The sequence below is a fragment of the Ambystoma mexicanum genome, chromosome 4q, assembly GCF_040938575.1.
Source record: "Ambystoma mexicanum isolate Mex_15411 chromosome 4q, UKY_AmexF1_1, whole genome shotgun sequence".
NCBI classification, from domain to species: domain Eukaryota; kingdom Metazoa; phylum Chordata; class Amphibia; order Caudata; family Ambystomatidae; genus Ambystoma; species Ambystoma mexicanum.
In genome coordinates, this window is record NC_090928.1 from 470,141,880 (window position 1) to 470,213,968 (window position 72,089).

Genomic DNA, 72,089 nt, shown 5'->3' on the forward strand with positions numbered 1-72,089 from the left:
TTTTCACAGTATAGAAGTAAAAATGGATTTATTGTTGACTAATTTTAATAATTTGAAAACTTTTGTGAAGATCATTTTAAACCAAAAACCTTGTACCATTGCCCCATATGTACTTGTCCCTCCTCACCATATCCCAGTCATTTATCCCCAAACCCTCTCCATAACCCAAAAAGTTTTGATGAGACTTCCATCCCTTCTTCGCCTAATAACAATCATGTTGAAACCCCTAATTCTCCTGTTTTTGTTTCTGTTTCTGCCTCACCTTCTCTGTCATAAATTATTAATATATGTTAAATAAAGTTTAATTTTTATATTGTGTTGTAAATAGTTTCATTTTTTTTTTTAAACAATGTAGGTGTCCGCGGACAGTGCAGGTGTTCTGAAATGTTCGTAAATAAACGAAAATGGAGGTGTCCTGATGAACACTATACCTGTTCGTACTGTTCGCTAGCAAGATGAAACTATTCTAAGAACACACACGGTGTCCTGAAATGTTCGTAAAAAAAAATAAATTAAAGTGTCCTAAAGAACACTATATCTGTCCGTAGTGTTCGCTATCAAGTTTAAACTCTTCTAACAACACAATTGGTGTCCTGAAATGTTTGTACGTAAACGAAAATGGAGGTGTCCTGAAGAACACTATACCTGTTCGTACTGTTCGCTAGCAAGTTGAAAATGTTCTAAGAACACAATTCGTGTCCTGAAATGCTCGTACATAAACGAAATTGAACGTGTCCTGAAGAACACTATATCTGTCTTTATTGTTCGCTAGCAAGTTAAAACTGTTCTAAGAACACACGCAGTGTCCTGAAATGTTCGTTTCACGTGCAACACAATTTTAATTAGTTCAGGACCCGAACAGTGTCTGTAGAACATCAACGCGCATGTGCTAGCCAATCTCCATGCATTTGGTGTCCTGCGGACATGCGCTCCCTTCGCTGACTTGTTTGCGAACGGATCATATGACCGCACCCACGCTGATCGCGTGTTCTGAATGCGGACACTGTTCGGGTCCCGAACAAATTAAAAGTACATTTTCAATTAATCCATAATATTTTTCAATAAAATCTCACCATGGCACAAGTCCCACATAGTAATCCTGAGTTTCTACATACCTTTTGAAACTTTTCAAACTTTATTTTGTGTTCGATCTGTCCACGGACAGCGCGCATGTCCGCGAACCCCGCACAAGCACCCCTATAAAAGACCACGCCCTAGAGCTTATTCTCTTTGTGTTTCTGGCTATTCTTTGAAACACAGCTATTTTTGCTGCCACTTGCAGATTACACCATCATCGAGATGGCATCCCTGGCTGCTGAACTGCCACTTGGTGCTGCACCTGCTTCAGCACCACCTCCACCCCCTCCACCACCACCACCTCCCCAAGGGCCTGAAGAGGGGAACAGGAGTGAGGATGCGGAGGAGGAAGAAGAGGATGATGAGATTGAGGTAGAGGAAAACCCTACTACCCGCACTAGGCGTGAGTCTTGGGTGTGGCGGTTATTTACCATTCATGGGAATGTTCCTAAGGCTCGTGTGAACCGTGTTACCTGCAATGAGTGCAAAATGATACTCAGTCACGGGAAGCACGGTAAGTACAGCTTTGGGACCACTACTATGAAGCGACACCTGAGGTCATTTCACTCTGGGGCTATTCGCAGGGTTGCACCTTGCGAGGAACGTAGCAGGTTGATTTCCTCTTCTTCATCCTCTGTTTCTGATCCTGTCACCACAAGGACCACCTCTGTGGGACAGCGTCTTCCTCAAGCTGCCTCACAGGCCATACAGAATGCTGATGACTCTTACCTTTCGAGGATCACAGTTGTATGTATGTATTGTGACACAGTACTCTGCAGGGGGGAGCGACTTCGTAGTGCTTTTGAGACTATCGTCTCAGAGCACGAGAAGATCTGCTCACTACCCAAATAAAACCCACTCTACATCTTCCTCTCTCAGCTCGCCCTTTCTTATCCCTGTGGTTTGTGTCCCCCCCTTTACCTTCCTTTCCCCTCCTCTCCTAGTGTGTTGTGTATAAAACACCAAAAGAAATACAAAATATCAAAAAAAATAAAAAATAAGGCTCTTTTCAGAGCTGCTTTTCACAGTTAAAAAATAGAAGTGAAAATAAATGAAGCAGGGCCCTTTGTATTTTTTAGAAGTCAGTGGACAGTTCGTGAACATTTAAAAAATTGGGTTGCTACCCTATCACAAACATTGCAATTTTCTATGGGAGGAAGTGGTGGCTCTGAAAAGAGCTTTTGGGAGGTGTTTGTAAGTCAAAAATTATAAATGCTTAACACCTACTTCAAAATGTATGTTGTAATTCCAAAAAAGGTTGCAATGCATTTTGTACATTTCTCAGAAAAATCTGATTGCCACCATAAGTAAGATGGACTCCATCTTTGCGAAAAATGTTTGTACTACGAAACAGAATGTTTTCATTGTGAAAAAAAGACATGCCAAAATCTTTTAGAAAGGCACAAACAGCTTTATTAACATTGTGCCTTGCTTTTTCCATTTGTGGACCAAATGAAGAAGAATGAAGCCACATTTGTCTCTGCGCAATCCGTGAAAATATCACTTGAGAATTAGGAAACATGTCCATAACCTTCCCAAGTCCTTCTTTCATAGCAAATTGCAAATAAATTCCAGTCACATGTCCTAAACTGTTCCCTCCACAATGAATTACAATTATGTCTGGATGTTGCTCTGTCTCCAAAGTAGCACAGAGAGGTAGCAAGTCCAACCACTTCATTCCACGTACTCCATGCCAGTGTACTTCCACATGTGGGAATCATCGATCTACAGCTACTCCACAGCTTTCTGCATGCACCTTCAACCAATATATCCATGAATCTCCCAAAATCCATACAATCTTTTTCCTAAAATACACAGACATAGCTATCTGTTGTTCTTTTAGGAAAAAAAGTATATGAGAAACTCTCTTCTGGCACAACACACCCACTAAACTTTCCTGACCAATCCCTTTTAGTACTCATTCTCATTTGCATGACTTCTGAACCCAAGAATCCACGGATGTAACTCCCGATGTCCGCGAACTACCGCCATGTCAGCGGACATATCGTAACATGAACAGCCCTTCTACCATTTCCACTTCACTCTCTCTGCCATTCCCTCATTGGATGTAGCTAAGAAATCACATGACCATGCACCAATCACATTCAAGACCTCTACATCTAACTGCATCATCATAGATCAGCACTGCAAATGTACCGTGAATCTCTCTGAGTACAAGTGTCATATCATTGGCAAGCACCATCTACCAGAAATAGTGTACAAGTCTCCAAAATTTCTACTTGCAGCTCCATGCATATTTATATGCATGAACACAAATTTCAGGTATGCATATTTTCTGTACAGTAGATGAACACATTTTCAAACAGACTTTTAGCTTGTGTAATCTGTAAAATGAATTTACTGTATTTTTTTCAATTTCCTAAAATCAACTATCACTTATAAACCTTTATACTATTTACTTTCTTTATACACACACACTCAAATCATGTTAAACTAAAATTTTTTAAATGAAATAAATAGACTACATATATTCAAACAAAATTGCATGCAAGCACAATCTATGTTTAAATCTTTAAAAAAAATACTTATACAATTTCATATTTTTTTGTTTTTATTTATTTATTTACTTAATTACTTTAATTTAGACATGACATTGAGGCGCTATTACCTAGAACAGCTCAGTTACAGAAATAGTGGTATTCACTGGTATATTATAAATTTCACAAGACATAGTAAAGACATTTTTTTTGCTACAGTTAGTCATTCAATACAATTTGTTCATTAAGAACATATCATATGTACTGAACTGATGCAATGTGTCTTATGTAAATAAATTAGTTTAATGGTTTTAAAGAAGGCACCGAGGATTTCAATTAAAAAAATCAATATCTAAATTAAAAACAGCGCTACATACAAACAAAGTTACTAATTTGAAGCTTTTACAATTGCAGTGAAGACCAGTCTCCTGAAAAGAAGCAGAAGAACTAAGAAGTTACCTGTTAATTTAAGAAATAAAGTAAGTAGAATATCACCATAATATTTGTATTATTACTCAAACATACTATAACGTTAATACAAGCTATTTCTGTGCCTAAAATTAGAGATTGTGTACCATTTTGTCCAAAAATCTCCATGTCTTAAACAGCGTTTTACAGCCAAAATGGCCCACAAATTCCTATTTGTGGACACACAAATTACCCAACTGAACCGCTACAATTTTCATATTATAGAACAAACAACTGTTTTAAATGTATACATTAGATTTACTATTTGTACTTTTCCATACCAGTAGCTTACTTTTTTTTGTCATCTGAACCCCAGTTTAGTAACACATAAATTCAAGAATACCTATCCCTACTAGTTGTAGTTCCCAATGCACAATCACACACCATTACATACATCTTTATCATCTTACTCAAACACTCATGCACACAGCACACATACATTGCAGAACACCCCAACCCATATCTTCTTTATTTTTTTCAACAGACCCTAAAGAATGCCTACAAAAAGTCAAGTCCGTAGAAAGCAACGCAAAAGTAGAGCAAATGAAAATAAAAGTGTCCAACATAAGCATCCATCTCTAGCAGAATTTGTAAAAAAAAGTTGAAACAAACCAGTTAATACAGTCATTTAGTGAAACACAAGAAGTTTCAAGTACAAAAACGTTGCCTACTCTATCAAAATGTAAAACAAACCAAAAAACAATTAACAGAAAATCAGCTATCACTACAGATAAAACTACTTCTTCACATTTTAATATAGTGCAAAGTAAGCATACCAAGAAAAGTATTTTAGCCAAAATGTACCCTCACAAAGTCCTTCAAAATCTGATAAAAACAGGAGAGAAATCAGGTTCAATGCTTAAAACCTATTGTAGGAAATTAATCTTAGAAGCATTGATGGACAGTGCAATTCTTCTCAAAAGAAAGTTATTTATTTTACTGTTAAACAAAATGAAACCACTAACAAAACTAATAACTAAATTACAAAAAAGACTTCTCAATAAGCGAAATGTCAACATAAAGAACTTCTTAAGTATCTGTGGAGGTGAATGGAATCACACTACGAGCACAGAACCATTTTTTAATGAAGAAGCGTACAAACAAAAGCAAACAAATGCAATTGCCATACATAGCAGTGGTCGAGGTTATGAAAAAGTGAATAAAACCATAATGGAACAAGAAGTACTGCTTACAAAAATATACCCTGAAAACTTAGAATTATCGCTCCATTCAACTGAATCAGAATGTCTAGTGTACAAATGGCCATGCACGTTAATGTGTAACATTCACAAACAATGTTTCAAATCTTTACGCCAATTCCTCAATAAATATGTAAAAAGCAAAGACAAAATCAAAATTAAATTACTACAAAATAGGGATACCTGTCCAGTGCGCAAGTACACAGGACTACAAGGACATTCATTGGCCTGCATTACAGGACCTACTTGTAAAACCACTTTCCATGATATCAAAAGGATATCAACACATCATTCAACTATAAGAAATCTAGTCTATAAACTGTACTATGCTAAAAGTCCTGCTTTAGTTAAATAACATCCTTCTACCTACTTGAAGAAATTCACTATATCCAGAAAAATATTTTGGAAGTGAAAGCCATTTACAGAATGAAATAGCTTTAAACCAATTAAGCAACAATTCTACACATGGCAACCTTTTGCTAAACACATACAAAAAAGAAATACTCAAATTTAAAAGTACATCAGCTGAAGTACCAAACCATGTATGTGTATGTTGCCGTAGAACTTTTTATAAAAGTAACACAAAAGCTGTAGACCTATCATACAAAATAGAAGACAATGAAGATTCTAAATGGTTTGAATTAGCTCTCTACCTTGTAGCAGAAAACAAATACGAAATAACTGAGCCCTTAATACTTTGCAGTTACTGCATTACAAAACTTGACAACAACCAAACTCCTTCACGTGCTATCACAAATAATTTAGAATTATACCCACTACCAAAACCCCTACAACAACTTCATTTATATGAGAGCATCATAATTCAAACAGTACACCCATTTCAAGCAATAATACGCCTTCGACCAAAAACAGCAAAATTACCTCCCTCTGAATTGGTAAAAGGCATTCGTGGAAAAGTAGTTTATTTACCATTAGATCTAAAAAAAAATGTCCATACTCTAGGAGTGCAATGCCCAATGCAGCAATATTTAATTATATTAGTAAATGGAGTACCTACAAAAGACAAAAAAATATGGCAACAGGTGGTAGATTTACATAAAGTTAGACAAGCCTTGCAATATCTCAAAGAGAATAATGAATATTACAAAGAAATTAATATTGAAGACAACTTGAAAGATACAACTGAAATAATTCAAGAAACACAAGAAGCTGGTCAATTTGAGCTACTAGATCCTGCTACAATATCAAATACTTTAGACCATTATACAATTCATCCTTTGCACTGTAATGACACCGTAGAAGATGTCCTGGAAACTTACCAAATGCGTCAAACAAAAGGATCGCCAATCAGCATATGGGAAAAAAGTATAGAAGCACGTGCTTTTCCTCTACTCTTTCCTACTGGCAAAGGAGGAAGGTATGATGATAGACCTATTCAAATATCAGCTTCAGAATACCGCTCATTACGGATGTATTCTGAAGATCCCAGATTTAGACAAAATGTGGAATACATATCCCACCTACTCTTTGAAAGTGAACTAGCAACTTTATGTTACGGAGTTGCACACATATTAAAATCAGTTGCACACACTTTCAAAATATGACAGTTACACAATTATTAGAAAAAGTGCAACAAAAGGATGAGGTTTTACAATCAAATATTACAAATCTATTAGCAAATATGTGTGGTACTAAAGAGTACTGGTTTCAATGTCATGGAGATGTACGTTGTATGATCAGAAACCTTGGCCCACCCACTTGGTTTGTTACATTAAGTTGTGCAGAATATGCATGGGAAGATTTACATGATTTCCTACGCATATCAAATGAAAACAAAACAAACATAGATATACTAACACCTGGAGAACTTTGTTCTTTGGATCCTGTTAATGTTTCAAGATATTTTCACCATCGCTTCATTGCTATGCTACAATTTATTTGTAATAAAACTGTTCCTCCCCTTGGAGAAGTGCGACACTTCTTTTGGAGAAAAGAATACCAAGCCAGAGGAGCACCACATATCCACATGCTTTTATGGATTAAAGATGCTCCTAAATTTGGTCAAGACAGTGATGCCACTGTTTTACAGTTTATTGAAAAATATGTCACTTGTGAAATTCCATCAGAAGCCAAAAATAGTGATCTTCATGCACAAATTTTACAATTTCAAAGACACAAATGTGGAAAATATTGTTGTCGCAAATACAAAAACAAAGGGAAATACTACACTAAATACCGATTTGGTTTCCCTAGACCAGTTACAAATACAGGTCAAGTGAACAACCTCATGTCTTCAGTTAGAAATAGTGTTAAAGGTAAGTCACCTAAAAATGCATATTACATACAAAGAAAAGAAGAAGAAAAATATATCAATGATTATAATGCAATCATTGCCCACTTATGGAATACAAACATATATGTGCAGTACATTGCAGACAGTTCTACTGCAGTTGCACGATATGTCACAGCATACTTAACTAAAGCAGAAAAGACAGAGCTCCAAGACCTCTGGAATGACCTGTCATCAGATAAAAAAGTATCTCAGAAATTATACAGCTTGGGCATAAAAATGCTCACCCATAGAGAATGTGGATCATATGAAGCAGCTGATCGTTTAACTGGTACTGCATTGTATGGTAAATCTGAAAATATAGTATGGCTAAGTCTTGGTTCAGCTAAATCTAGAAAAAGAGTTCTAAAATCATACGAAGATATAGAAACAATAGCCAAACATGATCCCAACAGCCAAGACATTTTAAAAAACAATTTATTGGACACATACTACCCAAACAGAAGTAATACTTTGGAAAACATGTGTCTATACCACATAGCCCAAAACTACACATACAAAAATAATATGAAACCTGATGAAAAAAAGGTAAATATAGAGTGACAAACTGTGAAGGCAGCTTAGTTAAACTCACTAAACCAAATTTAATTAATCATATCAAATTGTCATTGAAGACTCCTCAACATAAAGAAGTATATTACATGTCCCTGCTACAACTCTTCAAACCATGGAGAAAAGAAGAACAATTACTAGATAACTATGACTCATATGAGGATGCTTTCAAAGCAAATGAAAGCATTATAACTGATGTAAACTTTACACAGACAAAACAATGTTGCACAATGAACAGCAACACGAAAAAGAACTCCAAGCCCAACTAGATAAGGATACTCCTGACAGTAGTCAACCTTCTGTAACAGGAAGCCAAGAACCACTGGGAGAACCACTAATAATAAATGAGGCAGAATTAGCTATGATAGAAGTAGAAAACACCATGTGTCAGTATGAAGATAAAGAAGACTTAACTATACTACAATCAAAACTAAACAATGAGCAAAGTAGCATTTTTCAAGAAGTAACAAACAAATTGCACATGGTGTAAAACATGAAAATAAAGAATGTTCCTGCCATAATTATAAAACTATACTACTGTACTACTATACGTCAGTGGTGAAGCTGGGTCTGGGAAAACATTCCTAATCAAAATCATTAGTAAGTTCCTTCAACAATTGACAAACAACAAACTGTCAGCAGTTGTCACTGCCCCCACAGGTTTAGCTGCCTACAACATAGGTGGTGTTACATTAGACCGATTACTACTATTACCAGTAGAACACCAGAACAAATTAGACTATTACAAACTTTCTGCAGAAGCTGCAATGGAATTACGCAGAGTATTGAAACAAATGAAAATGCTACTAATAGATGAAGTGAGCATGGTCTCCAACCTGATGTTAGCTTTGATTCACCTCAGATTACAAGAAGTACTCAAAACAGACTATGAAGAGCTCTTTGCAGGAAAACACATTATTGTTTTTGGAGATCTGCTTCAATTAACACCAGTAAAAGGTGAGCCTATATTTAAAACATTAGGACACAAACTCTGCCGTAAAACCGTTGGCAGCATTGGAAATGTCAACCTTTGGCAAAATTTCCAATACAGAGAAATAACAGAAAACATGCGGCAATCTGCAGATCTCACTTATGCCAACATTTTATACTTTCTAAAGAAGCAGAAGCAATATTGAAAACCCGGCACATTAATGCACTTTATGGCGATAATGCATGTGCTACAGATGTTATGGAACAACTAGCCCACAAAAATGTCAATTGTATGGCATTAATGCCAACTCTTGCAAGCTGTTTCAAATTCAATGAAATCATGCTAAGTAAAGAAATGCAACCAATCATGGAAATTAGCACCACAGATAAACTAGATGTACATGGTATGCCACTACCGATGTGTGACCAAGCCACAACAAGACTAAATAGATTCTATGGTTTAACAAAGGTAGCGGGCGCCCCTCTCTCGCAAGAACAGACATGATAACCTGTTCAGTGGTTATTAACCACTTGAGAGTTCGCAGCCACTGCTTTTACCCACTGTGCCTTTCACAGATGGGAAATATCCATTTGCATATCAGTCTTTGTCCTGCCCAGGGGCAGTCCAGCACCGAAATACAATGGCAATTCCAATCTGAAAAAGACTGATATGCAAATGGATATTTCCCATCTGTGAAGGTACAGTGAGCAAAAAGCAATGGCTGCGAACTCTCAATGTGGTTAATAACCACTGAACAGGTTATCATGCCTTGTTCTTTCGAGAGAGGGGCGCCTGCTACCTTTTTTGTATAAATAGATTCTATGCCCTGGCAACAACCACCGCAGCATATCACATCCATAGAGTCAAACATTTCAACTATGGTCTATGGAAACTTTTAATGTCTGTGGACATTATGGGGGTAATTCATAGAATTCAGCGCACAAGTGGCGCACGCGGCTGGCGCACAGTGTGCGCGTGTGAATCCCTGCGCCAGCCGCATGCGCTAAAATCCATTTCCGCGCACAGCGTATTCATGGATTCCAGCCACCAAAACCAGCCGTGGCGCACAGTGGCGCAGCGACCCTGCAGCAGCGCCAGTTACGCCCCCAAGAACGCCTCTCGCGCAGGGAAAAGCCATCAATATACCCAATCCAGTGCAAAGGGCTGCACTAACCCTGTACCAGCACGGCAAGCGGGCTACGTGTATCACTGGGGTGCGCGGGAAGTACCTCACGCGATTGGCCCCGTGCGAGCAGGGTACGCGTATTTCAGGGGTGCGCGGGAAGTGCCACACGCGATTTCAGCAGGGTACATGTATTTCGGGGTGCGGGGCAAGTATCACACGCGATTTCAGCAGGGTACATGTATTTCAGGGGTGCGCGGGAATTTCCACACGCGATTGGGCCCGTGCGAGCAGGGTACGCGTATCTCAGGGGTGTGCGGGAAGTGCCACACGCGATTTCAGCAGGGTACGTGTATTTCAGGGGTGCGCAGGAAATTCCACACGCGATTGGGCCCGTGCGAGCATGGTACGCGTATGTCAGGTGTGCGCGGGAAGTGCCACACGCGATTGCGGCAGGGTACGTGTATTTCAGGGGTGCGCGGGAATTTCCACACGCGATTTCATCATGGTACGTGTATTTTGGGGTGCGGGGGAACTTTCACACGTGACATCAGCAGGGCACGTGTATTTCAGGGGTGCGCGGGAAGTTCCACACGTGATTTCATCAGGGTACGTGTATTTCGTAGTGCGGGGGCAGTTTCACACGCGACATCAGCAGGGTACGTGTATTCCAAGGGTGCGCGGGAAGTTCCACACGCGATTCCATCAGGGTACGTGTATTTCAGGGGTGCGCGGGAAGTTCCACACGCAATTGGGCCCGTGCGAGCAGGGTACGCGCATTTCAGGGGTGCGCGGGAAGTTCCACACGCGATTACATCAGGGTACGTGTATTACAGGGGTGCACGGGGAGCACCACACGTGAATTGCACGTGTGGGTCCTCCCAGGTGTTCCCTCTACACCCTCCATGGCCCCTGCAGGTGGCTCACACCACAGGGGCCTAACCTGCACATGTCCTGCAGGCACACCATCCACCATGGCCATGACCCCCAGCCAACCCACATGTCAACTTGCACTACTGCCCACCAACGCATGTCCCCCTGGACCCCCAGCCACCAGGGGCACCCTCCACCAGGCCACCACCCATGTCTCCCACCACCCCCACCCCCCAGCAGTGCAGGGGCACCCACCACCAGGCCCCCACCCATGTCTAACACCCCCCCACCCCCCAGCAGTGCAAGGGCACCCACCACCAGGCCCCCACCCATGTCTCCCAGCACCCCCACCCCCCAGCAGTGCAGGGGCAGCCTCCACCAGGCCCCCACCCATGTCTCCCACCACCCCTACCCCCCAGCAGTGCAGGGGCACCCACCGCCAGGCCCCCACCCATGTCTCCCACCCCCCCACCCCCCAGCAGTGCAGGGGCACCCACCACCATGCCCCCCACCCATGTCTCCCAGCACCCCCACCCCCCAGCCACCAGGGGCAGCCTCCACCAGGCCCCCACCCGTGTCTCCCACCACCCCCACCCCCCAGCCACCAGGGGCAGCCTCCACCAGGCCCCCACCCATGTCTCCCACCACCCCCACCCCCCAGCAGTGCAGGGGCAGCCTCCACCAGGCCCCAACCCATGTCTCCCAGCACCCCCACCCCCCAGCCACCAGGGGCAGCCTCCACCAGGCCCCCACCCATGTCTCCCACCACCCCCACCCCCCAGCAGTGCAGGGGCAGCCTCCACCAGGCCCCCACCCATGTCTCCAGGCACCCCCACCCCCCAGCACTGTGGGGCACCTGCCAGCAGGCCCCCACCCATGTCCAACTCATGTTCCTCACCACCCCCACCCCCCAGCACTGTGGGGCACCTGCCAGCAGGCCCCCACCCATGTCCAACTCATGTTCCCCACCACCCCCACCCCCCAGCACTGTGGGGCACCTGCCAGCAGGCCCCCACCCATGTCCAACTCATGTTCCCCACCACCCCCACCCCCCAGCACTGTGGGGCACCTGCCAGCAGGCCCCCACCCATGTCCAACTCATGTTCCCCACCACCCCCACCCCCCAGCACTGTGGGGCACCCTCCACCAGGCCCCCACCCATGTCTCCCACCATCCCCACCCCCCAGCACTGTGGGGCACCTGCCAGCAGGCCCCCACCCATGTCTCCCACCACCCCCACCCCCCAGGAGTGCAGGGGCAGCCTCCACCAGGCCCCCACCCATGTCTCCCAGCACCCCCACCCCCCAGCCACCAGGGGCAGCCTCCACCAGGCCCCCACCCATGTCTCCCACCACCCGCATCCCCCAGCACTGTGGGGCACCTGCCAGCAGGCCCCCACCCATGTTCAACTCATGTTCCCCACCACCCCCACCCCCCAGCACTGTGGGGCACCTGCCAGCAGGCCCCCACCCATGTCCAACTTATGTTCCCCACCACCCCCACCCCCCAGCACTGTGGGGCACCTGCCAGCAGGACCCCACCCATGTCTCCCAGCACCCCCACCCCCCAGCACTATGGGGCACCTGCCAGCAGGCCCCCACCCATGTCTCCCACCACCCCCTCCCCCCAGCACTGTGGGGCACCCTCCACCAGGCCCCCACCCATGTCTCCCACCACCCCCACCCCCCAGCAGTGCAGGGGCACCCTCCACCAGGCCCCCACCCATGTCTCCCACCACCCCCACCCCCCAGCAGTGCAGGGGCACCCACCACCAGGCCCCCACCCATGTCTCCCACCCCCCCACCCGCCAGCAGTGCAGGGGCACCCACCAACAGGCCCCCACCCATGTTTCCCAGCACCCCCACCCCCCAGCAGTGCAGCGGCAGCCTCCACCAGGCCCCCACCCATGTCTCCCACCACCCCCACCCCCAGCAGTGCAGGGGCACCCACCACCAGGCCCCCACCCATGTCTCCCACCCCCCCACCCCCCAGCAGTGCAGGGGCACCCACCACCAGGCCCCCCACCCATGTCTCCCAGCACCCCCACCCCCCAGCCACCAGGGGCAGCCTCCACCAGGCTCCCACCCATGTCTCCCACCAGCCCCACCCCCCAGCCACCAGGGGCAGCCTCCACCAGGCCCCTACCCATGTCTCCCACCACCCCCACAGCCCAGCAGTGCAGGGGCAGCCTCCACCAGGCCCCCAACCATGACTCCCAGCACCCCCACCCCCCCAGCCACCAGGGGCAGCCTCCACCAGGCCCCCACCCATGTCTCCCACCCCCCCACCCCCCCAGCAGTGCAGGGGCAGCCTCCACTAGGCCCCCACCCATGTCTCCCACCACCCCCACTCCCCAGCACTGTGGGGCACCTGCCAGCAGGCCCCCCACCCATGTCCAACTCATGTTCCCCACCACCCCCACCCCCGCACTGTGGGGCACCTGCCAGCAGGCCCCCACCCATGTCCAACTCAAGTTCCCCACCACCCCCACCCCCCAGCACTGTGGGGCACCTGCCAGCAGGCCCCCACCCATGTCCAACTCATGTTCCCCACCACCCCCACCCCCCACACTGTGGGGCACGTGCCAGCAGGCCCCCACCCATGTCCAACTCAAGTTCCCCACCACCCCCACCCCCCAGCACTGTGGGGCACCCTCCACCAGGCCCCCACCCATGTCTCCCACCACCCCCAACCCCCAGCACTGTGGGGCACCTGCCAGCAGGACCCCACCCATGTCTCCCACCACCCCCACCCCCCAGCAGTGCAGGGGCAGCCTCCACTAGGCCCCCACCCATGTCTCCCAGCACCCCCACCCCCCAGCCACCAGGGGCCGCCTCCACCAGGCCCCCACCCATGTCTCCCACCACCCCCACCCCCCCAGCAGTGCAGGGGCAGCCTCCACCAGGCCCCCACCCATGTCTCCCACCACCCCCACCCCCCAGCACTGCGGGGCACCTGCCAGCAGGCCCCTACCCATGTCCAACTCATGTTCCCCACCACCCCCACCCCCCAGCACTGTGGGGCACCTGCCAGCAGGCCCCCACCCATGTCCAACTCATGTTCCCCACCACCCCCACCCCCCAGCACTGTGGGGCACCTGCCAGCAGGCCCCCACCCATGTCCAACTTATGTTCCCCATCACCCCCACCCCCATCACTGTGGAGCACCTGCCAGCAGGCCCCCACCCATGTCTCCCAGCACCCCCACCTCCCAGCACTGTGGGGCACCTGCCAGCAGGCCCCCACCGATGTCTCCCACCACTCCCACCCCCCAGCACTGTGGGGCACCCTCCACCAGGCCCCCACCCATGTCTCCCAACACCCCCACCCCCCAGCAGTGCAGGGGCACCCTCCACCAGGCCCCCACCCATGTCTCCCACCACCCCCACCCCCCAGCAGTGCAGGGGCACCCACCACCAGGCCCCCACCCATGTCTCCCAGCACCCCCACCCCCCAGCAGTGCAGGGGCAGCCTCCACCAGGCCCCCACCCATGTCTCCCACCACCCCCACCCCCCAGCAGTGCAGGGGCTCCCACCACCAGGCCCCCACCCTTGTCTCCCGCCCCCCCACCCACCAGCAGTGCAGGGGCACCCACCACCAGGCCCCCCACCCATGTCTCCCAGCACCCCCACCCCCCAGCCACCAGGGGCAGCCTCCACCAGGCCCCCACCCATGTCTCCCACCACCCCCACCCCCAGCCACCAGGGGCAGCCTCCACCAGGCCCCCACCCATGTCTCCCACCACCCCCACCCCCCAGCAGTGCAGGGGCAGTCTCCACCAGGCCCCCACCCATGTCTCCCAGCACCCCCACCCCCCAGCCACCTGGGGCAGCCTCCACCAGGCCCCCACCCATGTCTTCCACCACCCCCACCCCCCCAGCAGTGCAGGGGCAGCCTCCACCAGGCCCCCACCCATGTCTCCCACCACCCCCACCCCCCAGCACTGTGGGTCACCTGGAGCAGGCCCCCACCCATGTCCAACTCATGTTCCCCACCACCCCCACCCCCCAGCACTGTGAGGCACCTGCCAGCAGGCCCCCACCCATGTCCAACTCATGTTCCCCACCACCCCTATCCCCCAGCACTGTGGGGCACCTGCCAGCAGGCCGCCACCCATGTCCAACTCATGTTCCCCACCACCCCCACCCCCCAGCACTGTGGGGCACCTGCCAGCAGGCCCCCACCCATGTCTCCCAGCACCCCCACCCCCCAGCACTGTGGGGCACCTGCCAGTAGGCCCCCATCCATGTCTCCCAGCACCCCCACCCCCCAGCACTGTGGGGCACCCTCCACCAGGCCCCCACCCATGTCTCCCACCACCCCCACCCCCCAGCACTGTGGGGCACCCTCCACCAGGGCCCCACCCATGTCTCCCACCACCCCCACCCCCCAGCAGTGCAGGGGCACCCACCACCAGGCCCCCACCCATGTCTCCCACCACCCCCACCCCCCAGCAGTGCAGGGGCAGCCTCCACCAGGCCCCCACCCATGTCTCCCAGCACCCCCACCCCCAGCCACCAGGGGCAGCCTCCACCAGGCCCCCACCCATGTCTCTCACCATCCCCACCCCCCCAGCAGTGCAGGGGCAGCCTCCACCAGGCCCCCACCCATGTCTCCCACCACCCCCACCCCCCAGCACTGTGGGGCACCTGCCAGCAGGCCCCCACCCATGTCAAACTCATGTTCCTCACCACCCACACCCCCCAGCACTGTGGGGCACCTGCCAGCAGGACCCCACCCATGCCCAACTCATGTTCCCCACCACCCCCACCCCCCAGCACTGTGGGGCACCTGCCAGCAGGCCCCCACCCATGTCCAACTCATGTTCCCCACCACCCCCACCCCCCAGGACTGTGGGGCACCTGCCAGCAGGCCCCCACCCATGTCCAACTCATGTTCCCCACCACCCCACCCCCAGCAGTGCAGGGGTACCCACCACCAGGCCCCCACCCATGTCTCCCAGCACCCCCACCCCCCAGCCACCAGGGGCAGCCTCCACCAGGCCCCCACCCATGTCTCTCACCACCCCCATCCCCCAGCCACCAGGGGCAGCCTCCACCAGGCCCCCACCCATGTCTTCCACCACCCCCATCCCCCAGCAGTGCAGGGGCCGCCTCCACCAGGCCCCCACCCATGTCTCCCAGCACCCCCACCCTCCAGCCACCAGGGGCAGCCTCCGCCAGGCCTCCACCCATGTCTGCCACCACCCCCACCCCCCCAGCAGTGCAGGGGCAGCCTCCACCAGGCCCCCACCCATGTCTCCCACCACCCCCACCACCAGCACTGTGGGGCACCTGCCAGCAGGCCCCCACCCATGTCCAACTCATGTTCCCCACCACCCCCACCCCCCAGCACTGTGGGGCACCTGCCAGCAGGCCCCCACCCATGTCAAACTCATGTTCCCCACCACCCCCACTCCCCCAGCACTGTGGGGCACCTGCCAGCAGGCCCCCACCCATGTCCAACTCATGTTCCCCACCTCCCCCACCCCCCAGCACTGTGGGGCACCCTACACCAGGCCCCCACCCATGTCTCCCACCACCCCCACCCCCCAGCCACCAGGGGCAGCCTCCACTAGGTCCCCACCCATGTCTCCCACCACCCCCACCCCCCAGCCACCAGGGGCAGCCTCCACCAGGCCCCCACCCATGTCTCCCAGTACCCCCACCCCCAGCCACCAGGGGCAGCCTCCACCAGGCCCCCACCCATTACTCCCACCACCCCCACCACCCCCACCCCCCCAGCAGTTCAGGGGCAGCCTGAACCAGGCCCCCACCCATATCTCCGTCCACCCCCATCCCCCAGCACTGTGGGGCACCTGCCAGCAGGCCCCCACCCATGTCCAACTCATGTTCCCCAACACCCCCCCAGTACTGTGGGGCACCTGCCAGCAGGCCCCCACCCATTTCCAACTCATGTTCCCCACCACCCCCACCCCCCAGCACTGTGGGACACCTGCCAGCAGGCCCCCACCCATGTCCAACTCATGTTCCCCACCACCCCCACCCCCCAGCACTGTGGGGCACCCTCCACCAGGCCCCCACCCATGTCTCCCACCACCCCCACCCCACAGCACTGTGGGGCACCTGCCAGCAGGCCCCCACCCATGTCTCCCACCACCCCCACTCCCCAGCAGTGCAGGGGCACCCACCACCAGGCCCCCCACCCATGTCTCCAAGCACCCCCACCCCAGGCCACCAGGGGCAGCCTCCACCAGGCCCCCACACATGTCTCCCACCACCCCCACCCCCAGCCACCAGGGGCAGCCTCCACCATGCCCCCACCCATGCAACCCACCACCCCACCCCCCAGCAGTGCAGGGGCAGCCTCCACCAGGCCCCCACCCATGTCTCCCACCACCCCCACCCCCAGCCACCAGGGGCAGCCTCCACCATGCCCCCACCCATGCAACCCACCACCCCCACACCCCCAGCAGTGCAGGGGCAGCCTCCACCAGGCCCCCACCCATGTCTCCCAGCACCCCCACCCCCCAGCACTGTGGGGCACCTGCCAGCAGGCCCCCACAAATGTCGGCCACCACCGCCACCCCCCCAGCAGTGTGGGGCACCCTCCACCAGGCCCCCACCCATGTCTCCCACCACCCCCACCCCCCAGCAGTGCATGGGCACCCTCCAGCAGGCCCCCACCCATGTCTCATGGGCACCCTCCAGCAGGCCCCCACCCATGTGTCACACCACCCCCCAGCAGTGCAGGGGCACCCACCACCAGGCCCCCACCCATGTCTCCCACCCCCGCACCCCCCAGCAGTGCAGGGGCACCCACCACCAGGCCCATGTCTCCCAGCACCCCCACCCCCCAGCAGTGCAGGGGCACCCACCACCAGGCCCCCACCCATGTCTCCCACCCCCCACCCCCCAGCAGTGCAGGGGCACCCACCACCAGGCCCCCCACCCATGTCTCCCAGCACCCCCACCCCCCAGCCACCAGGGGCAGCCTCCGCCAGGCCCCCACCCATGTCGCCCACCACCCCCACCCCCCAGCCACCAGGGGCAGCCTCCACCAGGCCCCCACCCATGTCTCCCACCACCCCCACCCCCCAGCAGTGCAGGGGCAGTCTCCACCAGGCCCCCACCCATGTCTCCCAGCAACCCCACCCCCCAGCCACCAGGGGCAGCCTCCACCAGGCCCCCACCCATGTCTCCCACCACCCCCACCCTCCCCAGCAGTGAAAGGGCAGCCTCCACCAGGCCCCCACCCATGTCTCCCACCACCCCCACCCCCCAGCACTGTGGGGCACCTGCCTGCAGGCCCCCACACATGTCTCCCAGCACCCCCACCCCCCAGCACTGTGGGGCACCTGCCAGCAGGCCCCCACCCATGTCTCCCACCACCCCCACCCCCCAGCACTGCGGGGCACCCTCCACCAGGCCCCCACTCATGTCTCCCAGCACCCCCACCCCCCAGCACTGTGGGGCACCCTCCACCAGGCCCCCACCCATGTCTCCCACCACCCCCACCCCCCAGCCACCAGGGGCAGCCTCCACCAGGCCCCCACCCATGTCTCCCACCACCCCACCCCCCCCAGCAGTGCAGGGGCACCCACCACCAGGCCCCCACCCATGTCTCCCACCACCCCCACCCCCCAGCAGTGCAGGGGCAGCCTCCACCAGGCCCCCAGCCATGTCTCCCAGCACCCCCACCCCCAGCCACCAGGGGCAGCCTCCACCAGGCCCCCACCCATGTCTCCCACCACCCCCACCCCCCCAGCAGTGCAGGGGCAGCCTCCACCAGGCCCCCACCCATGTCTCCCACCACCCCCACCCCCCAGCCAACAGGGGCAGCCTCCACCAGGCCCCCACCCATGTCTCCCACCACCCCACCCCCCCAGCAGTGCAGGGGCACCCACCACCAGGCCCCCACCCATGTCTCCCACCACCCCCACCCCCCAGCAGTGCTGGGCAGCCTCCACCAGGCCCCCAGCCATGTCTCCCAGCACCCCCACCCCCAGCCACCAGGGGCAGCCTCCACCAGGCCCCCACCCATGTCTCCCACCACCCCCACCCCCCCAGCAGTGCAGGGGCAGCCTGTACCAGGCCCCCACCCATGTCTCCGTCCACCCCCATCCCCCAGCACTGTGGGGCACCTGCCAGCAGGCCCCCACCCATGTCCAACTCATGTTCCCCAACACCCCCCCAGTACTGTGGGGCACCTGCCAGCAGGCCCCCACCCATTTCCAACTCATGTTCCCCACCACCCCCACCCCCCAGCACTGTGGGGCACCTGCCAGCAGGCCCCCACCCATGTCCAACTCATGTTCCCCACCACCCCCACCCCCCAGCACTGTGGGGCACCCTCCACCAGGCCCCCACCCATGTGTCTCACCACCCCCACCCCCCAGCACTGTGGGGCACCTGCCAGCAGGCCCCCACCCATGTCTCCCACCACCCCCACTCCCCAGCAGTGCAGGGGCACCCACCACCAGGCCCCCCACCCATGTCTCCGAGCACCCCCACCCCCAGCCACCAGGGGCAGCCTCCACCAGGCCCCCACCCATGTCTCCCACCACCCCCACCCCCCAGCCACCAGGGGCAGCCTCCACCAAGCCCCCACCCATGCAACCCACCACCCCACCCCCCAGCAGTGCAGGGGCAGCCTCCACCAGGCCCCCACCCATGTCTCCCAGCACCCCACCCCCCAGCCACCAGGGGCAGCCTCCACCAGGCCCCCACCCATGTCTCCCACCACCCCCACACCCCCAGCAGTGCAGGGGCAGCCTCCACCAGGCCCCCACCCATGTCTCCCAGCACCCCCACCCCCCAGCACTGTGGGGCACCTGCCAGCAGGCCCCCACAAATGTCGGCCACCACCGCCACCCCCCCAGCACTGTGGGGCACCCTCCACCAGGCCCCCACCCATGTCTCCCACCACCCCCACCCCCCAGCAGTGCATGGGCACCCTCCAGCAGGCCCCCACCCATGTCTCACACCACCCCCCAGCAGTGCAGGGGCACCCACCACCAGGCCCCCACCCATGTCTCCCACCCCCGCACCCCCCAGCAGTGCAGGGGCACCCACCACCAGGCCCCAAGCCATGTCTCCCAGCACCCCCACCCCCCAGCAGTGCAGGGGCACCCACCACCAGGCCCCCACCCATGTCTCCCACCCCCCACCCCCCAGCAGTGCAGGGGCACCCACCACCAGGCCCCCCACCCATGTCTCCCAGCACCCCCACCCCCCAGCCACCAGGGGCAGCCTCCACCAGGCCCCCACCCATGTCGCCCACCACCCCCACCCCCCAGCCACCAGGGGCAGCCTCCACCAGGCCCCCACCCATGTCTCCCACCACCCCCACCCCCCAGCAGTGCAGGGGCAGTCTCCACCAGGCCCCCACCATTGTCTCCCAGCAACCCCACCCCCCAGCCACCAGGGGCAGCCTCCACCAGGCCCCCACCCATGTCTCCCACCACCCCCACCCTCCCCAGCAGTGCAGGGGCAGCCTCCACCAGGCCCCCACCCATGTCTCCCACCACCCCCACCCCCCAGCACTGTGGGGCACCTGCCTGCAGGCCCCCACACATGTCTCCCAGCACCCCCACCCCCCAGCACTGTGGGGCACCTGCCAGCAGGCCCCCACCCATGTCTCCCACCACCCCCACCCCCCAGCACTGCGGGGCACCCTCCACGAGGCCCCCACCCATGTCTCCCAGCACCCCCACCCCCCAGCACTGTGGGGCACCCTCCACCAGGCCCCCACCCATGTCTCCCACCACCCCCACCCCCCAGCCACCAGGGGCAGCCTCCACCAGGCCCCCACCCATGTCTCCCACCACCCCACCCCCCCAGCAGTGCAGGGGCACCCACCACCAGGCCCCCACCCATGTCTCCCACCACCCCCACCCCCCAGCAGTGCAGGGGCAGCCTCCACCAGGCCCCCAGCCATGTCTCCCAGCACCCCCCACCCCCAGCCACCAGGGGCAGCCTCCACCAGGCCCCCACCCATGTCTCCCACCACCCCCACCCCCCCAGAAGTGCAGGGGCAGCCTCCACCAGGCCCCCACCCATGTCTCCCTCCACCCCCACCCCCCAGCACTGTGGGGCACCTGCCAGCAGGCCCCCACCCATGTCCAACTCATGTTCCCCACCACCCCCCCAGCACTGTGGGGCACTTGCCAGCAGGCCCCCACCCATTTCCAACTCATGTTCCCCACCACCCCCACCCCCCAGCACTGTGGGGCTCCTGCCAGCAGGCCCCCAAGTCCAACTCATGTTCCCCACCACCCCCACCCCCCAGCACTGTGGCGCACCCTCCACCAGTCCCCCACCCATGTCTCCCACCACCCCCACCCCCCAGCACAGTGGGGCACCTGCCATGAGGCCCCCACCCATGTCTCCCACCACCCCCACTCCCCAGCAATGCAGGGGCACCCACCACCAGGCCCCCCACCCATGTCTCCAAGCACCCCCACCCCGCAGCCACCAGGGGCAGCCTCCACCAGGCCCCCACCCATGTCTCCCACCACCCCCACCCCCCAGCCACCAGGGGCAGCCTCCACCAACCCCCCACCCTGTCTCCCACCACCCCCACCCCCCAGCAGTGCAGGGGCAGCCTCCACCAGGCCCCCACCCATGTCTCCCAGCACCCCCGCCCCCCAGCCACCAGGGGCAGCCTCCACCAGGCCCCCACCCATGTCTCCCACCACCCCCACCCCCCCAGCAGTGCAGGGGCAGCCTCCACCAGGCCCCCACCCATGTCTCCCAGCACCCCCACCCCCAGCACTGTGGGGCACCTGCCAGCAGCCCCCCACAAATGTCTCCCACCACCCCCCACCCCCCAGCACTGTGGGGCAGCCTCCACCAGGCCCCCACCCATGTCTCCCACCACCCCCACCCCCCAGCAGTGCAGGGGCACCCTCCACCAGGCCCCACCCAGGTCTCCCACCACCCCCACCCCCCAGCAGTGCAGGGGCACCCACCACCAGGCCCCCACCCATTTCTCCCACCCCCACACCCCCCAGCAGTGCAGGGGCACCCACCACCAGGCCCCCCACCCATGTCTCCCAGCACCCCCACCCCCCAGCCACCAGGGGCAGCCTCCACCAGGCCCCCACCCATGTCGCCCACCACCCCCACCCCCCAGCCACCAGGGGCAGCCTCCACCAGGCCCCCACCCATGTCTCCCACCACCCCCACCCCCCAGCAGTGCAGGGGCAGCCTCCACCAGGCCCCCACCCATGTCTCCCAGCACACCCACCCCCCAGCCACCAGGGACAGCCTCCACCAGGCCCCCACCTATGTCTCCCACCACCCCCACCCCCCCAGCAGTGCAGGGGCAGCCTCCACCAGGCCCCCACCCATGTCTCCCACCACCCCCACCCCCCAGCACTGTGGGGCACCTGCCAGCAGGCCCCCACCCATGTCCAAATCATGTTCCCCACCACCCCCAGAACTGTGGGGCACCTGCCAGCAGGCCCCCACCCATGTCCAACTCATGTTCCCCACCACCCCCACCCCCCAGCGCTGTGGGGCACCTGCCAGCATGCCCCCTACCATGTCCAACTCATGTTCCCCACCACCCCCACCCCAGCACTGTGGGGCACCTGCCAGCAGGCCCCCACCCATGTCTCCCAGCACCCCCACCCCCCAGCACTGTGGGGCACTCTCCACCAGGCCCCCACCCATGTCTCCCACCACTCCCACCCCCCAGCCACCAGGGACAGCCTCCTCCAGGCCCCCACCCATGTCTCCCACCACCAACACCCCCCAGCAGTGCAGGGGCACCCACCACCAGGCCCCCACCCATGTCTCCCACCACCCCACCCCCAGCAGTGCAGGGCCAGCCTCCACCAGGCCAACACCCATGTCTCCCAGCACACCCACCCCCCAGCCACCAGGGGCAGCCTCCACCAGGCCCCCACCCATGTCTCCCACCACCCCCACCCCCCCAGCAGTGCAGGGGCAGCCTCCGCCAGGCCCCCACCCATGTCTCCCACAACCCCCCACCCCCAGCACTGTGGGGCACCTGCCAGCAGGCCCCCACCCATGTCCAACTCATGTTCCCCACCACCCCCACCCCCCAGCACTGTGGGGCACCTGCCAGCAGGCCCCTACCCATGTCCAACTCATGTTCCCCACCACCCCACCCCCAGCAGTGCAGGGGCACCCACCACCAGGCCCCCACCCATGTCTCCCAGCACCACCACCCCCCAGCCACCAGGGGCAGCCTCCACCAGGCCCCCACCCATGTCTCTCACCACCCCCACCCCCCAGCCACCAGGGGCAGCCTCCACCAGGCCCCCATCCATGTCTCCCACCACCCCCATCCCCCAGCAGTGCAGGGGCCGCCTCCACCAGGCCCCCACCGATGTCTCCCAGCACCCCCACCCTCCAGCCACCAGGGGCAGCCTCCACCAGGCCTCCACCCATGTCTGCCACCACCCCCACCCCCCCAGCAGTGCAGGGGCAGCCTCCACCAGGCCCCCACCCATGTCTCCCACCACCCCCACCCCCAGCACTGTGGGGCACCTGCCAGCAGGCCCCCACCCATGTCCAACTCATGTTCCCCACCACCCCCACCCCCCAGCACTGTGGGGCACCTGCCAGCAGGCCCCCACCCATGTCAAACTCATGTTCCCCACCACCCCCACCCCCCCAGCACTGTGGGGCACCTGCCAGCAGGCCCCCACCCATGTCCAACTCATGTTCCCCACCACCCCCACCCCCCAGCACAGTGGGGCACCCTACACCAGGCCCCCACCCATGTCTCCCACCACCCCCACCCCCCAGCCACCAGGGGCAGCCTCCACTAGGCCCCCACCCATGTGTCCCACCACCCCCACCCCCCAGCCACCAGGGGCAGCCTCCACCAGGCACCCACCCATGTCTCCCAGTACCCCCACCCCCAGCCACCAGGGGCAGCCTCCACCAGGCCCCCACCCATGTCTCCCACCACCCCCACCCCCCAGCAGTTCAGGGGCAGCCTGCACCAGGCCCCCACCCATGTCTCCGTCCACCCCCATCCCCCAGCACTGTGGGGCACCTGCCAGCAGGCCCCCACCCATGTCCAACTCATGTTCCCCACCACCCCCCCAGTACTGTGGGGCACCTGCCAGCAGGCCCCCACCCATTTCCAACTCATGTTCCCCACCACCCCCACCCCCCAGCACTGTGGGGCACCTGCCAGCAGGCCCCCACCCATGTCCAACTCATGTTCCCCACCACCCCCACCCCCCAGCACTGTGGGGCACCCTCCAACAGGCCCCCACCCATGTCTCCCACCACCCCCACCCCCCAGCACTGTGGGGCACCTGCCAGCAGGCCCCCACCCATGTCTCCCACCACCCCCACTCCACAGCAGTGCAGGGGCACCCACCACCAGGCCCCCCACCCATGTCTCCAAGCACCCCCACCCCCCAGCCACCAGGGGCAGCCTCCACCAGGTCCCTACCCATGTCTCCCACCACCCCCACCCCCCAGCCACCAGGGGCAGCCTCCACCAAGCCCCCACCCATGCAACCCACCACCCCACCCCCCAGCAGTGCAGGGGCAGCCTCCACCAGGCCCCCACCCATGTCTCCCAGCACCCCACCCCCCAGCCACCAGGGGCAGCCTCCACCAGGCCCCCACCCATGTCTCCCACCACCCCCACACCCCCAGCAGTGCAGGGGCAGCCTCCACCAGGCCCCCACCCATGTCTCCCAGCACCCCCCACCCCCCAGCACTGTGGGGCACCTGCCAGCAGGCCCCCACAAATGTCGGCCACCACCGCCACCCCCAGCACTGTGGGGCACCCTCCACCAGGCCCCCACCCATGTCTCCCACCACCCCCACCCCCCAGCAGTGCATGGGCACCCTCCAGCAGGCCCCCACCCATGTCTCACACCACCCCCACCCCCCAGCAGTGCAGGGGCACCCACCACCAGGCCCCCACCCATGTCTCCCACCCCCGCACCCCCCAGCAGTGCAGGGGCACCCACCACCAGGCCCCAACCCATGTCTCCCAGCACCCCCACCCCCCAGCAGTGCAGGGGCACCCACCACCAGGCCCCCACCCATGTCTCCCACCCCCCACCCCCCAGCAGTGCAGGGGCACCCACCACCAGGCCCCCCACCCATGTCTCCCAGCACCCCCACCCCCCAGCCACCAGGGGCAGCCTCCACCAGGCCCCCACCCATGTCGCCCACCCCCCCCACCCCCCAGCCACCAGGGGCAGCCTCCACCAGGCCCCCACCCATGTCTCCCACCACCCCCACCCCCCAGCAGTGCAGGGGCAGTCTCCACCAGGCCCCCACCCATGTCTCCCAGCAACCCCACCCCCCAGCCACCAGGGGCAGCCTCCACCAGGCCCCCACCCATGTCTCCCACCACCCCCACCCCCCCAGCAGTGCAGGGGCAGCCTCCACCGGGCCCCCACCCATGTCTCCCACCACCCCCACCCCCCAGCACTGTGGGGCACCTGCCTGCAGGCCCCCACACATGTCTCCCAGCACCCCCACCCCCCAGCACTGTGGGGCACCTGCCAGCAGGCCCCCACCCATGTCTCCCACCACCCCCACCCCCCAGCACTGCGGGGCACCCTCCACCAGGCCCCCACCCATGTCTCCCAGCACCCCCACCCCCAGCACTGTGGAGCACCCTCCACCAGGCCCCCACCCATGTCTCCCACCACCCCCACCCCCCAGCCACCAGGGGCAGCCTCCACCAGGCCCCCACCCATGTCTCCCACCACCCCACCCCCCAGCAGTGCAGGGGCACCCACCACCAGGCCCCCACCCATGTCTCCCACCACCCCCACCCCCGAGCAGTGCAGGGGCAGCCTCCACCAGGCCCCCAGCCATGTCTCCCAGCGCCCCCACCCCCAGCCACCAGGGGCAGCCTCCACCAGGCCCCCACCCATGTCTCCCACCACCCCCACCCCCCAGCAGTGCAGGGGCAGCCCCCACCAGGCCCCCACACATGTCTCCCTCCACCCCACCCCCCAGCACTGTGGGGCACCTGCCAGCAGGCCCCCACCCATGTCCAACTCATGTTCCCCACCACCCCCCCAGCACTGTGGGGCACCTGCCAGCAGGCCCCCACCCATTTCCAACTCATGTTCCCCACCACCCCCACCCCCCAGCACTGTGGGGGCACCTGCCAGCAGGCCCCCACCCATGTCCAACTCATGTTCCCCACCACCCCCACCCCCCAGCACTGTGGGGCACCCTCCACCAGGCCCCCACCCATGTCTCCCACCACCCCCACCCCCCAGCACAGTGGGGCAACTGCCAGGAGGCCCCCACCCATGTCTCCCACCACCCCCACTCCCCAGCAGTGCAGGGGCACCCACCACCAGGCCCCCCACCCATGTCTCCAAGCACCCCCAGCCCCCAGCCACCAGGGGCACCCTCCACCAGGCCCCCACCCATATCTCCCACCACCCCCACCCCCCAGCCACCAGGGGCAGCCTCCACCAAGCCCCCACCCATGTCTCCCACCACCCCCACCCCCCAGCAGTGCAGGGGGAGCCTCCACCAGGCCCCCACCCATGTCTCCCAGCACCCCCGCCCCCCAGCCACCAAGGGCAGCCTCCACCAGGCCCCCACCCATGTCTCCCACCACCCCCACCCCCCCAGCAGTGCAGGGGCAGCCTCCACCAGGCCCCCACCCATGTCTCCCAGCACCCCCACCCCCCAGCACTGTGGGGCACCTGCCAGCAGCCCCCCACAAATGTCTCCCACCTCCCCCACCCCCCAGTACTGTGGGGCACCCTCCACCAGGCCCCCACCCATGTCTCCCACCACCCCCACCCCCCAGCAGTGCAGGGGCACCCTCCACCAGGCCCCCACCCAGGTCTCCCACCACCCCCACCCCCAGCAGTGCAGGGGCACCCACCACCAGGCCCCCACCCATTTCTCCCACCCCCCACCCCTCAGCAGTGCAGGGGCACCCACCACCAGGCCCCCACCCATGTCTCCCACCCCCCCACCCCCCAGCAGTGCAGGGGCACCCACCACCAGGCCCCCACCCATTTCTCCCACCCCCCACCCCTCAGCAGTGCAGGGGCACCCACCACCAGGCCCCCACCCATGTCTCCCAGCACCCCCACCCCCAGCCACCAGGGCAGCCTCCACCAGGCCCCCACCCATGTCGCCCACCACCCCCACCCCCCAGCCACCAGGGGCAGCCTCCACCAGGCCCCCACCCATGTCTCCCACCACCCCCACCCCCCAGCAGTGCAGGGGCAGCCTCCACCAGGCCCCCACCCATGTCTCCCAGCACACCCACCCCCCAGCCACCAGGGACAGCCTCCACCAGGCCCCCACCTATGTCTCCCACCACCCCCACCCCCCCAGCAGTGCAGGGGCAGCCTCCACCAGGCCCCCACCCATGTCTCCCACCACCCCCACCCCCCAGCACTGTGGGGCACCTGCCAGCAGGCCCCCACCCATTTCCAAATCATGTTCCCCACCACCCCCACCCCCCAGAACTGTGGGGCACCTGCCAGTAGGCCCCCACCCATGTCCAACTCATGTTCCCCACCACCCCCACCCCCCAGCGCTGTGGGGCACCTGCCAGCATGCCCCCTACCATGTCCAACTCATGTTCCCCACCATCCCCACCCCCAGCACTGTGGGGCACCTGCCAGCAGGCCCCCACCCATGTCTCCCAGCACCCCCATCCCCAGCACTGTGGGGCACTCTCCACCAGGCCCCCACCCATGTCTCCCACCACTCCCACCCCCCAGCCACCAGGGACAGCCTCCTCCAGGCCCCCACCCATGTCTCCCACCACCAACACCCCCCAGCAGTGCAGGGGCACCCACCACCAGGCCCCCACCCATGTCTCCCACCACCCCCACCCCCAGCAGTGCAGGGCCAGCCTCCACCAGGCCAACACCCATGTCTCCCAGCACACCCACCCCCCCAGCCACCAGGGGCAGCCTCCACCAGGCCCCCACCCATGTCTCCCACCACCCCCACCCCCCCAGCAGTGCAGGGGCAGCCTCCACCAGGCCCCCACCCATGTCTCCCACCACCCCCACCCCCCAGCACTGTGGGGCACCTGCCAGCAGGCCCCCACCCATGTCCAACTCATGTTCCCCACCACCCCCACCCCCCAGCACTGTGGGGCACCTGCCAGCAGGCCCCACCCATGTCCAACTCATGTTCCCCAACACCCCACCCCCCAGCACTGTGGGGCACCTGCCAGCAGGCCCCCACCCATGTCCAACTCATGTTCCCCGACACCCACACCCCCCAGCAGTGCAGGGGCTCCCACCACCAGGCCCCCCACCCATGTCTCCCAGCACCCCCACCCCCCAGCCACCAGGGGCAGCCTCCACTAGGCCGCCACCCATGTCAACCACCACCCCCACCCCCAGCCACCAGGGGCAGCCTCCACCAGGCCACCACCCATGTCTCCCACCACCGCCATCCCCCAGCAGTGCAGGGGCAGCCTCCACCAGGCCCCCACCCATGTCTCCCAGCACCTACGCCCCCCAGCCACCAGAGGCAGCCTCCACCAGGCCCCCACCCATGTCTCCCACCACCCCCACCCCCCCAGCAGTGCAGGGGCAGCCTCCACCAGGCCCCCACCCATGTCTCCCACCACCCCCACCCCCCAGCACTGTGGGGCACCTGCCAGCAGGCCCCCACCCATGTCCAACTCATGTTCCCCACCACCCCCACCCCCCAGCGCTGTGGGGCACCTGCCAGCATGCCCCCTACCATGTCCAACTCATGTTCCCCACCATCCCCACCCCCAGCACTGTGGGGCACCTGCCAGCAGGCCCCCACCCATGTCTCCCAGCACCCCCACCCCCAGCACTGTGGGGCACTCTCCACCAGGCCCCCACCCATGTCTCCCACCACTCCCACCCCCAGCCACCAGGGACAGCCTCCTCCAGGCCCCCACCCATGTCTCCCACCACCAACACCCCCCAGCAGTGCAGGGGCACCCACCACCAGGCCCCCACCCATGTCTCCCACCACCCCCACCCCCAGCAGTGCAGGGCCAGCCTCCACCAGGCCAACACCCATGTCTCCCAGCACACCCACCCCCCAGCCACCAGGGGCAGCCTCCACCAGGCCCCCACCCATGTCTCCCCACCACCCCCACCCCCCCAGCAGTGCAGGGGCAGCCTCCACCAGGCCCCCACCCATGTCTCCCACCACCCCCACCCCCCAGCACTGTGGGGCACCTGCCAGCAGGCCCCCACCCATGTCCAACTCATGTTCCCCACCACCCCCACCCCCCAGCACTGTGGGGCACCTGCCAGCAGGCCCCACAAATGTCCAACTCATGTTCCCCACCACCCCACCCCCCAGCACTGTGGGGCACCTGCCAGCAGGCCCCCACCCATGTCCAACTCATGTTCCCCGACACCCACACCCCCCAGCAGTGCAGGGGCTCCCACCACCAGGCCCCCCACCCATGTCTCCCAGCACCCCCACCCCCCAGCCACCAGGGGCAGCCTCCACTAGGCCGCCACCCATGTCAACCACCACCCCCACCCCCCAGCCACCAGGGGCAGCCTCCACCAGGCCACCACCCATGTCTCCCACCACCGCCATCCCCCAGCAGTGCAGGGGCAGCCTCCACCAGGCCCCCACCCATGTCTCCCAGCACCTACACCCCCCAGCCACCAGAGGCAGCCTCCACCAGGCCACCACCCATGTCTCCCACTACCCCCACCCCCCCAGCAGTGCAGGGGCAGCCTCCACCAGGCCCCCACCCATGTCTCCCACCACCCCCACCCCCCAGCACTGTGGGGCACCTGCCAGCAGGCCCTCACCCATGTCCAACTCATGTTCCTCACCACCCCCACCCCCCAGCACTGTGGGGCACCTGCCAGCAGTCCCCACCCATGTCCAACTCATGTTCCCCACCACCCCCACCCCCCAGCACTGTGGGGCACCTGCCAGCAGGCCCCACCCATGTCCAACTCATTTTCCCCACCACCCCCACCCCCCAGCACTGTGGGGCACCTGCCAGCAGGCTCCCACCCATGTCCAACTCATGTTACCCACCACCCCCACCCCCCAGCACTGTGGGGCACCCTCCACCAGGCCCCCACCCATGTCTCCCACCACTCCCACCCCCCAGCACTGTGGGGCACCTGCCAGCAGGTTCCCACCCATGTCTCCCACCAACCCCAAACCGCAGCAGTGCAGGGGCAGCCTCCACCAGGCCCCCGCCCATGTCTCCCAGCACCCCCACCCCCCATCCACCAGGGGCAGCCTCCACCAGGCCCCCATCCATGTCTCCCACCACCCCCACCCCCCCAGCAGTGCAGGGGCAGCCTCCACCAGGCCCCCACCCATGTCTCCCACCACCCCCACCCCCCAGCGCTGTGGGTCACCTGCCAGCAGGCCCCCACCCATGTCCAACACATGTTCCCCACCACCCCCACCCCCCAGCACTGTGGGGCACCTGCCAGCAGGCCCCCACCCATGTCCAACTCATGTTCCCCACCACCCCCACCCCCCAGCACTGTGGGGCACCTGCCAGCAGGCCCCCACCCATGTCTCCCAGCACCCCCACCCCCCAGCAATGTGGGGCACCTGCCAGCAGGCCCCCACCCATGTCTCCCACCACTCCCACCCCCCAGCACTGTGTGGCACCCTCCATCAGCCCCCACCCATGTCTCCCACCACCCCCACCCCCCAGCACTGTGGGGCACCCTCCACCAGGCCCCCACCCATGTCTCCCACCACCCCCACCCCTCAGCCACCAGGGGCAGCCTCCACCAGGCCCCCACCCATGTCTCCCACCGCCCCCACCCCCCAGCAGTGCAGGGGCAGCCTCCACCAGGCCCCCACCCATGTCTCCCAGCACCCCCACCCCCAGCCACCAGGGAGAGCCTGTACCAGGCCCCCACCCATGTCTCCCACCACCCCACACCCCCAGCAGTGCAGGGGCACCCACCACCATGCCCCCCACCCATGTCTCCCAGCACCCCCACCCCCCAGCCACCAAGGGCAGCCTCCACCAGGCCCCCACCCCATGTCTCCCACCACCCCCACCCACCAGCCACCAGGGGCAGCCTCCACCAGGCCCCCACCCATGTCTCCCACCACCCCCACCCCCCAGCAGTGCAGGGGCAGCCTCCACCAGGCCCCACCCATGTCTCCGAGCACCCCCCACCCCCCAGCCACCAGGGGCAGCCTCCACCAGGCCCCCACCCATGTCTCCCATCACCCCCACCCCCCCCCAGCAGTTCAGTGGCAGCCTCCACCAGGCCCCCACCCATGTCTCCCACCACCCCCACCCCCCAGCACTGTGGGGCACCTGCCAGCAGGCCCCCACCCATGTGCAACTCATGTTCCCCAGCCAACATGTCATCACAATCTAGATCCCTGGTCCCTATGGTCAGCCTCCAAATGCAAAACACCCACCCGAGTATTGCATCCACCCACTCATAATTTGCAATTACATCACAGAACACCAATTGCAAGTTCCGAAACAAACACATTTCCCTCACATACACCCAATGGGTGTCAGTGAATCTCAAAACCCAAATCATGAAATGCATGAAACCAATGAGATACCACACATTGAAGTTCACCAAAAAAAATATGTATTAAAGGAAACATAAATAGAATCAAAAATGAAGAAACAGAAATGTGAATGTACAAAAATTAAAAGAAGCATGTCCGTGAAAAAAAGCAAAACCAAAAATAAAATTCCAAAGTAATGGTGTCCAAAGTCAATGTCCACAAAACAAAATCCAATGGGAAATAAAAAAGAAAGCCATTGCTCCATGGTTAAAATGTGAAAAAAAATACAATCCAACTGTGAAATATGTACATGGGAACAAGCCAGGGTCCATTATCCCTACAAAAGAAAGGAAACCTATCTAACTACACTAACTAATGAAATAAACTATATACAAAAATGTGGCCAATGTCCGAAAGGTCCAAATAAAATCAAAACAAAAATGAAACCTAACACTACCTACATAACTATGTACAAGGGAAGCGGGCTAGTTTCATGGCTCACTTGTGGATGTCCCGGGCCAGGGCATCATCGAACTCCTGCTCAATGTCCCGGAGGCGGTCCTCCTCCATGGCCTGAGGGTCTGCAGGGTCGTCAACGTGTCCACCTCCAAACCCCTGTGGATTGCCTCGAGGCACTCGGCCCGCCTCAGGGCCCTCCGCATGGAGTTCTCCGCCCTGACCATTGTGAACTGTGCCTCTTCTGCCCGCTGCCGCTCCGCATCTATGGCGTGGCCCAACCGCTACACACGGAAGACACTCTCTGTCCTGGGTCCTCCTGCCCTCCGGCCGATGCCTGCCCATCCGATGTTGAAGGCCCCGAGCCTTCATGGCTCCCACCACGTTGCTGCTGCTGCTGTGCCTCTGCCCGTGCACGGCCTCCTGCTGCCTGCACATCCTCCGCCGCTGGGGTGCAGTCGTAGATGTGGCCACCCCCGCTGGACGTCCGACTCCCGACTGTGGCAGGGATGCCTCCTCCACCAGCCTGGCCGCACCCGTCAGGGGCAGCTCCACAGGGCACCCAGGTGACTGATGGGTGGGAAGATGGCACGGAGGATGACTGGCGCGTAGGGGGTCCAGTTGAGGAGGGGGTCGTAGCAAGCCCCATCAGACGGAGGAATCCGGCTTGGGTGACCGGTTTCAGCAGGCTGACGTGGTCAACGAGCCATTCGAGAAGACGTGCAGTCTCCTCATGAAAAGACTGCAGGTCACCTCGCATGGCCCGTTGACGCAACGCCACACCAGTCAGGACAGGCTCAACCCGGACCCGGATAGCCACGTCCGCAGGCAGAGGAAGGCCAGTTGACGTGAGCTCATCCCCTGCCTGAAAACGGGTCTGGACGTAGGCATCCCTGCTGGTGCAAGATGATGCAGGGACAGGATCAGGGACAGGATTGCACACAGGCACCTCCGCGGTGGCCTGTGCTGCCTCCTGTCCCTGGTCCTGCACTGCACCACTAGCACCAGTGGGATCCCCACCTCCAGACCCCGTCTCTGGTGCTTGCACGGCCTCCTCCTCCACCAAACCCCCCACCAACCAGGATGACTCCGTGCCATCTTCCCCTGTTGGGCCCTGTGGGGTCCCAGCTGCCCCTTCTGCTGCCGAGGAGTCCAACTCCAACCTCCGCCTCTTGGACCTCCCCCCGGCAGCTGCGGCCTGGGACGCGGCACCGGACTCCTCACTCCCCGACGGGATGACAACATGGGAGGGGAGCCGGGCCTTGCGTCTCCGGCTGGTGGTGGGATCCCCGCCGCTGTGCTCCACAGCACCTTCTCCGCCCTCTTCATCAGTTGACGCTGCAGACAGGGAGAAACAAAACACAGGCATCAGGGCACTGTACAATGGACACATACACACATGACAGTTGTACATGAGTGGCATTGGCAAACCTCAGACATGTCATCACAATCCCCAACACACATGTCATTTCAACTCGCACACATGAGCCATACCACAGCCATATCGCAACTGCCAGCACCATCCATACACATACAACAGCATGAGCAGCCAAATGTGAGCCAGACATCACATGCAACACAGGAAGTGCACCACACATGTACACACACCACCACACTTGCATGCATGTATACACCTCTGCCAAGTGTTGCAGTGTTCAGACGGGCATCCATGTCACATCTGCCAATCAGGCTTCCACATACCGCTGTCACATGCATCCATGTTGCATCACTGTTGCACCCTTGTCAAATACACACACATGCACATGTACACAGTGCTGATACATGCAGCCGAAAACAACATACATGCGTGACATCACGGACACGTCTACTTAAATACACATTCATCCAAACATGTGTGCCCACACAACTGCATTTGGCATGCAAGTCTACACACACAAGCACCATCCATGTCTCACACATTCCAGCCCTCGCATGTGTTAGCCCCACGGCCCTGTACACCCCCACCCATACTCAACCCCATACAAACAGATGTGCAACCTGCACACTACTGAAAAATCACCACACGCACTGCTCACAATCAGGATGCATGTACACTTACCGCTCGACTCCAGACGGGTCTGCCTCTCAAGGACCTGGACGTGGAGCGCTGGGGATATGCGTTCCAGGTCCCTCATCTGTTCTTCTGACAAGTGGCCCCGGCGCCGCTTGGCATCCGCTGCCTTCAAGAGGCGCCGGGCCTTGTTCAGGGTCCTGGACCTGAAGTCCTCCCAGCGCTTCTTGACATGTTGTAAGTCACGGACTGCCACCCCCTCCGCGTTGATGGCAGTCACAATGTCAGTCCAGATCCGAGTCCGTCCTTCCTTGTCGGCGCTGGAACTTCCGAAGAGGGCATCATACTGCCCCAGGACTTGCTCCACCAGGACACCAACTTCGGTGGCACTGAAGCTGGTGCCCCTCTGCCTCTCTGGCCGGGGGTTGTCAGTGGTCTCAGATGGTGTTTGCCCCGACATGACAACCCCAGAGGCAGGAGAGGGTGGGCAACTGGGTCCTGGGGCTGGGCTGTGGAGCCCCAGGACCCAGTCGGGAGTCTTCGGTTCCAGCAGGGGTGGTCACAGCAACAGCACCCCTGGCTGATGTGCAGGCAGCAAATGGCAGGGCACGTGGGCAGCAGGCAGTCAGGCAGCAGCAGATGGCAGGTGGGAGCGTGCTCGGGGCTCTGGGGGGCAGTAGTTCGGCCTTCTGGGTAGGAGCGTGGTCTTCCGTGTGCTTACGCGTGGCCAGCTTGATACGGAGAGATTTGGCACGTGAAAAATCTGCACTTCAGCGTGTAATTCGAGGAAAGGCCCTTAGCGCGTATGCACGGCAGCACGCATATGCGATTTCATTGGACCAAAGGCCCTTAGCGCATGAGCGCGTCTGTGACGTGACGCGCGCGGGTGTTTCCCTTATTGCACGAGATGACAGAACACACGTGGATTTCCACCAATCGCGTGTGAATGTTCCCGGCACCCCGGAACACACGTACCCAGCCTAATCGCGTGTGGAACTTCCCGCGCACCCCGAAACACACGTACCCAGGCCAATCGCGTGTACGCTCACTCCCCTCCAATCACACGCGATGACACTCGGACGTACAGTCTTACCACATATCCAAATACGGGAATCCCGCGCACAGCAAAAGACGTGCACAGGCGTCAACGCGTCCGCCCACACGAAGGCAGGCGGAGGCGTCCCCGAGCACAGCATAAAAGTGCGCGCAAACAACAAACGCGTATATACAGCTACGATGAATGCCCCATTTGTCGCTGCACTGATCGTGGGACACCGCAGGAGGAGGAGAATAGCCAGGGCACGCATTTTCGCACCACGGACAAGCCTTTTTGGGATGCCTGACGACCAGGTCTACGGCAGGTATAGGTTTCCACCCCATACCATCCTAGACCTGGTCAGGGAGTGGGAAGATGACCTCACATCCCCCACCCTTTGCTCCCAAGCATTGAGCCCCTTGGAGAAGCTGCTCAATGTCCTGCATTTTTTGGCCACTGGGTCATTTCAGCGGACAACTGCCATAGTGGGGGGGGTCTCACAGGCCACGCAGTCACGCTGCCTACACCAGGTACTGGCAATCATGACAGCGCGCCCCTCAGTCCGCAGGCACATATACATGCCCAGAACACCCGCAGAAAGGCAGGCCGTTGTCCTGGATTTTTTCAGGGTGGCAAACTTCCCCAAAGTGCTCGGTGCCATAGATTGCACCCATGTGGCCCTACGTCCACCTAGGGCCACTGAGCACATCTACCGAAACCGCAAACACTGGCATTCCATCAATGTATAGGTGGTATGTGATGCAAAGGGAATCATCACCTGTCTATGCAAACTACCCTGGCTCCACCCATGACAGTTTCATATACAGAATGTCCGCCCTGAGCCGGGCCCTGGAAGATGGGCAGCATGGTGACACATGGCTCCTAGGTCAGTACAAATGCCCTTGCACATGCATGCAAGCCACACACAGACAAATATCCAAACCCTAATAATCTCAACTATTATCACCTCCCCAGGGGACAGTGCCTACCCTGTGAGCAACCACATGATGACACCAATCCGGAACCCCACCACACCACCCCAGGTAAGATACAACGCCGCCCATATTGCAACCAGGGGCATAGTGGAGCGCACATTCGGAGTGCTCAAGTCACGTTTCCGCTCACTTGACCGCTCTGGTGGGCAACTACTCTATGCACCACCAGTAGTGTGCAGGATCATTGTGGCAGCATGTGTCCTGCACAATGTTGCAACACGGCAGGGCGTCCCGGTGGACATGGTGGTGCCCCCACATCCCCAACCACAGGCACAGGCGCTGGCCATGGGAGAGGACCACATGGTGGTGCCGCCACATCCCCAACCACAGGCACAGGTGCTGGCCATGGTAGGGGACAGGGCACGTGGCGAGGAAGCCCGGACCCAGCTTGTGGCCACATTTTTCACCTAAACTCCCACCCCTGCGGAGTGCACATAGGCCTGGCACATACCAGGTGACAATCGATGATGACAAAGAGACAGCCAACTGTCACAACCCTACCACCCTGAGATAGTTGCCATGGAAGTGCCACATCGTCTGCATCCCTAGCTACTTAAACACAAGCTATCCTGTGTGACCAAAAGGCACACATATGACATGTGACATGATATGGCCCATACACAAGTATTTGAAGGCGCAATGAGGCAGGGAGGGGGGAACAAGGGAAGACAGACAACAGTACTACTAGGCCAGGTGTCATTGAGATCGTGCAAGTGCAGGGATAGGGGGGAGGGAAAGGTGCAAGGGGAAGGGTGGGGGGGAGTCCAGTACAGGGGAAGTAGCCCAAAAAATAATACATAGGTCGGCTGGTGGCAACTGCAAAGGTAAGTGCAGACAAGTGCTGGGAAGGGAGGGCTGTAGGGATAGAGAGACAGTACTGCAGTGCAGGGGTTGCCAGGGAGGCAGTGCAAGTGGAGAGTGGCTGGGCCAGGGACAGAGGTCGGTGAGAGTGGCCCAGTTGCAGCTCCTGTGCAGTTCCAGTGAAGAATTCTGCAAGGGAGAGGCAGAGAGTAAGCAGAAGCAAAGAGGAAGGTCTTGAGGTGCTTCCAGAACTGGAGATGGTTCCCCTCAAGTTCAAGTCAGGCAGGAAGTCTGTTCCAGGGGGAGGGCACTGCCATGGAGAGTAATCTACCCCCAGCTAGTTGCTCTGAGAACCGGATGACCCTGACATGCAAGGTTTGCATCACACCTGCAAAACAGGCCATGGCCATCACTGTCATGTCATGTCACTCAAACCCTCCCAAACATCAGCATGACATGGCAAGCAATACCCATACACCAACACAGTAACGCTAAGGTACACATTGCCATGTCCTAAATGTACAGTGGCATCAGACAATGATGCCTGACCCGGAATCAGATGAAATGACAGACCAACAAAATCTCCCACCCAAAATAAGTCATTTCCAAATGCATTACAACAGTCGTAGACGTAACATAACAATGAATGCCTGTCTACATGCACATTATGCATTGCAAAATCAACACTGCAGCTCATGTGTGCAGTGTCTTACTCCTGCAACACACTGCTCAGTGCACAGCACAGTGAACAGCCATTGTGTGTGATGCACACCCTGAGCATCACTTCTAAGTGACAGACCAAATCAAACATCAAATTAGGCATGTACTGGATCCATAATTGGTCACAGAACATGTGCTGCAGGGACACAGTGGGCACCAGCAGGCAAACAGTGTACACGTGGATATGCAAGGGTGGGAGTACATGTAGTACATCAGAGTGCAAGTGTATGGTTCTGCAAGGACATGCACTCCACATATGCATGTGCACTCAAGTGACCATCAGTGTTCCCTACACATCACATGTGAACATTCACCATGTGTACACTTCAGCATGTCAAAGCACAACTAGGTAGAGGGTACAGGTTTCAAAATTGCATAGGATCACGGGTGATTAGGGAGAAAAAACATACCAAATTGACCCACACATACATCCATGCATCAGTACACTCCCCAGCAAGCCTATGTAGAGCAGTTCGAAAGAAAAACAACAAGACACTTAGCTCTGGTTTTGAGTGCTGGCCTCCTGCCTGCGCACTCTCAGGTCCAGTTACAGGAGCACTGAAATGCTGCAAAGAGAGCCACAGTCAACAACCTGTACATGCCAATTACACAAAAACACAACACCAAACATGCCCCATAGCAACAAACTACTCTACAAACAGACAATCTGGGGTCAATGCAGTAAGTCAGCCGCTGGTGGGTGTGTGGCAAATGGAACACCAATGTGTCACAATTCACACAACATGCAATGTTCCCTGGGTAAGCAGACAGACCCATATAGCAAGCCATGACTACAGAGCAAGTTGTGTACCACCATGACCGAAACAAAGTTGGCAGTGCATTTATCATAAAGTACATGGAAAAGACATGCATTGCACCCGAGTATGTCCCTTGCTGTATGTCCCTGTGAGCTGCCCCTTTCCATGTCTCGGAAGGCTACATGGTTGATACAAGTGCCTCAATGGACCTTGGTGTACCGGAGGGTATGTGCCACTGCCCCTGCATGTGTCCCAGACAACCCTACTATAAACAGCCATCAGTCCACAAACACATCTGAGCTGCATTGTGTGCTTCAACACCAATATTCGTCTAAGCTCACCCTCAGTGCTGTGACTAAGCCTGCATGTGCAACTCGCCTGGTGCAAACTTTGCTGTGTCGTGGCCCCCCTGTGATGCTCACCTTGCCTGGAGTTCCTTGGAACATGTCAGCAGTTCTAGGATGTGGGTCTGCAATCACTGTGCCTCTGCTTGTGCACACAAGTGCATGTGGGCACCAACAAACGGGTCCAGAATTCCGTCATCCAATGGGCCATGTCTGCTGGCAAAGGTGCTCTGGAGGCTCATCCCCCTGCAGAAAGGGCATGAAACACATGATTAATGCTTCAAAGTCATCTGTGTGTGTCTTATCAGGCATCTCATTACTTGACCATGTCAGACAGTCACATCACAAATCACACCATCAGTCCGTCTTTCACATCCAAAGTGTGGAACACTATCTACAGCATGAATTGCAACAAGCACGTGTACAGGAAAGATATGAAACATACTACACAATGCATAGCAATCAATGTACACATTAATCATGACACACCCCATTTAGCAAAAGCTGAACAGTGGACAATAACACCTAAATCATCCCCACTAGGGGTGTCAACACAAGTCACACAGCACCAGACATGCCACAGATATGACAGTCCAAAGCCCTTGTGTAATATTCTGTAACACCGAACCATCCTTGCGAGCCCATGGATAAGGGAGGCAGGAGTGGCATATGTGAGTCAAGGACCCCAAGCAGCAAACACATACACAAGACAACCATGAAGGGCCCAGCTGGAACAGACAGTGGATGCCTTCAAAAGCCACAAAGCACCGCACCGTCACATGAAAGCACAATAGACTAGCAATTTTAAACTAAATCAACTATTAACTAATTACACTAACAATGGAAAACCTACATTACCTATTTAAACTAACTATCAAACAGAAACTTAACTAACTAAACTAAAAGAAAAATCAAAAATGGCCACATACGACCCGGGGGGGAGGGGAGGCACCCAGGAGGGGGGAGGTACAGGGTGCTGCTCAACATCCACATGCGATGATGCTGAGCTAAAAAAAAACCTCCATGGGCTCAACGCCTGCACAGCCCGACCTATGTGAGAGATAGATGGTCGTCTGAGTCTGGCTCATCCTGTAAAGGAGGACGTGGCACAGTAGCCTGGCCACGCCTAGCCGCAGCTTGCCCCTCGTCGGCAGCAAGTGTGCCAGACGGGTGAGCCTGGTTCTGTGTGGCGATGTGACATAGGTCTGCATGCAGAACCTCACGTGATACACGTGCTTCCTCTTGCAAGGTAGCACGTGTAACACGGAGTTCCTCCTGCAAGGCCTGGCTGGACAACCGCTGCACCTCCCGGCAAGCCTGTAGCTCAGCCGAGATGGTACGCTCAAGCTGTGCAAACCTCTCCTCTGCCTGGATCTGAGTGGATCTGAGGGAAGCATACTCCTCCCTCAGGGCATCCATGTGCGCCTCTGCGTGAGCAGCAATTGCTTGACGCAGAGACGACATTTCAGCCTGGCGTGCCCTGTCTGAGGCCGCCATGCCCAGCCTGAGCGAGCGGGCCGTGGACCGTGCCGCCTGCTGCTGGAGAAGCACCTGCCTAGCAGGGGGAGTACAGATCGGGCCACACGTTCCATGCTCTCAGCGATGTTCTCCATTGCTGCCCCCTGCCGTTCAGAATTGGCAGTCATGTCTTGCTCCCACTCAGTATACAGCGGTTGCGTGCGGCGACCGCGTTGCCGGGCTTCACCCCTGTGGGACCCAAGGACCAGGTGTCCTCGCTGTGTTGGCACCGCCTGCGGCTGCACGACTACATGCCCCTGTCGACGTGATGTCCCAGGCACATCAGTGACTGGTGTGGAGGGTGACCCTGCGTCCCGATCCACCACGGGCAGACTGTCTGATCCCTCAGTGCAGGGGTCGCAGACAGAGGAGTGTCCATATCAGAATCACTCACCCCTGACATATGGACTTGATGCTCATCCAACTCAACATGGGTGTCAGAGTCGTCATCAAGGCTGGACTCATAGGCAGCCAGAGACAAGATGGACTGCAGCACTTGGGGGTTTTCGTGGTCTACCACTCCCGACCCCCACTAGTGCCGGGTTGATGTGGGGTTACCAACCATGTGTCTGGCATGACAACACCCTCCTCTGCCTCCATTGCGTCATCACCTGAAAAATAGAGAGAAAAAAAGTTCACTACACATGTCAGAAGCACACGACACACACACACACCGACAGCAAAGGCATCCGGCAGACATGTGACACACAACATATGACCTGGCATGCATGCTGGGTCTACTTTGAATAGCTTCTGTGATCAGACCTGTTGAAAGGTGGCAGTTTCCATGGAAGTGCGTCTATGCAGTGCAGAAATGTGTACGCCACTCACTACCTACATGTACAGGCACTCCATGGTGTGTGCCAGGAAATGTGAAGGCAGTGCAATGTCAAATTCACACATCACGTGCATTGTGCATTCAATTTGTACCATGTCTAGAAGCCAAGCACCCCTCCACCCCAGTACCAAAGCAGGGATGCCTAGCATGGTATCAAAAGGCTGACCATTCACCTGTGTATTGACAGGCAGTGTTGACTGGCATCAACAGCTTAATGTGATTCGAATTACAACACTGCAAATGATGCTGGGACAGTGGGCAGGACACATGATGAAAACTCCGGAGGCCGCCTACGTGTGAAGAAGACACAACAAGAGTTGGACAGAGTCATTGGCCATTGAACAGGCTGAGGCCTGTGAGCCACACAGATTGTCAGAGCCTAAACATGTGTGCAACGCAGGACTGAGCCACAGTTGACATGGGGAGGCCGATGAGATGGCAGTCAATGTATGTAACTAAGGACTCATATTATAGTCATCATCCAGTCAAGGACACATAGGGGCATGCGTGCAATGTACATGGAGCATGAATGGGCACTCATGTCCCTGCGGGACATCTGACCCATGCACAGTACAAGTGAGATACCCTGCATCGAGTACTAAGGCTGTACCACACGGCATATGTCTGGCAGTTTCTAAGCTGGAAGTTAGCATCTACACAGGACACATGAACAAGAAACTACACATTGGCAAGATTGAAGCAGACCAGTGCAAAGGTGGAACTGGGGTGCAGAGTGGCGGAGGAGGGGCAAGGGAGCATGCCCACATGGAGTCCTGCATGCAGGCAGAGGAGACATGCATGACAGAAGCATTGCATTACTTACACATCAGAACCATGTACACGTCACATGTAGCAGCAATCATGCACAACACATCCCACAAGTGAAACACACACGTCCTCAACAAACACGCATCAACACTCACTGGACTGGGCATCAAAGTCCAGCATCTCTCCCACTCCTTCGACCAATTCAGGTGGTATGAACTCCGCAACGAGAGCCTCATGCAGAGTGAGTTCTTCCTCCTCTGGGCAGGCCCACCGCAAGTCACCAGAGTCAAGTTGTAATTTGAGGCACGCTAAGCCTTAGTGCTGCGCTTGATGTCATTCCAACGCTTTTTGCACTCCTGCGCCGTGCGCACCTCATGGCCGAATGAACTGACATGTTCCGCAACATGCTTCCAGTGGGTGTCACGTTGGACAGCCGTAGTCTGACTATTGGCACCCACTAGCATGTCACGGCTGTGGCCCCACACGTAGTCCACGAGGAAGTCCAGTTCCTGCTTACAGAAAGGCTTCTTCCTCGACGTGCAGGAGGTCGTGGCTGTGTGTGGGGTCCCAGCCTGTGCTGCAGGTGCAACCTTCCTCCTCTTGGACTGTGGCGCAGACCCTGGCTGGCTAATGCCGCCCTGACCAGTATGGCCAGTGGGTTCGGTGGATTGAGCCAAGGGAGTGGCAGGTGGAGGGATGACCAAAGGCCTGACTTGTGTCAGTGGCAGCTGGGTGCCCACTAATGGACCCTGCTCAGCAACATCAGCTGTGGCAGGGTCATTGACCGCAACGGTCCTGGTTGGCAGACTCACAACCGGGGTGCTGTTGGGTGCATCTGCCCCTGCACTTGCCAACACCCGGCTGTTCGGGGCAGCAGATGACATGACTGCCCCAGGGACACGTGTCTTGGTCTGAGCAGCCCGGCGTGCCCCTATGGTTCCCCCCTGGCCTGTTGGAGATCTACCAAGGGCTCTTCAAGTGCCAACGCAGCCTTCGCTGGCAGACCCTGAGCCTGGGTGGCGGTGTCCACAGCTGCACCTGCAGCTACCACTACCCTTGGGCCCGTGGCAGTCGATGGAACGGACTGCCGGGTCGTACGGGTGCCAGTGCCAGATGCAGGAGCTGCATCCCCCAGAACCACAGGGGGTGGTGGCATGGCTGCACCGACACATGGCACAACACTGTGCTCAAGTGGCGCACCCCTTCCTCTTCCCCCTCTGTGGCTGCCCTGGACACCCTGGAGTCCCCCTACTCCCTGGTCACCACGGCCACATCCCCGACCACGCCCGCCACGAGGACGCCCAGCTGAGGCGCCCCTCACCTTTGGTGCCCTCCCAACCATGGCACAGATGTAGTAGTGCTGGCACAGATGGAGTGGTGCCAATGGGAGGTGTACACCACAATTGACCTGGGCAATTGCGGTGAAGGGGGTGGGAAGCAAGATGTTAACAGCCCCCCTGCACCTGCAAGGCTGTATGTGACCCCGGTGATGTGGTGACGGGTCACACAATGCTCAGGCACGCCAAAACTGCAGTAAAACCGTGCACGCAACCCTGCAGCCTACGTGCGTGGATTCAACCTCCCGGAGTACGTGATGGCACCCAGTAACACGAATAACGCGTACGCGTGGGACACGCAGGCTACTATGACATCGAAAATGGGTGCGATACACAGGGGCACCCGCAGTGGGAAAAAGAGCGTGTGCGACTCACGGTCTGAGTAGCGCGATGCAGAAAAACACGCGTAGCCAATACCCCTGCCAAAAGAAGAGATACGTCCTTGATAGCTGTGAAGTTGTGATGGCGCGAGAAACACAGGAAGCAGCAACACACGTCGGTCTCCACGAAAGGCACGTACAGCGAACTGCTGGGCCCGCTCACCTTTAACCCGTGCTGAGGGAAACGCACACGCGTGTCACGTCACTTACGCGCATGGGCCCTTTCCTCGTATTACACGCGGACGTGCAGTTTTCCACAAGCGCTTACGCGCATGGGCCCTTTCCTCGTATTGCACGCGGATGTGCAGTTTTTCACGCGCGCTTACGCGCATGGGCCCTTTCCTCGTATTACACGCGGACGTGCAGTTTTTCACGCGTGCTGAAATGCCCATGCACGTCTGTACGCATCACGTCACAGGGGCGTTTGCGCTTGAGGGGCCTTCTGTCCAATGAAAATGCGAATGCGTGCAGACGCGCTTACGCACTAAGGGCCTTTCCTCGAATTACATGCTGACGTGCAGATTTTTCACGTGCCAATTCACTCCGTTTCAAGCTGGCCACGCGTAAGCACACGGAAGACCACGCTCCTGCCCAGAAGGCCGAACTACTGCCCCCCAGACCCCCGAGCACGCTCCCACCTGCCATCTGCCATCTGCTGCTGCCTGACTGCCTGCTGTCCACGTGCCCTGCCATTTGCTGCCTGCACATCAGCCAGGGGTGCTGTTGCTGTGACCACCCCTGCTGGAACCGAAGACTCCCGACTCTGATTCCATCGCTCCAGTTACCCAACCACGCCTCCCTCTGGGGTTGTCATGTCGGGGCAAACACCATCTGAGACCACTGACAACCGCCGGCCAGAGAGGCAGAGGGGCACCAGCTTCAGTGCCACCGAAGTTGGTGTCCTGGTGGAGCAAGTCCTGGGGCAGTATGATGCCCTCTTCGGAAGTTCCCGCGCCGACAAGGAAGGACGGACTCGGATCTGGACTGACATCGTGACTGCCATCAATGCGGAGGGGGTGGCAGTCCGCGACTTACAACATGTCAAAAAGCGCTGGGAGGACTTCAGGTCCAGGACCCTGAACAAGGCCCGGCGCCTCTTGAAGGCAGCGGATGCCAAGGGGCGCCGGGGCCACTTGTCGGAAGAACAGATGAGGGTCCTGGAACGCATATCCCCAGCGCTCCACGTCCAGGTCCTTGAGAGGCAGACCCGTCTGGAGTCGAGCGGTAAGTGTACATGCATCCTGATTGTGAGCAGTGCGTGTGGTGATTTTTCAGTAGTGTGCAGGTTGCACATCTGTTTGTATGGGGTCGAGTATGGGTGGGGGTGTACAGGGCCGTGGGGCTAACACATGCGAGGGCTGGAATGTGTGAGACATGGATGGTGCTTGTGTGTGTAGGCTTGCATGCCAAATGCAATTGTGTGGGCACACATGTTTGGATGAATGTGTATGTAAGTAGACATGTCCGTGATGTCACGCATGTATGTTGTTTTCGGCTGCATGTATCAGCACTGTGTACATGTGCATGTGTGTGTATTTGACAAGGGTGCAACAGTGATGCAACATGGATGCATGTGACAGCGGTATGTGGAAGCCTGATTGACAGATGTGACATGGATGCCCATCTGAACACTGCGACACTTGGCAGAGGTGTACACATGCATGCAAGTGTGGTGGTGTGTGTACATGTGTGGTGCACTTCCTGTGTTGCATGTGATGTCTGGCTCACCTTTGGCTGCTCATGCTGTTGTATGTGTATGGATGGTGCTGGCAGTTGCGATATGGCTGTGGTATGGCTCATGTGTGCGAGTTGAAATGACATGTGTGTTGGGGATTGTGATGACATGTCTGAGGTTTGCCAATGCCACTCATGTACAACTGTCATGTGTGTATGTGTCCATTGCACAGTGCCCTGATGCCTGTGTTTTGTTTCTCCCTGTCTGCAGCGTCAACTGATGAAGAGGGCGGAGAAGGTGCTGTGGAGCACAGTGGCAGGGATCCCATCGCCAGCCTGAGACGCAAGGCCCGGCTCCCCTCCCATGTTGTCATCTCGTCGGGGAGTGAGGAGTCCGGTGCCGCGTCCCAGGCCGCAGCTGCCGGGGGGAGGTCCAAGAGGCGGAGGTTGGAGTTGGACTCCTCGTCAGCAAAAATGGCAGCTGGGACCCCACAGGGCCCAACAGGGGAAGATGGCACGGAGTCATCCAGGTTGGTGGGGTTTTGGTGGAGGAGGAGGCCGTGCAAGCACCAGAGACGAGGTCTGGAGGTGGGGATCCCACTGGTGCTAGTGGTGCAGTGCAGGACCAGGGACAGGAGGCAGCACAGGCCGCCGCAGAGGTGCCTGTGTGCAATCCTGTCCCTGATCCTGTCCCTGCATCATCTTGCACCAGCAGGGATGCCTACGTCCAGACCCGTTTTTAGGCAGGGGATGAGCTCATGTCAACTGGCCTTCCTCTGCCTGCGGACGTGGCTATTCGGGTCCGGGTTGAGCCTGTCCTGACTGGTGTGGCGTTGCGTCAACGGGCCATGCGAGGTGACCTGCAGTCTTTTCATGAGGAGACTGCATGTCATCTCGAATGGCTCGTTGACCACGTCAGCCTGCTGGGACAGGTCACCCAGGCCGGATTGCTCCGTCTGATGGGGCTTGCTACGACCCCCTTCTCAACTGGACCCCCTACGCACCAGTCGTCCTCCGTGCCATCTTCCCACCCATCAGTCACCTGGGTGCCCTGTGGAGCTGCCTCTGACGGTGCGGCCAGGCTGGTGGAGGAGGCATCCCTGCCACAGTCGGGAGTCGGACGTCCAGCAGGGGTGGCCACATCTACGACTGCACCCCAGCCGGCGGAGGATGTGCAGGCAGGAGGAGGCAGTGCAGGGGCAGAGGCACAGCAGCAGCAGCAACGTGGTGGGATCCATGAAGGCTCGGGGCCTTCAACATCGGAGGGGCAGGCATCGGCCGGAGGGCAGGAGGACCCAGAACAGAGAGTGTCTTCCGTGTGGCAGCGGTTGAGCCACGCCATAGATGCGGAGCGGCAGCGGGCGGAAGAGGCACGGCTCACAATGGTCAGGGCTGAGAACTCCATGCGGAGGGCCCTGAGGCGGGCCGAGTGCCTCGAGGCAATCCGCAGGGGTTTGGAGGTGGACACGTCGACGACCCTGCGGACCCTCGGGGCCATGGAGGAGGACCGCTTCCGGGACATTGAGCAGGAGTTCGATGATGCCCTGGCCCGGGACATCCACAAGTGAGCCGTGAAACTAGCCCGCTGCCCTTGTACATAGTTATGTAGGTAGTGTTAGGTTTCATTTTTGTTTTGATTTTATTTGGACCTTTCGGACATTGGCCACATTTTTGTATATAGTTTATTTTATTAGTTAGTGTAGTTAGATAGGTTTCCTTTCTTTTGTTGGGATAATGGACCCTGGCTTGTTCCCATGTACATAGTTCACAGTTGGATTGTATTTTTTTTCACATTTTAACCATGGAGCAATGGCTTTCTTATTTATTTCCCAATGGATTTTGTTTTGTGGACATTGACTTTGGACACCATTACTTTGGAATTTTATTTTTGGTTTTGCTTTTTTTCACGGACATGCTTCTTTTAATTTTTGTACATTCACATTTCTGTTTCTTCATGTTTGATTCTATTTATGTTTCCTTTAATACATATTTTTTTTGGTGAACTTCAATGTGTGGTATCTCATTGGTTTCATGCATTTCATGATATGGATTTTGAGATTCACTGACACCCATTGGGTGTATGTGAGGGAAATGTGTTTGCTTCGGAACTTGCAATTGGTGTTCTGTGATGTAATTGCAAATTATGAGTGGATGGATGCAATACTCGGGTGGGTGTTTTGCATTTGGAGGCTGACCATAGGGACCAGGGATCTAGATTGTGATGACATGTTGGCTGGGGAACATGAGTTGCACATGGGTGGGGGCCTGCTGGCAGGTGCCCCACAGTGATGGTGGGTGGGGGTGGTGGGAGACATGGGTGGTGGCCTGGTGGAGGCTGTCCCTGCACTGCTGGGGGGTGGGTGGGGGTGGTGGGAGACATAGGTGGGGGCCTGGTGGAGGCTGCCCCTGGTGGCTGGGGGGTGGGGGTGGTGGGAGACATGGGTGGGGGCCTAGTGGAGGCTGCCCCTGGTGGCTGGGGGTGATGGGAGACATGGGTGGGGGGCCTGGTGGTGGGTGCCCCTGCACTGCTGGGGGTGGGGGTGGTTGGAGACATGGGTGGGGGCCTGCTGGCAGGTGCCCCACAGTGCTGGGGGGTGGGGGTGGTGGGGAACATGAGTTGGACATGGGTGGGGGCCTGATGGCAGGTGCCCCACAGTGCTGGGGGGTGGGGGTGGTGGGGAACATGAGTTGGACATGGGTGGGGTCTGCTGGCAGGTGCCCCACAGTGCTGGGGGGTGGGGGCGGTGGGAGACATGGATGGGGGCCTGGTGGAGGCTGCCCCTGCACTGCTGGGGGGTGGGGTGGTGGGAGACATTGGGTGGGGGCCTGGTGGAGGCTGCCCCTGCCGGCTGGGGGGTGGGGGTGGTGGGAGACATGGGTGGGGGCCTGGTGGAGGCTGCCCCTGGTGGCTGGGGCGTGGGGGTGGTGGGAGACATGGGTGGGGGCCTAGTGGAGGCTGCCCCTGGTGGCTGGGGGGTGGGGGTGATGGGAGACATGGGTGGGGGGCCTGATGGTGGGTGCCCCTGCACTGCTGGGGGGTGGGGTGGTGGGAGACATGGGTGGGGCCTGCTGGCAGGTGCCCCACAGTGCTGGGGGGTGGGGGTGGTGGGGAACATGAGTTGGACATGGGTGGGGGCCTGCTGGCAGGTGCCCCACAGTGCTGGGGGGTGGGGGTGGTGGGGAGCTTGAGTTGGACATGGGTGGGGGTCTTCTGGCAGGTGCCCCACAGTGCTGGGGGGTGGGGGTGGTGGGAGACATGGGTGGGGGCCTGGTGGAGGCTGCCCCTGCACTGCTGGGGGGGGTGGTGGTGGGAGACATGGGTGGGGGCCTGGTGGAGGCTGCCCCTGGTGGCTGGGGGTGGGGGTGCTGAGAGACATGGGTGGGGGCCTGGTGGAGGCTGCCCCTGCACTGCTGGGGGGTGGGGGTGGTGGGAGACATGGATGGGGGCCTGGTGGTGGGTGCCCCTGCACTGCTGGGGGGTGGGGGTGGTAGGAGACATGGGGGGGCCTGGTGGAGGCTGATCCTGGTGGCTGGGGGGTGGGGGTGGTGGGAGACATGGGTGGGGGCCTGGTGGAGGGTGCCCCTGCCGGCTGGGGGGGTGGGGGTGGTGGGAGACATGGGTGGGGGCCTGGTGGAGGCTGCCCCTGGTGGCTGGGGCGTGGGGGTGGTGGGAGACATGGGTGGGGGCCTAGTGGAGGCTGCCCCTGGTGGCTGGGGGGTGGGGGTGATGGGAGACATGGGTGGGGGGCCTGGTGGTGGGTGCCCCTGCACTGCTGGGGGGTGGGGGTGGTGAGAGACATGGGTGGGGGCCTGCTGGAGGGTGCCCCTCCACTGCTGGTGGGTGGGGGTGGTGGGAGACATGGGTGGGGGCCTGGTGGAGGGTGCCCCTGCACTGCTGGGGGGTGGGGTGGTGGGGAACATGAGTTGGACATGGGTGGGGGCCTGCTGGCAGGTGCTCCGCAGTGCTGGGGGGGTGGGGGTGAAGGGAGACATGGGTGGGGGCCTGGTGGAGGCTGCCCCTGGTGGCTGGGGGGTGGGGGCGGTGGGAGACATGGATGGGGGCCTGGTGGAGGCTGCCCCTGCACTGCTGGGGGGTGGGGTGGTGGGAGACATGGGTGGGGGCCTGGTGGAGGCTGCCCCTGGTGGCTGGGGGGTGGGGGTGGTGGGAGACATGGGTGGGGGGCTGGTGGAGGCTGCCCCTGCACTGCTGGGGGTGGGGGTGGTGGGAGACATGGGTGGGGCCCTGGTGGAGGCTGCCCCTGGTGGCTGGGGGGTGGGGGTGCTGGGAGACATGGGTGGGGCCTGGTGGAGGCTGCCCCTGGTGGCTGGGGGGTGGGGGTGCTGGGAGACATGCGTGGGGCCTGGTGGAGGCTGCCCCTGCACTGCTGGGGGGTGGGGGTGGTGGGAGACATGGGTGGGGGCCTGGTGGAGGGTGCCCCTGCACTGCTGGGGGGCGGGGGTGGTGGGGAACATGAGTTGGACATGGGTGGGGGCCTGCTGACAGGTGCCCCACAGTGCCGGTGGGGTTGGGGTGGTGGGACGACATGGGTGGGGGCCTGGTGGAGGCTGCCCCGGGTTGGGGGGTGGGGGTGGTGGGAGACAGGGGTGGGGTCCTGGTGGAGGCTGCCCCTGCACTGCTGGGGGGTGGGGGTGGTTGAGACATGGGTGGGGGCCTGGTGGAGGCTGCCCCTGGTGGCTGGGGGGTGGGGGTGCTGGGAGACATGGGTGGGGGCCTGGTGGAGGCTGCCGCTGGTGGCTGGGGGGTGGGGGTGCTGGGAGACATGGGTGAGGGCCTGGTGGTGGGTGCCCCTGCACTGCTGGGGGGTGGGGGTGGTGGGAGACATGGGTGGGGGCCTGGTGGAGGCTGCCCCTGGTGCTGGGGGGTGGGGGTGCTGGGTGACATGGTGGGGGCCTGGTGGAGGCTGCCCCTGCACTGCTGGGGGGTGGGGGTGCTGGGAGACATGGGTGGGGGCCTGGTGGAGGCTGCTCCTGCACTGCTGGGGGGTGGGGGTGCTCGGAGACATGGGTGGGGGCCTGGTGGAGGCTGCCCCTGCACTGCTGGGGGGTGGAGGTGCTGGGAGACATGGGTGGGGGCCTGGTGGAGACTGCCCCTGGTGGCTGGGGGGTGGGGGTCGTGGGAGACATGTGTGGGGGCCTGGTGGAGGGTGCCCCAAGGTGCTGGGGGGTGGGGGTGGTGGGAGACATGGGTGGGGGCCTGGTGGAGGGTGCCCCTGCACTGCTGGGGGGTGGGGGTTGTGGGAGACATGGGTGGGGGCCTGGTGGAGGGTGCCCCTGCACTGCTGGGGGGTGGGGGTGGTGGGGAACATGAGTTGGACATGGGTGGGGGCCTGCTGGCAGGTGCCCCACAGTGCTGGGGGGGTGGGGGTGAAGGGAGACATGGGTGGGGGCCTGGTGGAGGCTGCCCCTGGTGGCTGGGGGGTGGGGGCGATGGGAGACATGGATGGGGGCCTGGCGGAGGCTGCCCCTGCACTGCTGGGGGGTGGGGTGGTGGGAGACATGGGTGGGGGCCTGGAGGAGGCTACCCCTGCACTGCTGGGGGGTGAGGGTGGTGGGAGACATGGGTGGGGGCCTGGTGGAGGCTCCCCCTGGTGGCTGGGGGGTGGGGGGGTGGGAGACATGGGTGGGGGCCTGGTGGACGGTGCCCCTGCACTGCTGGGGGGTGGGGGTGGTGGGGAACATGAGTTGGACATGGGTGGGGGCCTGCTGGCAGGTGCCCCACAGTGCTGGAGGGGTGGGGTGGTGGGAGACATGGGTGGGGGCCTGGTGGAGGCTGCTCCTGGTGGCTGGGGTGTGGGGGTGGTGGGAGACATGGGTGGGGGCCTGGTGGAGGCTGCCCCTGGTGGCTGGGGGGTGGGGGTGCTGGGAGACATGGGTGAGGGCCTGGTGGTGGGTGCCCCTGCACTGCTGGGGTGTGGGGGTGGTGGGAGACATGGGTGGGGGCCTGGTGGAGGCTGCCCCTGGTGGCTGGGGGGTGGGGGTGCTGGGAGACATGGTGAGGGCCTGGTGGAGGCTGCCCCTGCACGGCTGGGGGGTGGGGGTGCTGGGAGACATGGGTGGGGGTCTGGTGGAGGCTGCCCCTGGTGGCTGGGGGGTGGGGGTGCTGGGAGACATGGGTGGGGGCCTGGTGGAGGCTGCCACTGGGGGGTGGGGGTGCTGGGAGACATGGGTGAGGGCCTGTTGGTGGGTGCCCCTGCACTGCTGGGGGGTGGGGGTGATGGGAGACATGGGTGGGGGCCTGGTGGAGGCTGCCCCTGGTGGTTGGGGTGGGGGTGCTGGGAGACATGGGTGGGGGACTGGTGGAGGCTGCCCCTGCACTGCTGGGGGGTGGGGGTGCTGGGAGACATGGGTGGGGGCCTGGTGGAGGCTGCCCCTGGTGGCTGCGGGGTGGGGGTGCTGGGAGACATGGGTGGGGGCCTGGTGGAGGCTGCCCCTGGTGGCTGGGGGATGGGGGCTCTGGGAGACATGGGTGGGGACCTGGTGGAGGCTGCCCCTGGTGGCTGGGTGGTTTTGGTGCTGGGAGACATGGGTGGAGGCCTGGTGGAGGCTGCCCCTGGTGGCTGGGGGGTGGGGGTGCTGGGAGACATGGGTGGGGGCCTGGTGGAGGCTGCCCCTGCACTGCTGGGGGATGGGGGTGGTGGGAGACATGGGTGGGGGCCTGGTGGAGGGTGCCCCACAGTGCTGGGGGGTGGGGTGGTGGGAGACATGGGTGGGGGCCTGGTGGAGGGTGCCCCTGCACTGCTGGGGGGTGGGGGTGGTGGGAGACATGAGTGGGGGCCTGCTGGCAGGTGCCCCACAGTGCTGGAGGGGTGGGGTGGTGGGAGACATGGGTGGGGGCCTGGTGGAGGCTGCCCCTGGTGGCTGGGGGGTGGGGGGTGGGAGACATGGGTGGGGGCCTGGTGGAGGGTGCCCCTGCACTGCTGGGGGGTGGGGGTGGTGGGGAACATGAGTTGGACATGGGTGGGGGCCTGCTGGCAGGTGCCCCACAGTGCTGGAGGGGTGGGGTGGTGGGAGACATGGGTGGGGGCCTGGTGGAGGCTGCTCTTGGTAGCTGGGGTGTGGGGGTGGTGGGAGACATGGGTGGGGGCCTGGTGGAGGCTGCCCCTGGTTGCTGGGGGGTGGGGGTGCTGGGAGACATGGGTGAGGGCCTGGTGGTGGGTGCCCCTGCACTGCTGGGGTGTGGGGGTGGTGGGAGACATGGGTGGGGGCCTGGTGGAGGCTGACCCTGGTGGCTGGGGGGTGGGGGTGCTGGGAGACATGGTGGGGGCCTGGTGGAGGCTGCCCCTGCACGGCTGGGGGGTGGGGGTGCTGGGAGACATGGGTGGGGGCCTGGTGGAGGCTGCCCCTGGTGGCTGGGGGGTGGGGGTGCTGGGAGACATGGGTGGGGGCCTGGTGGAGACTGCCACTGGGGGGTGGAGGTGCTGGGAGACATGGGTGAGGGCCTGGTGGTGGGTGCCCTTGCACTGCTGGGGGGTGGGGGTGGTGGGAGACATGGGTGGGGGCCTGGTGGAGGCTGCCCCTGGTGGTTGGGGGGTGGGGGTGCTGGGAGACATGGGTGGGGGCCTGGTGGAGGCTGCCCCTGCACTGCTGGGGGGTGGGGGTGCTGGGAGACATGGGTGGGGGCCTGGTGGAGGCTGCCCCTGGTGGCTGGGGGGTGGGGTGGTGGGAGACATGGGTGGAGGCCTGGTGGAGGCTGCCCCTGGTGGCTGGGGGGTGGGGGTGCTGGGAGACATGGGTGGGGGCCTGGTGGAGGCTGCCCCTGCACTGCTGGGGGATGGGGGTGGTGGGAGACATGGGTGGGGGCCTGGTGGAGGGTGCCCCACAGTGCTGGGGGGTGGGGTGGTGGGAGACATGGGTGGGGGCCTGGTGGAGGGTGCCCCTGCACTGCTGGGGGGTGGGGGTGGTGGGAGACATGAGTGGGGGCCTGCTGGCAGGTGCCCCACAGTGCTGGAGGGGTGGGGTGGTGGGAGACATGGGTGGGGGCCTGGTGGAGGCTGCCCCTGGTGGCTGGGGGGTGGGGGGTGGGAGACATGGGTAGGGGCCTGGTGGAGGGTGCCCCTGCACTGCTGGGGGGTGGGGGTGGTGGGGAACATGAGTTGGACATGGGTGGGGGCCTGCTGGCAGGTGCCCCACAGTGCTGGAGGGGTGGGGTGGTGGGAGACATGGGTGGGGGCCTGGTGGAGGCTGCTCTTGGTGGCTGGGGTGTGGGGGTAGTGGGAGACATGGGTGGGGGCCTGGTGGAGGCTGCCCCTGGTTGCTGGGGGGTGGGGGTGCTGGGAGACATGGGTGAGGGCCTGGTGGTGGGTGCCCCTGCACTGCTGGGGTGTGGGGGTGGTGGGAGACATGGGTGGGGGCCTGGTGGAGGCTGACCCTGGTGGCTGGGGGGTGGGGGTGCTGGGAGACATGGTGGGGGCCTGGTGGAGGCTGCCCCTGCACGGCTGGGGGGTGGGGGTGCTGGGAGACATGGGTGGGGGCCTGGTGGAGGCTGCCCCTGGTGGCTGGGGGGTGGGGGTGCTGGGAGACATGGGTGGGGGCCTGGTGGAGGCTGCCACTGGGGGGTGGAGGTGCTGGGAGACATGGGTGAGGGCCTGGTGGTGGGTGCCCCTGCACTGCTGGGGGGTGGGGGTGGTGGGAGACATGGGTGGGGGCCTGGTGGAGGCTGCCCCTGGTGGTTGGGGGGTGGGGGTGCTGGGAGACATGGGTGGGGGCCTGGTGGAGGCTGCCCCTGCACTGCTGGGGGGTGGGGGTGCTGGGAGACATGGGTGGGGGCCTGGTGGAGGCTGCCCCTGGTGGCTGGGGGGTGGGGGTGCTGAGAGACATGGGTGGGGGCCTGGTGGAGGCTGCCCCTGGTGGCTGGGGGGTGGGGGTGCTGGGAGACATGGGTGGGGGCCTGGTGGAGGCTGCCCCTGGTGGCTGGGTGGTGGTGGTGCTGGGAGACATGGGTGGGGGCCTGGTGGAGGCTGCCCCTGGTGGCTGGGGGGTGGGGGTGCTGGGAGACATGGGTGGGAGCCTGGTGGAGGCTGCCCCACAGTGCTGGGGGGTGGGGGTGGTGGGAGACATGGGTGGGGGCCTGGTGGAGGGTGCCCCTGCACTGCTGGGGGGTGGGGGTGGTGGGAGACATGGGTGGGGGCCTGGTGGAGGGTGCCCCTGCACTGCTGGGGGGTGGGGGTGGTGGGGAACATGAGTTGGACATGGGTGGGGGCCTGCTGGCAGGTGCCCCACAGTGCTGGGGGGGTGGGGGTGAAGGGAGACATGGGTGGGGGCCTGGTGGAGGCTGCCCCTGGTGGCTGGGGGGTGGGGGCGTTGGGAGACATGGATGGGGGCCTGGCGGAGGCTGCCCCTGCACTGCTGGGGGGTGGGGTGGTGGGAGACATGGGTGGGGGCCTGTTGGTGGGTGCCCCTGCACTGCTGGGGGGTGGGGGTGGTGGGAGACATGGGTGGGGGCCTGGTGGAGGCTGCCCCTGGTGGCTGGGGGGTGGGGGTGCTGGGAGACATGGGTGGGGGCCTGGTGGAGGCTGCCCCTGCACGGCTGGGGGGTGGGGGTGCTGGGAGACATGGGTGGGGGCCTGGTGGAGGCTGCCCCTGGTGGCTGGGGGGTGGGGGTGCTGGGAGACATGGGTGGGGGACTGGTGGAGGCTGCCGCTGGGGGGTGGGGGTGCTGGGAGACATGAGTGAGGGCCTGGTGGAGGCTGCCCCTGCACTGCTGGGGTGTGGGGGTGCTGGGAGACATGGGTGGGGGCCTGGTGGAGGCTGCCCCTGGTGGCTGGGGGGTGGGGGTGCTGGGAGACATGGGTGGGGGCCTGGTGGAGGCTGCCGCTAGGGGGTGGGGGTGCTGGGAGAAATGGGTGAGGGCCTGGTGGTGAGTGCCCCTGCACTGCTGGTGGGTGGGGGTGGTGGGAGACATGGTTGGGGGCCTGGTGGAGGCTGCCCCTGGTGGCATGGGGGTGGGGGTGCTGGGAGACATGGGTGGGGGCCTGGTGGAGGCTGCCCCTGGTGGCTGGGTGGTGGTGGTGCTGGGAGACATGGGTGGGGGCCTGGTGGAGGCTGCCCCTGGTGGCTGGGGGGTGGGGGTGCTGGGAGACATGGTGGGGGCCTGGTGGAGGCTGCCCCTGCACTGCTGGAGGATGGGGGTGGTGGGAGACATGGGTGGGGGCCTGGTGGAGGCTGCCCCTGGTGGCTGGTGGGTGGGGGTGCCGGGAGACATGGGTGGGGGCCTGGTGGAGGCTGCCCCTGGTGGCTGGGGGGTGGGGGTGCTGGGAGACATGGGTGAGGGCCTGGTGGTGGGTGCCCCTGCACTGCTGGGGGGTGGGGGTGGTGGGAGACATGGGTGGGGGCCTGGTGGAGGCTGCCCCTGATGGCTGGGGGGTGGGGGTGCTGGGAGACATGGGTGAGGGCCTGGTGGTGGGTGCCCCTGCACTGCTGGGGGGTGGGGGTGGTGGGAGACATGGGTGGGGGCCTGGTGGAGGCTGCCCCTGGTGGCTGGGGGGTGGGGGTGCTGGGAGACATGGGTGGGGGCCTTGTGGAGGCTGCCCCTGCACTGCTGGGCGGTGGGGGTGCTGGGAGACATGGGTGGGGGCCTGGTGGAGGCTGCCCCTGGTGGCTGGGGGGTGGGGATGCTGGGAGACATGGGTGGGGGACTGGTGGAGGCTGCCACTGGGGGGTGGGGGTGCTGGGAGACATGGGTGAGGGCCTGGTGGTGGGTGCCCCTGCACTGCTGGGGGGTGGGGGTGCTGGGAGACATGGGTGGGGGCCTGGTGGAGGCTGCCCCTGTTGGCTGGGGGTGGGGGTGCTGGGAGACATGGGTGGGGGCCTGGTGGAGGCTGCCCCTGCACTGCTGGGGGGTGGGGGTGCTGGGAGACATGGGTGGGGGCCTGGTGGAGGCTGCCCCTGGTGGCTGGGGGGTGGGGGTGCTGGGAGACATGGGTGGGGGCCTGGTGGAGGCTGCCACTGGGGGGTTGGGGTGCTGGGAGACATGGGTGAGGGCCTGGTGGTGGGTGCCCCTGCACTGCTGGGGGGTGGGGGTGGTGGGAGACATGGGTGGGGGCCTGGTGGAGCCTGCCCCTGGTGGCTGGGGGGTGGGGGTGCTGGGAGACATGGGTGGGGGCCTGGTTGAGGCTGCCCCTGCACTGCTGGGGGTTGGGGGTGGTAGGAGACATGGGTGGGGGCCTGGTGGAGGCTGCCCCTGGTGGCTAAGGGGTGGGGGTGCTGGGAGACATTCGTGGGGGCCTGGTGGATGCTGCCCCTGGTGGCTGGGGGGTGGGGGTGCTGGGAGACATGGGTGGGGGCCTGGTGGTGGGTGCCCCTGCACTACTGGGGGGTGGTGGGGAACATGAGTTGGACATGGGTGGGGGCCTGCTGGCAGGTGCCCCACAGTGCTGGGGGGTGGGGGTGGTGGGGAACATGAGTTGGACATGGGTGGGGGCCTGCTGGCAGGTGCCCCACAGTGCTGGGGGGTGGGGGTGGTGGGGAACATGAGTTGGACATGGGTGGGGGCCTGCTGGCAGGTGCCCCACAGTGCTGGGGAGGTGGGGGTGATGGGAGACATGGGTGGGGGCCTGGTGGAGGCTGCCCCTGCACTGCTGGGGGGTGGGGGTGGTGGGAGACATGGTGGGGGCCTGGTGGAGTGTGCCCCTGCACTGCTGGGGGGTTGGGGTGGTGGGAGACATGGGTGGTGGCGTGGTGGAGGCTGCCCCTGGTGGCTGGGGGGTGGGGGTGCTGGTAGACATGGGTGGGTCCTGGTGGAGGCTGCCCCTGCACTGCTGGGGGGTGGGGGTGGTGGGAGACATGGGTGGTGGCCTGGTGGAGGCTGCCCCTGGTGGCTGGGGGGTAGGGGTGGTGGGAGACATGGGTGGGGGCCTGGTGGAGGCTTCCCCTGGTGGCTGGGGGTGGGGGTGGTGGGAGACATGGGTGGTGGCCTGGTGGAGGCTGCCCCTGGTGGCTGGGGGGTGGGGGCGGTGGGAGACTCGGGTGGGGGCCTGGTGGAGGGTGCCCCTGCACTGCTGGGGGGTGGGGGTGGTGGGGAACATGAGTTGGACATGAGTGGGGGCCTGCTGGCAGGTGCCCCACAGTGCTGGGGGGGTGGGGGTGGTGGGAGACATGGGTGGGGGCATGGTGGAGGCTGCCCCTGGTGGCTGGGGGGTGGGGGTGGTGGGAGACATGGGTGGGGGCCTGGTGGAGGCTGCCACTGCACTGCTGGGGGGTGGGGGTGGTGGGAGACATGGGTGGGGGCCTGTCGGAGGCTGCCCCTGGTGGCTGGGGGGTGGGGGTGCTGGGAGACATGGGTGGGGGCCTGGTGGAGGCTGCCCCTGGTGGCTGGGGGGTGGGGGTGCTGGGAGACATAGGTGAGGGCCTGGTGGTGGGTGCCCCTGCACGGCTGGGGGGTGCGGGTGGTGGGAGACATGGGTGGGGGCCTGGTGGAGGGTGCCCCTGCACTGCTGGGGGGTGGGGGTGGAGGGAGACATGGGTGGGGGCCTGGTGGAGGGTGCCCCTGCACTGCTGGGGGTGGTGGGAGACATGGGTGAGGGCCTGGTGGAGGGTGCCCCTGGTGGCTGGGGGTGCAGGGGGGCATGCGTTGGTGGGCAGTAGTGCAAGTTGACATGTGGGTTGGCTGGGGGGCATGGCCATGGTGGATGGTGTGCCTGCAGGACATGTGCAGGGTAGGCCCTTGCCTGTGGTGTGAGCCACCTGCAGGGGCCTTGGAGGGTGTAGAGGGAACACCTGGGAGGACCCACACGTGCAATTCACGTGTGGTCCTCCCCGCGCACCCCTGTAATACACGTACCCTGATGAGATTGCGTGTGGAACTTCCCGCGCACCTCTGTAATACACGTACCCTGATGGAATTTCGTGTGGAACTTCCCGCGCACCCCTGGAATACACATACCCTGCTGATGTTGTGTGTGATACTTCCCCCGCACCCTGAAATACACGTACCCTGATGAGATCGCGTGTGTAACTTCCCGCGCACCCCCGAAATACACGTACCCCGCTCAATCGCGTGTGTAACTTCCCGCGCACCCCCGAAATACACGTACCCCGCTCAATCGCATGGTTAACTTCCCACGCACCCCCGAAATACACGCACCCCGCTCAATCGCGCGTATAACTTCCTGCGCACCCCCCGAAATACACGTACCCCGCTCAATCGCGTGTGTAACTTCCCGCACACCCCCGAAATACACGTACCCCGCTCAATCGCGTGTGTAACTTCCCGCGCGCCCCCGAAATACACGTACCCCACTCAATTGCGTGTGTAACTTCCTGTGCACCCCCGATGTACACGTACCCCGCTCAATCGCGTGTGTAACTTGCCGCGCAACCCCGAAATACACGTACCCCGCTCGATCGCGTGTGTTACATCCCGCGCACCCCCGCAATACACGTGTCCCGCTCGCACAGGCCCAATTGCTGTATGTTGCCACTTTTGTGATGCGCTGGGACTCTACCGCCTGCCTTTGTGTGGCGGACGTGTTTCAGCTTGTGCGTGTCTTTGGCTGTGCGTGGCTTTGCCCTATTCGATTCCATGAATACGTGTGGTTCGAGTGCGTGTGGGCGTTCCGTCTGCTTCCCTGCAGTACATCCCCAGTTACGCCCTTATTTTTCGAGCGTTGTTCCCCATTCTGCGCGTTACGCCCCGTGTCCCGCACACTTTCTGGTGTATGCGCCGAGGTTGTGCGCTTTCACTGTGCGCGTCGCGCACGCCTTTCGGGATGTTGCAGTGACTTGTGCGCCATGCACGGGTTTGGTGCACATTCCGAGGTAAACACGCGCAGGGACTTCCATGAATCGCACGCGTGTTTTTTTTTGTCCTTGCGCCTGCTTGCGCCTGCTTGCGCTAAGATTTTCGGGGCACGTTTGTTCCATGAATCAACCCCTTGCCAGCGAACAATACGGACAGCATTTTCAGGACACCCCCTACGAACATTTCAGAACAACGCGATAGTTCTTAGAACACTTTCAACTTGACAACGAACAATACGGACAGTGTCCTCAGAACACCCCAATTTCGTTTATTTGCGAACATTTCAGGACACCATGAGTGTTCTAAGAACACATTCAACTTGACAGAGAACAATATGAACACCATCTTCAGGACACCCCCTACGAACATTTCAGAACAACGCGAGAGTTCTTAGAACCCATTGAACTTGATAGAGAACAATACGGGCAGCGTCCTTAGGACTCCCTCATTTTGTTTATTTGTGAACATTTCAGGACACTGCGAGTGTTCTTAGAACACATTCAACTTGCCAGCGAACAATACGGACTACGCCTTCAGGACACCCCCTACGAACATTCCAGGACACCGCAAGTGTTCTTAGAAACGTCTTCAGAACACCCCCATTTTGTTTATTTGCAAACATTTCAGGACACTGCGAGTGTTCTTATAACACATTCAACTTGACAGAGAACAATACGGACAGCGTCCTCAGGACACCCCCTACGACCATTCCCCGGACACCGCGAGTGTGCTTAGAAGCGTCTTCAGAACACCGCCATCTTGTTTATTTGCAAACATTTCAGGACACCGCAAGTGTTCTTAGAACACATTCAACTTGACAAAGAACAATACGGACAGCGTCCTCAGGACACCCCCATTTTGTTTATTTGCAAACATTTCAGGACACCGCAAGTGTTCTTAGAACACATTCAGCTTGACAGAGAACAATACGGACAGCGTCCTCAGGACACCCCATCTGAACATTCCCCAGACACCGCGAGTGTTCTTAGAAGCGTCTTCAGAACACCACCATCTTGTTTATTTGTGAACATTTCAGGACACCGTGAGTGTTCTTAGAACACATGCAAGTGACAACGAACAATACGGACAGTGTCCTCAGAACACCCCCATTTCGTTTATTTGCAAACATTTCAAGACACCATGAGTGTTCTAAGAACACATTCAACTTGACAGAGAACAATACGAACAGCATCTTTAGGACACCCCCTACGAACATTTGAGAACAACGCGAGAGTTCTTAGAACCCATTCAACTTGATAGAGAACAATACGGACAGCGTCCTCAGGACACCCTCATTTTGTTTATTTGTGAACATTTCAGGACACTGCGAGTGTTCTTAGAACACATTCAACTTGCCAGCGAACAATACGCACTACACCTTCAGGACACCCCCTACGAACATTCCAGGACACCGCAAGTGTTCTTAGAAACGTCTTCAGAACACCCCCATTTTGTTTATTTGCAAACATTTCAGGACATCGCGAGTGTTCTTATAACACATTCAACTTGACAGAGAACAATACGGACAGCGTCCTCAGTACGCCCCCTACGAACATTCCCCGGACACCGCGAGTGTTCTTAGAAGCGTCTTCAGAACACCACCATCTTGTTTATTTGCGAACATTTCAGGACACCGCAAGTGTTCTTAGAACACATTCAACTTGCCAAAGAAAAATACGGACAGCGTCCTCAGGACACCCCCATTTTGTTTATTTGCAAACATTTCAGGACACTGCAAGTGTTCTTACAACACATTCAACTTGCTAGCGAACAATACGCACTACACCTTCAGGACACCCCCTACGAACATTCCAGGACACCGCAAGTGTTCTTAGAAACGTCTTCAGAACACCCCCATTTTGTTTATTTGCAAACATTTCAGGACATCGCGAGTGTTCTTATAACACATTCAACTTGACAGAGAACAATACGGACAGCGTCCTCAGTACGCCCCCTACGAACATTCCCCGGACACCGCGAGTGTTCTTAGAAGCGTCTTCAGAACACCACCATCTTGTTTATTTGCGAACATTTCAGGACACCGCAAGTGTTCTTAGAACACATTCAACTTGCCAAAGAAAAATACGGACAGCGTCCTCAGGACACCCCCATTTTGTTTATTTGCAAACATTTCAGGACACTGCAAGTGTTCTTACAACACATTCAACTTGTCAGCCACAACCCCCATTCATATTTGCGAACATTTTAGGACACAGCGAGTGTTCGACAGCGTCTTCAGAACACCCCCATTTTGTGTATTTGAGAACAATTCAGGACACCGTGAGTGTTCTTAGAACATATTCAACTTGACAACGAACAATACGGACAGCGTCCTCAGGACACCCCCATTTTGTTTATTTGCGAACATTTCAGGACACTGCAAGTGTTCTTAGAACAGTTTCAGTTTGCTTGCAAACAAAACGGACACATATTGATTCCTCAGAACATCCCCCATTCAGTTTATTTAGAACATTTCAGAACACCTGTGATGTCCGCAGACAAATCGAACACAAAAACAATGTCTAACACATAAAAAAACACAACTTTCATCCTATCTCATACACTCCCACCCTCCCCAAACCTTCACAACAATAGGTATAATCTACCACGCAGGAGCCACAACCAATTCAGGGCACTACACTGCATATATAAAAAAGAAATGTGGATGGTTTGAATGTAATGATAGTACCATTACTCTAAAGCAGAGTTTACCAGGAAATCTTACAAACGCTTATTTGATGTTCTTAAAACCAAAATTTGATAACTAAACTGTATTTAAATCCTAAGTAAACTTGTGTTAAAAAAATATAAACTGTTAGAATACTCCAAAAGCTATCTAACTGATCAAAGATTCTACAACAACTGATCAGATAAATGAATACCACTAAATTAGACCAAAAAATACACAGTTCAAATACGCCAATTGGTATCTAACTGTCCAAAATCTAACAACATCCAAATAGATAAATCAATACCACTAAAATATATCAAGAAAATAGACAGTTAGAATACGCCAATTGGTATCTAACTGCTCCAAAATGTTACAATATCAAAACAAATAAATGATATGTTACTGCTCCAAGAAAATACAACAAGCGAAAGTATAAAGCATTAGCCAGAAACAACAAGTGAACACTGAAAACAAACAAACAAATAAACTGTAGCATAACAGAAAAAGGGTTTTTTTAATCCAACATGGATTAACAGACCCAATGATTTTAGCAACAAATATAGAAACTGAGCAAATTGCACAGTACCCTGATTTGTAATCTACTAAATATGAGGGTCCAAAAACAAAAAAAGTATATTGATTATACAATGTAATAAGTCATTACAAAATACTAATACTAACATGCTATTTTCTTTTATCACAGAAATTAACAAGAAATACATGTACTCCGGTTACTAGACCAAACAGTAAGTATACAATAATAAGGAGAACCATAGCAGCATATCACATCCATAGTATCTAATACCTTTGTTCCTTATACATTGTTTTTCACCCAAAGTTACAAGCAAATATGAATGTGATATGCTGCGGTGGTTGTTGCCAGGGCATAGAGTCTTGGGTGAATGGCCAAATGGCCATGCACCCAAGACTCTATGCCCTGGCAACAACCACTGCAGCATATCACATCCATAGAGTCAAACATTTCAACTATGGTCTATGGAAACTTTTAATGTCCGCGGACATTATGAGTGTTCTTAGAACACTTTCAACTTGCCAGCGAACAATACGGACAGCATTTTCAGGACACCCCCTACGAACATTTCAGAACAACACGATAGTTCTTAGAACACTTTCAACTTGACAACGAACAATACGGACAGTGTCCTTAGAACACCCCAATTTTGTTTATTTGCGAACATTTTAGGACACCATGAGTGTTCTAAGAACACATTCAACTTGACAGAGAACAATACGAACAGCATCTTCAGGATACCCCCTACGAACATTTCAGAACAACGCGAGAGTTCTTAGAACACATTCAACTTGACAGAGAACAATACGTACAGCTTCCTCAGGACACCCCCATTTTGTTTATTTGCGAACATTTCAGGACACTGCGAGTGTTCTTAGAACACAATCAACTTGCCAGCGAACAATACGGACTACGCCTTCAGGACACCCCCTACGAACATTCCAGGACACCACGAGTGTTCTTAGAAACGTCTTCAGAACACTCCCATTTTGTTTATTTGCGAACATTTCAGGACACTGCGAGTGTTCTTAGAACACATTCAACTTGACAGAGAACAATTAGGAAAGCGTCCTCAGGACACCCCCTACGAACATTCCACGGGCACCGCGAGTGTTCTTAGAAGCGTCTTCAGAACACCACCATCTTGTTTATTTGTGAACATTTCAGGACATCGCGAGTGTTCTTAGAACACATTCAACTTGACAACGAACAATATGGCCAGTGTCCTCAGAACACCCCCATTTCGTTTATTTGCAAACATTTCAGGACACCATGAGTGTTCTAAGAACACATTCAACTTGACAGAGAACAATACGAACAGCAACTTCAGGACGACCCCTACGAACATTTGAGAACAACGCGAGAGTTCTTAGAACCCATTCAACTTAATAGAGAACAATACGGACAGCGTCCTCAGGACACCCCCATTTTGTTTATTTGTGAACATTTCAGGACACTGCGAGTGTTCTTAGAACACATTCAACTTGCCAGCGAACAATACAGACTACGCCTTCAGGACACCCCCTACGAACATTCCAGGACACCGCGAGTGTTCTTAGAAACGTCTTCAGAACACCCCCATTTTGTTTATTTGCGAACATTTCAGGACACCGTGAGTGTTCTTAGAACACATTCAACTTGACAGAGAACAATACGGACAGCGTCCTCAGGACACGCCCTACGAACATTCCCCGGACACCACAAGTGTTCTTAGAAGCGTCCTCAGGACACCCCCATTTTGTTTATTTGCGAACATTTCAGGACACCGCGAGTGTTCTTAGAACACATCCAACTTGTCAGCCACAACCCCCATTCATATTTGCGAACATTTCAGGACACAGCGAGTGTTCGACAACGTCTTCAGAACACCCCCATTTTGTATATTTGCGAACAATTCAGGACACCGCGAGTGTTCTTAGTACATATTCAACTTGACATCGAACAATACAGACAGCGTCCTCAGGACACCCCTATTTTGTTTATTTGCGAACATTTCAGGACACTGCAAGTGTTCTTAGAACAGTTTCAGTTTGCTTGCGAACAAAACAGACACAAATTGAGTCCTCAGAACATCCCCCATTCAGTTTATTTAGAACATTTCAGAACACCCGTGATGTCCGCAGAAAATCGAACACAAAAAGAACATCTAACACATAAAAAAACACACCTTTCATCCTATCTCATACACTCCCACCCTCCCCAAACCTTCACAACAATAGGTATAATCTACCACGCAGGAGCCACAACCAATTCAGGGCACTACACTGCATATATAAAAAAGAAATGTGGATGGTTTGAATGTAATGATAGTACCATTACTCTAAAGCAGAGATTACCAGGAAATCTTACAAACGCGTATTTGATGTTCTTAAAACCAAAATTTGATAACTAAACTGTATTTAAACCCTAAGTAAACTTGTGTTAAAAAAATATAAACTGTTAGAATACTCCAAAAGCTATCTAACTGCTCGAAGATTCTACAACAACTAATCAGATAAATGAATACCACTAAATTAGACCAAAAAATACACAGTTAGAATACGCCAATTGGTATCTAACTGCCCCAAAATTTAACAATATCTAAATAGATAAATCAATATCACTAAAATATATAAAAAAAATAGACAGTTAGAATACGCCAATTGGTATCTAACTGCTCCAAAATGTTATAATATCAAAACAAATAAATAATGTTACTGTCATGATACCTACCTCCAAGGTGCCAGACAAGACCCAGCTACCCCAGAGGCAGACATCATGTCTTCAAGGGAAGTCACAACAGCCTCAAGTAGGGGCTCTTTGGACTCAGTCCTGGCGCCTTTGGCACCACGCTCATATCGGGCCACAGTCCTGGCGCCATAGGCGCCAGGCTCATAAAAGGGGACTTTGTGTTAAAGGTGCTTAGTGTTAACTTACCTGATGCAGCCCATGCTGCAACATCCAGGCCTTCTGAGGCCTGAATGGGACTACTTTATCTTTGGAACTACTTAACCACACAGGTGTGGTCAGGGGAGGAATACATACCTGAGAGGAAGGATACATACCTGGAACTACTTTGAAGGCTATTTAAGCCACGCCCAAGCAGCAACTAACGCTTCACGTTGTTCTGCATCTAGCAGCTGGACGCTCACCGTGTTTGCTCCTGCATTCTGTCTTCTGCCACTCCTGCCAGCATCCTGGAACACCTGCAAAGAGAGAAGAGAAGAGAAAAGGGTAAAGAAGAGTCCTTACCTGCTAAATCCGCATTCCGGAGACATCTCGCCGACAGTCCTGAAAAGGAAGACATCCATTTAAAAGCACATCGCATCGAGCGCTGCAGCGCCGCATCTCACTCACCTGTACAAGGTACCACCACGTTCTACAGCGACATCTGGACTCGCAGCCACATCACCGCGCCTAGGGAGAAAAAGACAAGAATAAAGGTGAGAGGGGAAAGAAAACAAGAAAACCTTAATTTCCATTACAAAGCTTACCTGTTGGGTTATTCCAACTTCATTTCGGGTCGGTGCCGCATCCTGGAATTTCCAGACCCCGGCCCCTAAGGGGAAAAAGAGACATCAGCGTTAGTGGGCACATGAAAAGACGTTACCCAACGCCCATTAAAGACTTACCTGATTTCTTCTGGATTGATCTTTGTTTCGGGTCGGTGCCGCATCCAGGCATTTCCGGACCCCGGCCCCTATGGGGAAAAAAGACATCAGCGTTAGTGGGCGCATGAAAATACATTACCCAAACGCCCATTAAAGACTTACCTGATTTCTTCTGGATTGAGCTTTGTTACGGGTCAGTGCCGCATCCAGGCATTTCCGGCCCCCATGGGGAAAAAGACATCAGCGTTAGTGAGCGCATTGATACAAGGACACTGAGAGAACTCTCATCAAGCTCACCAGAGTCTCATTCTTCGGTTCCACAGCTCTTCTCGGAATAGTTTCCGCACCTGAAAAAGAGACAACAAAAAATTATTATTGCAGAATCATACTCATTAACAGAATCCTTACGGTACTATAACGGGAAAACAAAACTTGAACCCTCTACAATCAAAATCCCAGTGAAGTAACTGGATACAACGCGCACCTGCATGAGAAGCAGGATGGAGAGCTCAACCTTTCAAACCCTAAGGTGAGACTTCACGTGGGGGTCGCAGGTGGGTTTCGTAGAGGGGTGAGAAGGGAGCGGGAGGCTTATACTTTCTCCCGCAGATAGTTAATACTCCCTTTTCACATACAGAAAGATATTCCTGCGAGCCAGACAAGCCAGATTTGAAGGTCCGGTCCGGTCCATCTTCCGGGTCATGCGCTTCACCATAGAAGAAGCAACGACATTCCAAACCAGACCGGCGTCTCCGTGGGAGTCAGGTGAGCGTAACAGAACGCGAAGCCTACCTACAATTTTCCACCCGGGCGCTATGGAAACTTCCGAGACAGACCAGCTGGCTCAGCTTTTGGGGGAATTAAGGGCAGAAGTACACTCCGCCTGCCAGGAAACTAATGCTCTCAAAAGAGAATTAATCTTATCCAAGGAAAGAACTGATGACCTGGCCAAACGATTGTTGCAGGGTCAAGCAGGACAAACTCCTTTACCTAGTTCTGGGGGTAATGCCTCGTCAATGGTTTCAAATAACCTGGTACAAATCAATCTACCTGGAAACATGCCTTTGGCCCCGCCTGAACGTTTTGCGGGGGACCCCAAGAAATATGCCGTTTTTATGAACTAATGTCGCCTACACTTTCTATGCAGACCTGGGGCCTTCCCTAATGATCAAACCAAGGTATCCTTTGTATTATCTTATCTCAGTGGCTGTGCTGCCGATTGGTCTGTTCCGTTGGTAAGTCAGGATGACCCAATTCTCTAGGATTTTCAAAGCTTCCAGGCGAGCATGGAAAGATTATTCGCTTGATACTCTCAGGGACAGGCCCTTGACAACAAACTACTTTCCTTACGACAAGGTAACCAAGATCTCTTATCTTATATTGCCACCTTTAATAGGCTGGTTGTAGAAACGGGGTGGCCCGAAAATAAAAGGATCACACTATTTCATCGAGGACTGCGCGGAGAACTTAAGGATGTTCTAGCTCAAATAGTAAATCCACCTCAAGCCTGCGCAGAATACATAGATTTAGTGGTCCAACTTGACCACAGACTGCAAACTGGAAAAGCAGATCAGTCCAAGTCCGAAACTCGAGTGCTGATCAAAACTTATGCTAACCCTAAGAGTACCAACGTTTCAGAACCTATGCAGATCGGCGGTTTTGAAGGACCATTGACGCAGAAGGAACGAGAGAGAAGACGGCAAAAGCAACTATGTCTCTATTGCGGGGCTTCTGGTCACTTTCTACAAGACTGCCCGGTAAAGCCACCTAAGAAGGTGGTTCGAGCCACGGACAACAATTTAATAGAACCTGATTCGGGAAACGGTCAAGACCGACAAGCGTAGAGGTCTGCTTGCGGAGCTTGAAAACAGACTCTTTGACCTCGCATTTTGTCATGCCAATGGTGCTCGAGGACCCGAAACAGCCTCAGCTGTTGCATGCTATAAAAGCATACATCGACAGTGGAGCTATTGGAAACTATATAGATCGTGAATTGGCCTCCAGGATTAATCTTCCTCTCCGTCCGAAAGTTAACAAGGATGTCATTACTACAGTAGATGGAACCGAAATAGCCTCAGGGCCGGTAACACATTCCACTACAGAAATTACACTAGTGGGACAGGATGAACATCGGGAAGCAATTGTGTTCAATGTAATCAAGGCCCCACAATTTCAAGTAATTCTAGGAATCCCTTGGTTAGAAACACATAATCCTCGAATTGACTGGTGAGCAAAGAGAATAACCTTTCCTGATTGTGAACTGACTTGTTATCCAAGAAATCCAGATACGGGTCTGGCCACAGTAACTTCCACCACGATACAACTACCGGTTGAATACCAAGATTTCCAAGATTTTTTTCAAAAAGAACAGGCGAACACGTTACCTCCCCACCGGTCGTACAATTGTCAAATCGACCTGGTACCCAATGCTCAACCGCCCTGTAGTAGGATTTATGCTCTTACTGAACCTGAGAATGTTCATTTGCGTCAGTATTTAGATCAGTATCTTGCCAACGGTTTTATTGGCCCGTCAAAGTCTCCTGTTTCCTCAGCTCTGTTCTTCGTGCCGAAAAAAGAAGGCGACCTTAGAACATGTATTGTCTACCGCGCCCTAAATCAAATAACGATTAAGAATCGTTATCCTCTGCCTCTGATCCCTGAACTTCTTGACCAGGTAAAAGATGCTTGTATATACACCAAGTTAGATCTCCGAGGAGCTTATCACCTGGTACGTATAAAAGAAGGCGACGAATGGAAGACTGCATTCCGCACCAAAAATGGGCTCTTTGAATATCAGGTGATGCCCTTCTGATTATGCAACGCACCTGCCGCCTTTCGATACCTTATGAATGATGTTCTTCGGGAACTTATCGATGTTTGTGTCATCGTATATATCGATGACATCCTGGTATACTCCTCCTCGGAATCCGAACACAGAAAACATGTCAGGGCAGTTCTTGAGAAATTGCGCCAGCACAACCTGTTTGCGAAACTCGAAAAATGCGTTTTTCATACCACAGAGGTCGAGTTTCTCGGATTCATCCTGACACCTAAAGGAGTCTGAATGGACTCGCGAAAGGTGGATGCAATCCTCAAATGGCCATCTCCTAACTCTGTTAAGGGGGTTCAGAGTATGCTTGGCTTTGCCAATTTCTATCGAAGATTCATCCCAGAATTTTCTCGAGTGGTTCAACCCATAACAGCCCTCTTACAGAAGAATAAACATTTCGAATGGACTCCTGAGGCAGAACAGGCCTTTCAAGACCTAAAGACCAAATTCACTTCCGACCATGTATTGAAGCATCCGCGCCCAGATCTCCCTTACATTGTTGAAACCAACGCTTCCAGTTTGGCCATGGGTGCTGTCTTGTCTCAAAGGGATCCAGAAACTAACCAGATGCACCCTGTGGCCGTTTGGTCCAGGAAATTCACGGCTCCTGAAATCAATTACGCAATCACCGACAAAGAACTACTAGCTATTAAGTCCGCCTTCAAGGCTTGGTCGCATTTCCTCCTTGGCGCAAGACACACCATTACAGTGATTACAGATCACAGGAATTTGCAATATCTAAAAACGGCCAAAGCCCAATCATCCCGCCAACTCTGATGGGCTTTAATCTTTGCAGAATTTGATTTCATAATCACCTACCGCCCTGGTTGCAAGAATGGCAAAGCGGACCCTTTATCCCGGATTGGAATGGATGAAACAAATTCAAACTTAGAACCAGTACCAATTATACCCGAGCAAAGAATTTTAGGCTTGACCTCTTTACAAACTATAGAGGACATTCAAACTCGAGTTAAACAACTTTTAAATTCCACAGCCTTGCAAGAATGGACTCAAAAGGGGTCACACTTTTCCGTTAATAACGATTTACCGTACTTCCAGGGGCAGTTATTTCTGCCCAACAAAGAACTGCAAGAATTGGTCATTGCTCACTATCATGATACATTAATGGAAGGACATCCTGGTATCGCAAAAACTGAGGAAAAGATCAAACGACAATTCTGGTGGCCATCCTGGAGAAAAGACATACAATCTTTTGTGATGTCTTGCAGAGTTTGCGCCCAAAATAAAGGTCAAAAGAAGAGACCAGTCGGTCTCCTACAACCCTTGGATATTCCACCGGCCCCTTGGCACACCTTGTCAATGGACTTTATTACCAACCTGCCTCCTTGCTATGGATATAACACTATCTTGGTAATCGTGGATATGTTCTCCAAGATGGCCCACTTTATCCTTTTAAAAGGGGTACCTTCAGCCTCCATCTTGGCCAAGGAATTTCTGGAAAACATAGTTCGTATGCATGGTTTTCCATCCATATTAATCTCAGACCGAGGAAGCCAATTTATTTCCCATTTTTGGAGGAAATGTTGCCAACTGGCACAAATTGATGTACGCTTATCCACTAGTCACCACCCCCAGACCGATGGTCAAACCGAGAGGACTAACCAAACCCTTGAACAATATCTTCGGTGCATGTTGCATCAATCTGAAAACAGCTGGAAAGATATTCTATGGATCGCAGAGTATGCATATAACAATTCTGTACATTCTGGAACAGGACAAACCCCTTTTTACACCTTGTATGGTCATCATCCTAGAACCTCAGACCTAGACCCTCCTCAAAACCTGGAAATGCCTGCAGTTGATTATTTGCATTCTACGATAACCCGAGCCTTCAAGGAAGCTACAACTCATTTGCAACAAGCCAAGAAAAAATACAAAGAAAATGCTGATCTACATCGGAGTGAAGCACCTTCGTACCAGATTGGAGACCAGGTGTGGCTGGCAACCGAGCATTTTCCTCTCAAAGGACCGCAGACTTTTAATCCCAGATACATTAGACCCTATCCCATCAAAGCTATAATTAACCCGGTGGCCTTTAAACTCGATCACCAGCCAACATGCGAATTCATCCCGTTTTTCATGCATCACTGTTAAAACCGGTGCAGCCTGGAACCAGACTAAGCAAACCACCTGAACCAATTCAAATCGATGGGGAATTAGAATTTGAAGTTAAGGACATATTGGATTCCAAAATGTTAAAATCAAAACTCTTCTATCTAGTTGACTGGAAGGGGTACGGACCTCAGGAAAGATCTTGGGAACCAAGTGACCATGTACACGCCCCGTGATTAGTGCAAAGATTCCACCGAAAATTCCCAAGCAAGCCGAAACCCCCGGAAAAGACGACCTTGGGAGGGGCCTTGGGAGGGGGTACTGTCATGATGCCTACCTCCAAGGTGCCAGACAAGACCCAGCTACCCCAGAGGCAGACATCATGTCTTCAAGGGAAGTAATAACAGCCTCAAGTAGGGGCTCTTTGGACTCAGTCCTGGCGCCTTTGGTGCCAGGCTCATATCGGGCCACAGTCCTGGCGCCATAGGCGCCAGGCTCATAAAAGGGAACTTTGTGTTAAAGGTGCTTAGTGTTAACTTACCTGATGCAGACCATGCTGCAACATCCAGGCCTTCTGAGGCCTGAATGGGACTACTTTATCTTTGGAATGACTTAACCACACGGGTGTGGTCAGGGGAGGAATACATACCTGAGAGGAAGGATACATACCTGGAACTACTTTGAAGGCTATTTAAGCCACGCCCAAGCAGCAACTCACGCTTCGCGTTGTTCTGCATCTAGCAGCTGGACGCTCACCGTGTTTGCTCCTGCATTCTGTCTTCTGCCACTCCTGCCAGCATCCTGGAACACCTGCAAAGAGAGAAGAGAAGAGAAAAGGGTAAAGAAGAGTCCTTACCTGCTAAATCCGCATTCCGGAGACATCTCGCCAGCGGTCCTGAAAAGGAAGACATCCATTTAAAAGCACATCGCATCGATCGATGCAGCGCCGCATCTCACTCACCTGTACAAGGTACCACCACGTTCTACGGCGACATCTGGACTCGCAGCCACATCACCGCGCCTAGGGAGAAAAAGACAAGAATAAAGGTGAGAGGGGAAAGAAAACAAGGAAACCTTAATTTCCATTACAAAGCTTACCTGTTGGGTTATTCCAACTTCATTTCGGGTCGGTGCCGCACCCTGCATTTCCGGACCCCGGCCCCTAAGGGGAAAAAGAGACATCAGCGTTAGTGGGCGCATGAAAAGACGTTACCCAATGCCCATTAAAGACTTACCTGATTTCTTCTGGATTGATCTTTGTTTCGGGTCGGTGCCGCATCCAGGCATTTCCGGACCCTGGCCCCTATGGGGAAAAAAGACATCAGCGTTAGTGGGCACATGAAAAGACATTACCCAAACGCCCATTAAAGACTTACCTGATTTCTTCTGGATTGAGCTTAGTTTCGGGTCGGTGCCGCATCCAGGCATTTCCGGACCCCGGCCCCTATGGGGAAAAAAGACATCAGCGTTAGTGAGCGCATTGATACAAGGACACTGAGAGAACTCTCATCAAGCTCACCAGAGTCTC